At 44.6% G+C, this 71,612-nt stretch overlaps 2 protein-coding genes across 5 annotated transcripts in view; both read left to right on the top strand.

Moving 5' to 3' along the window:
• Window positions 1–7,365: 7,365 nt before the first annotated feature.
• Window positions 7,366–48,172, top strand: LOC124010592 (glycogen synthase kinase-3 beta-like). 4 transcript variants are annotated; one of them, XM_046323234.1, is made up of 11 exons: window positions 7,366–8,309; window positions 22,982–23,175; window positions 25,613–25,696; window positions 36,936–37,046; window positions 38,228–38,358; window positions 38,729–38,835; window positions 38,975–39,072; window positions 40,343–40,450; window positions 43,873–44,080; window positions 44,949–45,047; window positions 45,495–48,172. In XM_046323234.1, the coding sequence occupies exons 1-11, from the start codon at window positions 8,222–8,224 to the stop codon at window positions 45,548–45,550; spliced, it is 1,284 nt and encodes a 427-aa protein (XP_046179190.1). In that variant the 5' UTR covers window positions 7,366–8,221; the 3' UTR covers window positions 45,551–48,172. The 4 variants fall into 4 exon arrangements, with proteins under 4 accessions (XP_046179190.1, XP_046179193.1, XP_046179191.1 ...); XM_046323237.1 differs by having other exon boundaries at window positions 43,894–44,080; XM_046323235.1 differs by having other exon boundaries at window positions 40,343–40,438.
• A 9,958-nt stretch (window positions 48,173–58,130) lies between these two features.
• LOC124010893 (trafficking protein particle complex subunit 10-like) overlaps window positions 58,131–71,612 on the top strand; it is an 18,097-nt gene continuing 4,615 nt past the window's right edge. The window contains exons 1-16 of the mRNA XM_046323661.1: window positions 58,131–58,312; window positions 59,743–59,824; window positions 59,976–60,111; window positions 61,603–61,799; window positions 62,094–62,289; window positions 62,387–62,498; window positions 62,865–63,112; window positions 63,495–63,641; window positions 67,369–67,483; window positions 67,827–67,903; window positions 68,248–68,339; window positions 68,616–68,756; window positions 69,924–70,036; window positions 70,453–71,009; window positions 71,229–71,370; window positions 71,504–71,612. The exon at window positions 71,504–71,612 is cut by the window's right edge and continues 50 nt beyond it. Of these exons, the coding sequence (XP_046179617.1) occupies window positions 58,252–58,312; window positions 59,743–59,824; window positions 59,976–60,111; window positions 61,603–61,799; window positions 62,094–62,289; window positions 62,387–62,498; window positions 62,865–63,112; window positions 63,495–63,641; window positions 67,369–67,483; window positions 67,827–67,903; window positions 68,248–68,339; window positions 68,616–68,756; window positions 69,924–70,036; window positions 70,453–71,009; window positions 71,229–71,370; window positions 71,504–71,612 (2,525 nt within the window). The 5' untranslated portion in view covers window positions 58,131–58,251. The remainder of the gene's footprint in view (window positions 58,313–59,742; window positions 59,825–59,975; window positions 60,112–61,602; window positions 61,800–62,093; window positions 62,290–62,386; window positions 62,499–62,864; window positions 63,113–63,494; window positions 63,642–67,368; window positions 67,484–67,826; window positions 67,904–68,247; window positions 68,340–68,615; window positions 68,757–69,923; window positions 70,037–70,452; window positions 71,010–71,228; window positions 71,371–71,503) is intronic.

Here is a 71,612-nt window from a genome sequence, read left to right on the forward strand (position 1 = left end):
CCTACAGTTTATGATCGAGTCTCCAGTCTGTTCTCGTCATTACGAGTGGAATTGTTTTTTATACTTTATTTACCGCTCCGATTTGTCTAGGAGTATTGCATATTTCCTTTACTGGATTAAAGACTCTGTTTTCGCCAAGTCGCTTTTGGGTCCTCATTCACCTGCATAACAGAAGGATCCGACCAAAGAATGGACCCAGCGACTACAGACGCTCGTAACACTGCCGTCGAGATCCAAGGAGCCATGCTCGGCAGACACGAGCAGGAATTGTCTGCTGCTCGTCATGCCGTGGAGAACCTGGCCGCTCAGGTTTCCGACCTCTCTGGACAGTTCCAGAGTCTTCGTCTCGTGCCACCTGTTACTTCCTGGTCTGCCGAGCCTCCGGAACCTAGGGTTAATAACCCACCTTGTTACTCCGGGCAGCCCACGGAGTGCTGCTCCTTTCTCACCCAGTGTGATATTGTGTTCTCTCTCCAACCCAACACATACTCTAGAGAGAGAGCTCGGGTTGCTTACGTCATATCACTCCTTACTGGCCGGGCTCGAGAGTGGGGCACAGCTATCTGGGAGGCAAGGGCTGATTGTTCTAACAATTACCAGAACTTTAAAGAGGAGATGATTCGGGTTTTTGACCGTTCAGTTTTTGGTAGGGAGGCTTCTAGGGCCCTGGCTTCCCTATGCCAAGGTGATCGATCCATAACGGATTACTCTATAGAGTTTCGCACTCTTGCTGCCTCTAGTGACTGGAACGAGCCGGCGCTGCTCGCTCGTTTTCTGGAGGGACTCCACGCAGTGGTTAAAGATGAGATTCTCTCCCGGGAGGTTCCTTCCAGTGTGGACTCTTTGATTGCTCTCGCCATCCGCATAGAACGACGGGTAGATCTTCGTCACCAAGCTCGTGGAAGAGAGCTCGCGTTAACGGTGTTTCCCTGCTCCGCATCGCAACCATCTCCCTCCTCTGGCTCAGAGACTGAGCCCATGCAGCTGGGAGGTATTCGCATCTCGACTAAGGAGAGGGAACGGAGGATCACCAACCGCCTGTGCCTCTATTGCGGACTTGCTGGACATTTTGTCAATTCATGTCCAGTAAAGCCAGAGCTCATCAGTAAGCGGAGGGCTACTGGTGAGCGCTACTACTCAGGTCTCTCCATCTAGATCCTGTACTACTATGTCGGTCCATCTACGCTGGACCGGTTCGGGTGCTACATGCAGTGCCTTGATAGACTCTGGGGCTGAGGGTTGTTTCATGGACGAAGCATGGGCTCGGAAACATGACATTCCTTTCAGACAGTTAGACAAGCCTACGCCCATGTTCGCCTTAGATGGTAGTCATCTTCCCAGTATCAGATTTGAGACACTACCTTTAACCCTCACAGTATCTGGTAACCACAGTGAGACTATTTCTTTTTTGATTTTTCATTCACCTTTTACACCTGTTGTTTTGGGTCATCCCTGGCTAGTATGTCATAATCCTTCTATTAATTGGTCTAGTAATTCTATCCTATCCTGGAACGTTTCTTGTCATGTGAAGTGTTTAATGTCTGCCATCCCTCCCGTTTCTTCTGTCCCCACTTCTCAGGAGGAACCTGGCGATTTGACAGGAGTGCCGGAGGAATATCATGATCTGCGCACGGTCTTCAGTCGGTCCCGAGCCAACTCCCTTCCTCCTCACCGGTCGTATGATTGTAGTATTGATCTCCTTCCGGGGACCACTCCTCCTCGGGGTAGACTATACTCTCTGTCGGTTCCCGAACGTAAGGCTCTCGAGGATTATTTGTCTGTGTCTCTTGACGCCGGTACCATAGTGCCTTCTTCCTCTCCGGCCGGGGCGGGGTTTTTTTTTGTTAAGAAAAAGGACGGTACTCTGCGCCCCTGCGTGGATTATCGAGGGCTGAATGACATAACGGTTAAGAATCGTTATCCGCTTCCCCTTATGTCATCAGCCTTCGAGATTCTGCAGGGAGCCAGGTGCTTTACTAAGTTGGACCTTCGTAACGCTTACCATCTCGTGCGCATCAGAGAGGGGGACGAGTGGAAAACGGCGTTTAACACTCCGTTAGGGCATTTTGAGTACAGGGTTCTGCCGTTTGGTCTCGCCAATGCGCCAGCTGTTTTTCAGGCATTAGTTAATGATGTTCTGAGAGACATGCTGAACATCTTTGTTTTTGTCTACCTTGACGATATCCTGATTTTTTCACCGTCACTCGAGATTCATGTTCAGCACGTTCGACGTGTTCTCCAGCGCCTTTTAGAGAATTGTCTCTACGTGAAGGCTGAGAAGTGCTCTTTTCATGTCTCCTCCGTTACTTTTCTCGGTTCCGTTATTTCCGCTGAAGGCATTCAGATGGATTCCGCTAAGGTCCAAGCTGTCAGTGAGTGGCCCGTTCCAAGGTCACGTGTCGAGTTGCAGCGCTTTCTAGGTTTCGCTAATTTCTATCGGCGTTTCATTCGTAATTTCGGTCAAGTTGCTGCCCCTCTCACAGCTCTTACTTCTGTCAAGACGTGTTTTAAGTGGTCCGGTTCCGCCCAGGGAGATTTTGATCTTCTTAAAGAACGTTTTACGTCCGCTCCTATCCTCGTTACTCCTGACGTCACTAGACAATTCATTGTCGAGGTTGACGCTTCAGAGGTAGGCGTGGGAGCCATTCTATCCCAGCGCTTCCAGTCTGACGATAAGGTTCATCCTTGCGCTTATTTTTCTCATCGCCTGTCGCCATCTGAACGCAACTATGATGTGGGTAACCGCGAACTGCTCGCCATCCGCTTAGCCCTAGGCGAATGGCGACAGTGGTTGGAGGGGGCGACCGTTCCTTTTGTCGTTTGGACAGACCATAAGAACCTTGAGTACATCCGTTCTGCCAAACGACTTAATGCTCGTCAAGCTCGTTGGGCGTTGTTTTTCGCTCGTTTCGAGTTTGTGATTTCTTACCGTCCGGGTAGCAAGAACACCAAGCCTGATGCCTTATCCCGTCTTTTTAGTTCTTCTGTGGCTTCTACTGATCCCGAGGGGATTCTTCCTTATGGGCGTGTTGTCGGGTTGACAGTCTGGGGAATTGAAAGACAGGTTAAGCAAGCACTCACGCACACTGCGTCGCCGCGCGCTTGTCCTAGTAACCTTCTTTTCGTTCCTGTTTCTACTCGTCTGGCTGTTCTTCAGTGGGCTCACTCTGCCAAGTTAGCTGGTCATCCCGGCGTTCGAGGCACTCTTGCTTCTATTCGCCAGCGCTTTTGGTGGCCGACTCAGGAGCGTGACACGCGCCGTTTCGTGGCTGCTTGTTCGGACTGCGCGCAGACTAAGTCAGGTAACTCTCCTCCTGCCGGTCGTCTCAGACCGCTTCCCATTCCTTCTCGACCATGGTCTCACATCGCCCTAGACTTCATTACCGGTCTGCCTTTGTCTGCGGGGAAGACTGTGATTCTTACGGTTGTCGATAGGTTCTCTAAGGCGGCACATTTCATTCCCCTCGCTAAACTTCCTTCCGCTAAGGAGACGGCACAAATCATCATCGAGAATGTGTTCAGAATTCATGGCCTCCCGTTAGACGCCGTTTCAGACAGAGGCCCGCAATTCACGTCACAGTTTTGGAGGGAGTTCTGTCGTTTGATTGGTGCGTCCGTCAGTCTCTCTTCCGGGTTTCATCCCCAGTCTAACGGTCAAGCAGAGAGGGCCAATCAGACGATTGGTCGCATACTACGCAGCCTTTCTTTCAGAAACCCTGCGTCTTGGGCAGAACAGCTCCCCTGGGCAGAATACGCTCACAACTCGCTTCCTTCGTCTGCTACCGGGTTATCTCCGTTTCAGAGTAGTCTGGGTTACCAGCCTCCTCTGTTCTCATCCCAGCTTGCCGAGTCCAGCGTTCCCTCCGCTCAAGCGTTTGTCCAACGTTGTGAGCGCACCTGGAGGAGGGTGAGGTCTGCACTTTGCCGCTACAGGGCACAGACAGTGAGAGCCGCCAATAAACGTAGGATTAAGAGTCCAAGGTATTGTTGCGGCCAGAGAGTGTGGCTTTGCACTCGCAACCTTCCTCTTACGACAGCTTCTCGTAAGTTGACTCCGCGGTTCATTGGTCTGTTCCGTGTCTCCCAGGTCGTCAATCCTGTCGCTGTGCGACTGCTTCTTCCGCGACATCTTCGTCGCGTCCATCCTGTCTTCATGTCTCCTGTGTCAAGCCCTTTCTTCGCACTCCCGTTCGTCTTCCCTCCCCCCCTCCCGTCCTTGTCGAGAGCGCACCTATTTACAAGGTACGTAGGATCATGGACATGCGTTCTCGGGGACGGGGTCACCAATACTTAGTGGATTGGGAGGGTTACGGTCCTGAGGAGAGGAGTTGGGTTCCGTCTCGGGACGTGCTGGACCGTTCACTGATTGATGATTTCCTCCGTTGCCGCCAGGATTCCTCCTCGAGTGCGCCAGGAGGCGCTCGGTGAGTGGGGGGGTACTGTCATGTTTTGTCTTATATTGTCTTGTCATTTTGCTTTTCCTTCTGTTCGTTTTTTCCCCCTGCTGGTCTTTTTAGGTTCGTTCCCTTTTTTCTCTCTCCCTTCCTCTCTCTCTTCTCTCTATCGTTCCGTTCCTGCTCCCAGCTGTTCATATTCCCCTAATCAATCATTTAGTCTTTCCACTCCTGTTCCCTATCTTTTCCCCTGATTAGAGTCCCTATTTCTCCCCTTGTTTTCCGTTTCTGTCCTGTCGGATCCTTGTATATTGTTCACCGTGCTGTGTCTTTGTATCGCCCTGTCGTGTCGTGTTTCCCTCAGATGCTGCGTGGTGAGCAGGTGTCTGAGTCTGCTACGGTCAAGTGCCTTCCCGAGGCAACCTACAGTTTATGATCGAGTCTCCAGTCTGTTCTCGTCATTACGAGTGGAATTGTTTTTTATACTTTATTTACCGCTCCGATTTGTCTAGGAGTATTGCATATTTCCTTTACTGGATTAAAGACTCTGTTTTCGCCAAGTCGCTTTTGGGTCCTCATTCACCTGCATAACAGCTAGCCTAACTTTCACGCGTGGGCAACAATGAACCTGCTAAATTAGCTAACTAGGCTACATGTAGGCCACATATTGAACTCCAGTTGTCTCAGGCCAGTGGCAAAACATATTAATTCATGGTTAGATCAGAATCGCCATCACAATCATTGGCCTGTACAGAGAATTAAGTCCAACTCCCCATCTCCATCCATGGCTTAGGAAATGGCCGATTTATAGTTGTAAAGCCAAATCCAAACTGGCCTCCCTTGGGGGGCGTTTTGCTGCACACAGTTGAGCTCAGCTTAATGCTGATTGGCTAATTATTTTATTAAGGGAGGCCAAATGCTTGCTGGCATCAATCAGATGCTATGGCAGCAACATACTATTTTGGTTCAGACAGCATCAGATACAGTGCATTCAGAAAGTATTTCCACATTTTGTTACGTTACAGCCTTATTCTAAATTAGATTTTTTTTTAAACCTCAGCAATCAACACACAAATACCCCATAATGACAAAGCAAAAATAAGTTTTTAGAAATTTTCGCAAATGTATAAAATTAAACCCAGACATACCTTATTAAGTATTCAGGGCCTTTGCTTTGAGACTCGAAATTGAGCTCAGGAACATTCTGTAATCATTGATCATCCTTGAGATGTTTCTACAACTTGATTGGAGTCTACCTGTGGTAAATTCAATTGATTGGACATGATTTTGAAAGGCACACACCTGTCTATATAAGGTGCCACAGTTGACAGTGCATGTCAGAGCAAAAACCAAGCCATGATCGGGGGAAGGGTACCAAAAAAACTTCTACAGCATTGAAGGTCCCCAAGAACACAGTGGACTCCATCATTCTTAAATGGAAGAAGTTTGGAACCATGAAGACTATTTCTAGATCTGGCCACCCGGCCAAACTAAGCAAAAGGGAGAGAAGGGCCTTGGTCAGGGAGCCTTACCAAGAACCCGATGGTCACTCTGACAGAGCTCTAGAGTTCCTCTGTGGAGATGGGAGCACCAATCAGGCCTTTATGGTTGTGTGGCTAGATTGAAGCCACTCCTCAGTAAATGGCACGACAGCCCTCTTGGAGTTAGTCAAAAGGCCCCGAAAGACTCTCAGACCATGAGAAACAAGATTCTTTGGTCTGATGAAACCAAGTTTGAACTCTTTGGCTTGAATGCCAAGCGTCACGTCTGGAGGAAACCTGGCACCATCCCTACGGTGAAGCATGGTGGTGGCAGCATCATGGTGTGGGATGTTGTTCCGCGGCAGGGACTGGGAGACTAGTCAGGATCGAGTCAAAGATGAACAGAGCAAAGTACAGAGAGATCCTTGATTGAAAACCTTCTCCAGAGCGCCCAGGACCTCAAACTGGGGCAAAGGTTCACCTTCCAACAGGACAATGACCCTTAGCCCAAAGCCAAGACAACGCAGGAGTGGCTTCAGGACACGTCTCCGAATGTCCTTGAGTGGCCCAGCCAGAGCCCGGACTTGAACCAGATCGAACATCTCCCCATCCAACCTGACAGAGCTTGAGAGAATCTGCAGAGAAGCATGTAGCGTCATACCCAAGAAGACACTATGCTGTAATCGCTGCCAACGGAGCTTCAACAAAGTACTTTTTTATTTTCAATAAATTAGCAAACATTTCTAAAAAATGTTTTTGCTTTGCCTTTGTGGGGTATTGTGTAGATTGATGATGGAAAAATCGATTGAATCAATTGTAGAATAAGGATGTAATGTAACCAATTTTGGAAAAAGTCAAGGGGTCTGAATACTTTCCGAATGAACACATACTGAAACAGAAGGGAGCTGTTTCGCTCGCTTGGATGCTTTCTCTGGTGAGAATCAGTCACTTGCCAATTGATGGAAAATTATTAAAAGAAAGCAAGAGAGGAAAGGGAATGTTTTTTAACATTTGTTTTATTTGTCAAATATTTGGCTAAGCCTGGCTTTCCTTGGCACCCATGAATACACTCTACTACACCATTAGGTGGTATGTCGAACTACCTTTAAATACATTTTTTCTTGACAGTAGCGGCAGTAGACGCGCTCATCAACGCGCTCATTGGGCGTTCGTTCTCTACACAAATTTCGTATGGATTCGCTTTGGATTGGTCGACGTGACCTCCTCGCGTCTGATTGAGCGTGCACAATTCGATATTCCCGTAGTTTTAGATTTGCGTAGAAGGTCGACACTACTTACCACAGTCACAAAGTAATAAACCCCGCCCATTTCTAAAATATATTTTCTTAAAATGTTTTTTATCCTTACCGTATACCTAACCATGGCCTGAAATTAAGACCAAAAATTTACGTTTTCTTTTCATGAATCTTTACAATAGGGGCACATTGACTTTGTGGCTGTGCTATCTAGTGGACATCGTGAAAAGAGATTCACCCACTCAATTGTTTAAGTAATTTGCGTTGTTCTGCTCGTAGTCTGACAAAGAGAAGTAGCAGACAGAGAAAGAAGGAATCAAAAGAGAATTTCAGATTTAGTGGAGCTGTATCATAACTATTTTCAGCAACAAAAAATACATTTGCGATAGTCTTTCACGTCGTCGTCAGCCAGCAAGGACAATTGCTTCCGTGTTTATGGAGGCGAACTTGTCACTGAAACGTCCGTGCGTTTCTTTCGGCCTAAAATCGTGAATTTTGTTCATTTGTGTCCGATTTGAATGTTGGTCGGTCTGAGACTGGGAGCCGCCATGGCTGGTGCTGTCGGATCCTTTAGTCTCCATATAAGAATATGAAGATTTGCTATTGGACCTGATATTGTTTTCTTTGGGGAATCATTCAATGTAAGCAGACTTGACGTTCATGCCACTGTATGTAGCCTAATTCCTGTTTACGGTTGTGTTTAAAAAAATGTACTGGCAACTTTGAGAGGCCCAATTTATGAGACACCTATCTCAGGACGTTATTTCATAGAATGCCTTTGTAACGTTAGCCTAGGTAAGTGACAAGAACATACTAAATAAAAGGAATGACAGATTCTTGCTGAATGTGGCTGGACGACAGCTCGAGACCTGACACAGCTGACCGGTTCGAAATTAGTTTGCTAGCTAGCTAGCTAGCTGGCTGGCTAGTTCGTGCTAGAACGATATAAGAAGAAGCAGACCTCTATCGTGGAATTAGCTAATTATATTTTAAGTCAAAGACTAATAAGAACTGGAAAGTCAAAAGACTAATAGTACTGGGAATAGTACGATTCGACTGAAGACGAAGCGGGGATATCTTGGATTGGAATATGTCGGGTCGGCCCAGAACCACCTCCTTTGCGGAGAGCTGCAAGACAGTGCCGCAGCCCTCAGCATTTGGCAGTATGAAAGTCAGCAGTAAGTATGACCATCGAGTTAAACGCAAGTTTACGACAACAAAAAATCTGAAAGGTTCTCTGTGCTTTTTTTTGTCATAATACTCTGCGGCTGCTATTATGAGAGAGGGGTAAATTATTGATATATTGAAGTGGACTAGGCCTAGCCTAATTCACATTTAATATTGAAATGCCATATGGGTCCACACATTTTCAGACAGTAACGTTACTCTCCCATTCACTGTCCAAGTCATATGCTTAGTTAACCGTTGTCACCTAGACCCAACCAGTGCACTTAGAGCCACCGTCTGGTATTTTGCATGACGTTATTAGCATTATGTCTGGGATTATTGAGAAACGTCATCATACATTTTTTAAATGGATGGTAAGATACCATTGGAGCTTTCCAAATGATCACTGATCATATTATTAACGACCATAAAGTAGCCTAGACGCAAAAGTATGTTTGCTTGTAGTGCTCAATGTGTAAACTAGTCAAAATGCCTCTGGCAGGAGGAGTGATCACTGCATTTGAGCCTTACCTCTACTTTAGAGATTGACCCCTTGATTTTTGGGAGTATCGAAACAATGGATTGGTGAAAGAGCTGATAGGGCATGCCGAGGGGAACACTGTCATGTCCAATCCACTCATTCCCCACCATGGGTAGTGTTGATTGAGCTCTCTCGGGTATCGAGCAGGGTTAGGTCAGATGAAGCCCCGGGGCTGCAGAATTAATTCAGACCAGTAGACTTAGAGGTCTGTCCACTGGGCAGTATGTACTGCAGGTTGGTTTTGCTAGACTGTTGGGTCAGGTGTCACCCACCGTATCATTGGTCTTTGCCAAAGGGTTTGTGGAAGTGGGATAAAAACCTAAAACGCCACTTAACTTTTCTGTAGGATTCCATTGTAACTCCATTTCATTATACTCACATCTAATGCCAATATAAGATTGCTTGGTTCATCAAAATAATAAATGGCACATAGGAGCATCAGCCTTTCACCAAATTCATTGATCTTCATCTAAATTCTCCATACTGGATGCTTTTGCTGCATAGGTCTACTTCTAGTAAAGCTTCAACATCTGGTAAATGAGGCTAGTTCTGACTACTACTACTTTTGGAGCTTCACACACAGCCAGCCAGGTCACACAGCTCATCAGCACTTTGTTCAGCTCAATAATTGACAAGTTGCTCAGCGCATGGAGAGCTGCTGGCCCCTACTCTGCCGTGCAGCATCAGCAGACCACAGAAAATGGGGGCAGCACTGGGACTTTCTGATTGGTTCGCAGAATTGGGTGTCTGCCTGCGTCTCTGAAAGTATCCATGGTTGGTCATATGACTCCAGTCAGTCCTAACCTGCTAGTGCTTTTTAAAATGTCTGTCTACTGAAAAGCCTGGTCAACCCTTGGAGAGCAAATAACTGTCTCGTTTCAACACATCGACTTAATTACATTATAAATGGGCCAAAACCAAGTTCCCGTCTTTGGAAAGTCATCCTGTTTATGTGTGCACATAAGATGACAGTGGGCTATGCTCTTTTCTCTCACATAGACTTACAGGGCTTGACATTAACTTTTTAATCACTTGTCCTAGGACAGATCTTTTTTTACTTGTCTAAAATATCAAGTTAATTGTCCTCTTTACAAAATACAATACATGTTTTTTACCATAGAAAATCAAACAAAAATGTAGGCAACATGCTTTTAAATTTTTTAACGTTTATTATTATTATTATTTAGGCTTTTTTAAGGCTCTCCTAGAGGATGGTTGGCCCCCCCTTGGTAGCCTATAAAACATTGCAACATTACAATGACAACCAAGTGTTTTTATGAAATAATTCCCTCCAGGGCTCGAAATTAAGAGTGTCCCGCCATCCCTGGGACGATAAAAAAACATGCCTACAGTCCAAAACAGAGTCTGGGACAGTTATGGGACCGCTGCACATATATTTTTTATAAACAGCAATGAGGCTGATGCAGCAGGTCAGACCGTTTAGCTTAAAATGCTGATAAATAATTATTACTTCATATTATATGCTCAACAATACGCACATGGCTGTAGGCTATGCATGAATGTTCCAAAATGCAATACGGGGGAAAACACTGTGCGTGCGGTACGCTTTTGAGACAATCTGTTTAATGTGACGGAGATGAAAATACCCTTTAGAAATTAAGAAATAGGGGAGTTTTAAAGATGCGTCAACGAGCATGGGTTACTATTATGACTAGAATTATGCCTTTGACTGCTGGACAATAAAATAAAGTTGATTTTTGAAAACCAATGGAACATGAGAAATGCTGGTTTCAATAGCATATTAATCAAGCCTTTAGACATTAATGTTAATTATCCTTCATTATATTTGTCAAACATGACTGGCGTTTAACTTATATTTATGTTATTAAAAGCCTCATTAATGTTTGCCTACATTTTCTGCCGCCTTCCTCATATCAGCATCGTTTTGGACATTAGACTAGCCAATATGCATATCACCTACACTTTGAAATGTAGACATTTTGAATCTGAAAAATGTATTTGAATATTATTCGGATCGGAGTAATTGTTTGATATTGTGATTTATATATATTTTTTACTAAAATCTATATTTTTACTTGTCCCAGACAAGAGGACAAGCGTTAATGTCGAGCTAGGCCTTGGTGTTTGCTTGCTTGTTTGCTGAAGTACAAATTAAAGAACCTGGACAAAGATGTTGGGAAATAGCTCACCATAAGATTACCTTTTTAGCCCTCATTTGTATTCGGAGAAGGCTTTGCCCCCTAGTGGTGTATTACATAGTCTATTGTGTACTAGCCAGGAGGAAATGGAAATGGGGATCTGGAGAAGAAAGCATCAGATGTAATGTCCAGCTGGGGAGAGGAGGAGAAGGAGGATGTGAAGGCTGAGCATGTGAACATGAACGGATGACAGGGTGATATGCGGGTGGGTGAGGTGGCGGCATTGATCATAATTAGATATGTTCTCCAACGTTCAGTAGGCACCAAACAGTTGAAAACAGAGTAAACCCTAATCTTTGCAGCAGGTAGCCTAGCGGTAAAGAGCGTTGGGCCAGTGTCTGTAAAATCGCTGGTTTGGAATCCCAGAGCCGGCAAGGTGGAAATATCTGCTGCTCTGCTCTTGAGCAAGGCAGTTAACCCCCAACAACAACTGCTACCGGGCGCCGATGACGTGAACGTAGATTCATTTGGATTAAATGCGGAAGACACATTTCTGTTGAATGCATTCAGTTGTGCAGCGGACTAGGTATGCCCAATTAGAAATACAAATGTTCATTTGTTTGCTATGGTGAGTCCTACCGAACATTAAACATGGTAATGAAAGTCAGTTGACATGCCTTGGGCTGCGTTTACAAAGGCAGCACATTTCTGATGGTCAGCTTTGAAAAAGATCTAATGTGAAAAAACCTGATGTGATTGGTCAAAGGACTAATTTAGGGTTAAAAGTTTTTTTAATATGAATTGGACTGGTTGTGTAAACGCAGCCTTGGTGATGCAGTTAAAACAGCTGATAAAGAACCCTAATTGATTTGGGAGTCTACTGAAGGGAAAGTCTTCATCTAATTGGATCATATGAGAAGACCAAAGTCCACCACATTTTCAAAAATAGCCTTTTTATGGTTTGTTCAAGTCATCATATTATTTACGCCCATATGTTATCATCAAAAGCGCCTAATTTGTCTCATTCTTCCATGTGGCCTTGCGTTATGCTGTAACAGCATAACGCGATGTGAGATGCTCATAAAGAAGAGAGGTGCCGTTACGTAATTCCATTTCAGCTGCCCTTGATCCACTCTTAGTAACGCTTAGGGGAGAAAATTGGAGCCAGATATGAGACCTCAGCAGATCCTTCAAGACTTTCGCTAGATGCCTGGCTCGTTGAATTTCCCCCCGCACGACTCACTCCCCTCTGAATGAAAAATAGGATTACATTTGCTGTTTATTCTCAGCAGGCTTACTACGACCCGACTGTCACGAACATGCCAAGGGTCTTGTGACCAGTTCAGTGGGTTGTGCATCTCCTCTGGTGTCCTGTTTCCTTCCTGTTGCTGAGCTACTGCTGCTCTGGCGTCAGGGCTACTCCCCGTGGCCTTTGGGATTAACTCCGCTGGTAAAGAACCTCAAATAAATCAATGTCCTTATTGGCGGTTGTGTCACCGGCATACATATATTTGACCTGTGCGCATGATAGTCTTGACATCAGCTAATGTAGCCATAAGCAAAGTATAGTTTAATATGCACATTACACATCAAAGAAAAGGGTTTGGGATTTTGTTTTGGGGAGCAGTTACTGCGTTACATCCCCCAGGTGTTAAAGCCCTTGGTCTCAGTGTGTGGGTTATGTCTGTGTTTATTTTGCGGGATTGGCCTCACCTACAGGGCAGTATTTTGGGCTGAGTGTGTGTATGTAGCAACAGAGAAGCATCCTCCGCTTACAACACTATACTTAGTGGCACGGGTGCTCTTTCCCTCCCCGTTGTGCTAAACCGCACCTTATCAGAGGGAATCACGTGCTGACTCACTGTGGCAGAGGCACTATGGCAACCTACTAACCAAGCAGCGTTAGGATACGTCCTCACCTGGTTGTGGTTTGTGTTGGAGAAGGAATGCCAATGTGTTAAGACACATTCTCATTTTTAAAAAGCTGAAATTTATAGAAATGATGAATTTCTGTCAGTTGATAGCTTATGAGTATTGTCCATCAACATTCTGAATGATGGCAAGAAAAGGCTGGTTCCACCCATATCTCACAGCTAAACTGAAAAAAGTTTAGGGATTTGGATGATAATAGCAATACTTTCTTTAAAAAAAAGTAAAGGTGGCTCTGTATGAAAAAGGTTGTTCATAGCCTGTGTGTGTCAGAGAGATTTTGGGTGGGTGGGAAATGTGCCTGTGTTGTCACAGACTCTGCTCTGACTCATCACATAGCAAAGTGCTGAGCCGGTATCGGGCTCCTCGTCACTCTGCTCACTTTGTTCTCCGAGGAACAGCTTTTGATCCAAAGGCTTTAATCAAACATGCTGTAAGGCAATGTTGAATACTCACACACCCACGCCTACAGTAGTATCACTAACTTGTTTCAGTTCTCTTCATACACACACACCAGCTTTTGGCAGTATTGGGCTAAGACACAAAAACACAAGCTTTTCCTTTACAGGATTGCTCAAGCAAATCAAACCCTCATTGCATTCTTCCCCTCGCCATGTTGAAGTGAGACATTATTCCTAGTGGATAAGCTGTTGTGTGCGATGAGCTTCACTTTCTCCCCAGTGTACTGCCCTGCTACAGTGCGTGCAGAAGGTAGACCCTTGTAATATAACGGCTAACCATATAGTGCTCAGGCCCTGCAGGTCTGCGCTCCAATCGTAAACGCATTTGTCTGTGTGAACGCATCGGTCTCAGTCTGTCTGCTGAATGTGGCGGCTGGGAACGTGGCCCCAGATCTGAAGAACTGGTATTAGCAGCATCATGATGCAACTGCAAACCTAGAACAGCTTGTGGCTCGCTCGCTCGCTTAGTTACTCGCTCTGCATCCTGCCCCCTCTGAGGAGTTTCCAAAGCAGCTGGCCATGAACAAAAAAAGTATTTAGCTTTTAACCCCTGCCCTTATAATTTTTTAAAAATTAAATCTATACTGCAGTCAATGACAGTACGCTGTGTATGCAGGGTTGGGTAGGTTACTTTCTAAATGTAATCTGTTAGTTACTAGTTACATGTCCAGAATTGTAATCAGTAATGTTTTGGATTACCCAAACTCTGTAATCTGATCACTTTAGTTGCTTTTGGATTCCTTTCCATTAGGCATTAGAAGAAGACAAATTATCTATCAAATGTATTTGGCGTCATCATAGTGGTCTCTGACTTGGGCCTTGTTTCAACGCTGAATTTAATGTCATTGAGAAAACAAAGGTGCGATAATATATTTTTTCACAAACATACTTTCTGAATGTAATCCAAGAAGTAATCTAGTTTTTCAAGTGTCTGTAATCTGATTACAATATTTTAGCTGGTAACGAAGCTGGTTAGTTTTTTCATAGTCAGATTACATGTAATCATTTACTCCCCAACCCTGTATTTGTGTGAGGAGGACCGTTTTGATTGCGAAGCTTGTTTTCAAGAACTGAGTGACCAAATGGCAGCTGTGTCTCTGAAACCAGATCTCTATCATTTCCAACCTAAGAGCATCATGTGTTGTCTGTGTCCGCTTGTTTGCGTCGCCTGCAAGTCTGTGTGAATGGTTCTCAGCTTGCATCCCTCCCTGCGTACATTTGATAATGTGCATCTGGGTAGTGTATCGACTCTGTTGATAATGGTAGCCAGTGTGATGTTATGATGATAGTGTGAGTCAGTGTACAGAAGGAAATGAAAGGCTTTGATGTAGCTGTTGACGTGGGCCGAGCCTCTGGTCCCTGTGGGGAGGGGAAATGGCTCACCACCAGTCAGGCTTTGGAATGTGCGAGGAAAATGTAGGTATGTGCTCAGAACTCGGTACTACCGGGAACACATTACGTGAGTTCTGCAACCCAAGAGGTTTCGCATTACCTTTCCATTACACAACTCTGGAAAATGTCTAATTAAAAGTTGTAAGATGCCTGATGTGTAGCTCATAGCAGAATGTTGGGCATGCTATGGGAAGTGTATCAGTAACATAACATTTTCAAACATAATACTTTCGTAGTATTAACCCCAATGATGATTAATGGGGGATAACATTAATCTGAAGGTATCAACATAATATGGCAAAAAAATTCTGTGACACTGTCTGAGACAGTCCTGTAACTGTCTGACTGTCAGCCAGGCACGATCTCTGTCTGTTCAGCAAGAGGTCATTTTTGTCTCTGGACTTAAGACAGTCTAAACTAAACCTTTCCAATCTAAGCCTTAAGGGTGTCCCACAACAAGGGGTGTAAACCTGTTGACAGAGCAATAATATTAACCATTTGTTCAGAAATGGTTACAGAGCTCTATCTGGTCAATTGTTTCCATATTTTCTGTGGGGCTGACCCTCCATAACCCACATCCTAGCCCTGACTTAGGAAATGGGAAGCCGCCAGTGTTAGGGGCCAGTCAGTCCCTTATAGGAATGGAGGGAGGGTTGGGCTGTCAGTAGACCAGGGCTCTCCAACCCTGTTCTTGGAGTGCTACCATCCTGTAGGTTTTCGCTTCAACCCTAATCTAGTGCACCTGATTCTAATAATTAGCTGGTTGATTAACTGCATCAGGTTAGTTACAACCGGGGTTGGAGAGCAAACCTACAGGAAGGCAGCTCCCCAGGAACAGGGTTGGAGAGCTCTGCAGTAGACCATTGAACTAATTGTTCTGGTCATGTGATCAAATGTTATTAGTCACATGCGCCGAATACAAGTGTAGACTTGCCCTTAACCAACAGTGCAGTTCAAGAAGAAGAAAATATTTACCAAGTAGACTAAAATAAAAACTAATAATAAAAGTAACACAAGAATAACAATAACGAGGCTATATACAGGGGGCAATGGAACCGAGTCAGTGTGCAGGGGTACAGGCTAGTTGAGGTAGTCTGTACATGTAGGTGGGGGCGAAGTGACTATGCATAGGTAACAAACAAACACAGCGAGTGTACAAAAGGGATGTAAATTGTAAATTGTCCGGGGGCGATTTTATAAATTGTTCAGCAGTCTCATGGTATGGCTTGTGGGTAGAAGCTGTTGAGGAGCCTTTTGGTCCTAGACTTGGCTTGCCGTGCGGTAGCAGAGAAAAGTCTATAACTTGGGTGACTGGAGTCTCTGACAATTTTATGGGCTTTCCTCTGACACTGCCTATTATATAGGTCCTGGATTAGAGGTCAACCGATTAATCGGAATGGCCGATTTTAATTAGGGCCCATTTCAAGTTTTCATAACAATCGGAAATCTGTAATCGGAAATCTCATTGCACTCCACAAGGAGCCTGCCTGTTACGCGAATGCAGTAGAAGCCAAGGTAAGTTGCGAGCTAGCATTAAACTTATCTTATAAAAAACAATCAATCAATCATAATCACTAGTTATAACTACACATGGTTGATCTTACTAGTTTATCTAGCATGTCCTGCGTTGCATACAATTGATGCGTTGCGCATTCGCGAAAAAGGACTGTCGTTGCTCCGTGTACCTAACCATAAACATCAATACCTTTCTTAAAATCAATACAGAGAAGTATATATTTTTAAACCTGCATATTTAGCTAAAAGAAATCCAGGTTAGCAGGCAATATTAACCATGTGAAATTGTGTCACTTCTCTTGCGTTCATTGCATGCAGAGTCAGGGTATATGACACAGTTTGGGCCGCCTGGCTCATTGCGAACTAATTTGCCAGAATTTTACGTAATTATGACATAACATTGAAGGTTGTGCAATCTAACAGCAATATTTAGACTTAGGGATGCCATCGGTTAGATACAATACGGAACGGTTCCATATTTCACTGAAAGATAAAACGTTTTGTTTTCGAAATAATAGTTTCCGGATTCGACCATATTAATGCCCTAAGGCTCGTATTTCTGTGTGTTATGTTATAATTAAGTCTATTATTTGATAGAGCAGTCTGACTGAGTGGTAGTAGGCACCAGCAGGCTCGTAAGCCTTCATTCAAACAGCACTTTCGTGCATTTGCCAGCAGCTCTTCGCAATGCTTCAAGCATTGCGCTGTTTATGACTTCAAGCCTATCAACTCCCGAGATTAAGCTGGTGTAACCGATGTCAAATGGCTAGCTAGTTAGCGGGGTGCGCGCTAATAGTGTTTCAAAAGTCACTCGCTCTGAGACTTGGAGTAGTTGTTTCCCTTGTTCTGCAAGGGCGCGGCTTTTGTGGAGTGATGGGTAACGATGCTTCGAGGGTGGCTGTTGTCAATGTGTTCCTGGTTTGAGCCCAGGTAGGGGCGAGGAGAGGGACAGAAGCTATACTGTTACACTGGCAATACTAAAGTTCTTAAAAGAACATCTAATAGTCAAAGGTATATGAAATACAAATGGTATAGAGCGAAATAGTCCTATAATTACTATAATAACCTCAAGCTAAAACTTCTTACCTGGGAATATTGAAGACTCGTGTTAAAAGGAACCACCAACTGTCATATGTTCTGAGCAAGGAACTTAAACTTTTTTACATGGTACATATTGCACTTTTACTTTCTTATCCAACACTGTTTTTGCATTATTTAAACCAAATTGAACACGTTTCATTATTTATTTGAGGCTAAATTGATTGGATTAATTGTATTATATTAAGTTAAAAGTGTTCGTTCAGTATTGTTGTAATTGTCATTATGACAAATAAATACATTAAAAAAAAAGTAATAGGCCGATTAATCGGTATCTGCTTTTTTGGGGTCCTCCAATAATTGGTATCGGTGTTGAAAAATCATAATCGGTCGACCTCTAGTATACACACTATGTTTCTGTGCTTTTCGGGACCATAATGCAATTCTTCCATTTTAAGAATATACCTCAAATAATGAAGAGCGAAGTATAACAAATAATTGAAGTGTTGTTCAGGAGTCAGGGGCAGGTCCACAGAAATAGAATTACTCGAAGGGATAAAGACCCATCGGGCCAGTGCAATTTTACTCAATACTCATTGTAGAACAGGACTTAGGAATGTTAGGAATGTCTGTTCTAGTAATTGTATTTCTGTGGTAGACTGGCCAATTGGATTCCTATCAGACCCAATCTCTTCATGCAGTGCTAAACTGAGAGAGAGCAGCCAATGGATAGATGCTCCAGTGTGTGACGATAGGATTATTGCTCAGCTGCCCAAAGCGTGATGCAGTGGTCAGGGTAGGGATTTTCATTAAGGGCCTTTTGCTTTAATGTGCTTTGCTCTGTCTCTCCTTTCAGACCCAGAGATGAGTACGGGGGGTGTTGTTAGATGATTTACCACAGGAAGAGGTGTTGAGGCCTACACCCTGGCATCGGGTTTCTCTTTTGACATTTCGAGGATAAACAATAGTCACTGACTGTAGACACTGTCAAACACATTAGAATAATGAACAGTCTTGTCAAATCTGTAATCTCTGATTGTCATTAACTTCAGTGATCACCATTATAATCAACATTGTCCTCATTACAATTCCATCCCCTGCAGTAGTAACATGGTGTCAGGCTTCCGGTTGGGTGCTTGTTTTCTGTGCGTGTGTGTTCAGAGGAGGAGGAGATGCCTAATTTGGCAGTACTCTCTGCTCTGTCCCTCCCTTCCCCGTCAGGCTTTGGCAGCTCTGACATTTTGCTCCACTTTCCTGCTACTCAGCACAGAAAGGGAGGAAGTGCGTGACCTGGAGTGGTCTGACCCGTGAGACCAAATTCCCATCTATTCTACTGCATTACGAGCTCAGTGGCTTCCTACATAGAGATGCAGCGTGTTCAGACAGGATTGGCACATTGATAATGTGTATTTAACATTTTGTTAAAACACTAGTATTTCCTCTATCCCTTGACTTCTGACCCAGACGGTAGCAACGCTGTACAGAGTTCAGTGCTGGATCCCCCGATGTAGCTGTTGTGAAATTCTGCTGCTGCAATGTCTCTTCCCTCGTCAAGCCTGTGCCGTAGCCAAGGCAGTAATATCAGAGGTCAGTGTTAGAGGGGCATAAGGGCACTCTCTGTGTGTGTGCACACAGAGATATGTAAGTGCTGGTTGTAAAACAGATTGCAGGGTGCTAAGAGGTCAGTGCTACACCAACACTCCTACATGGTATAATCACTAATATATAGGCCTAGAGCTAAATCTTCAAAGTATGGAGTGGCCATTTTTAAAGCGTCTGGAAAAAAGAATCCCGCTGTATTTAACAAACCATCAAGCCCACTCTACGTTCATTGCAAGATCTGAGATGATAAATTATCTCTAGTAAATTGGTGAGAGTGTCTGCCAGGCCAAGGTCATGTTCATTAGGACTCTCAACTGGAATGCTTTAAAACATTTAGCCAAGGAAAGCAATTAGGCTTTTTTTTTCTTATTGAACATGTCCAGGTAGTCTCTCCTTGTTCCAGAGTGTTTTCTAATTATTCAGTTTTGGTGTCTAATGGATACCCAGGAATAATATTTTCCAAGCAAGTCATGGATTTTACTTCCCCGCATGTCTTCCTTGCAAACAGTGGTGTAGAAAGGCTCAATGGTTGTGCGAACGGCCTTGTACATCAAGCTTTCTTACATCAGGACCTCTATACCAGGCGGTGTCAGAGAAAGGCCCCAAAAACTGTCGGACTCCAGCCACCCTAGTCATAGACTGTTCTCTCTGCTACCGCACGGCAAGCGGTACCGGAGCGCCAAGTCTAGGTCCAAGAGGCTTCTAAACAGCTTCTATCCCCAAGCCATAAGACTCCTGAACATCTAATCAAATGGCTACCCAGACTATTTGCAGTGCCCCCCCCTCACCTCCTCTTGACAACAGAGAGTAGCAGTGGGGTAATCTATTCATAGTCACTTTAATAAATCTACCTACATGTACATACTACCACAAATAACCGGTGCCCCAGCACATTGACTCTGTATCTTTAACCCCCCCCCCCCCCGTATATAGTCTCGCTATAGTTATTTCACTGTTGCTCTTGAATTACTTGTTACTTTTATCTCTTATTCTTATCTGTATTTTTTAAACTGCATTGTTGGTTAGGGGCTCATAATTAAGCATTTCACTATAATACACCTGTTGTATTCGGTGCATGTAACTAATAAGATTTGCTTTGATGGGGCATGCTGGTGGAGTTTGCTAGCAGTTTTAGGCTGTATAATGTCATTTTGGCTTGTCAATTTCCAGAAACAGCATTGTGGTAGACTTCATCATGATGATGCACTTCTTGGAGCGTTCAACCACATTTTAGTTCGTAGAAGAGTAGTACTTTAGGGATTGACAGGTTCTGGCACTGCTATTTATAAAGCTTTGTCAATCAATCAATCAATCAATCAATCAATCAATCAATCAATCAATCAATCAATCAAATGTATTTATAAAGCCCTTTTTACATCAGACAATGTCACAAAGTGCTGTATAGAGACTCAGCCTAAAACCCCAAACGGCAAACAATGCAGATGTAGATGCACGGTGGCTAGGAAAAACTCCCGAGAAAGGCAGGAACCCAGAAAGAAACCTAGAGTGGAGCCATGCTCTGAGGGGTGGCCAGTTCTCTTCTGGCTGTGCTGGGTTGACATTATAACAGTACATGGCCAAGATGTTCAAATGTTCATAGATGACCAGCAGGCTCTAATAATAATAATTACCACAGTGGTTGTAGAGGGTACAACAGGTCAGCAGCTCAGGAGTAAATGTCTGTTGAATGTGAGCATTCAGAGTTGGAGACAGCAGGTACGGTTGCGAGAGGGAGAGTCGAAAACAGCAAGTCCGGGCCAGGACAAGGTAGCACGTCCAGTGAACAGTTCAGGATTCCATAGCCGCAGGCAGAACAGTTTAAACTGGAGCAGCAGCATGACCAGGTGGACTGCAGACAGCCAGGAGTCATCAGGCCAGGTAGTCCTGAGGCATTGTCCCAGGGCTCAGGTCCTCTGGTAGGGAGGAGGGAGAGAATTAGAGAGAGCATACTACAATTCACACTGGACAACGGATAAGAAAGGAGAAATACTCCAGACATAAGACTGACCAAAACTCCCGACACAAACTAATGCAGCATAAATACTGGAGGCTGAGACGAGGGGTCGGGGGACACTGTGGTCCTGTTCGACGATACCCCCGGACAGGGTCACCCAGGCAGGATATAACCACACCCACTTTGCCAAAGCACAGCCCCAACACCACTAGAGGGATATTTTCAAACCACCAACGTACTACACTGAGACAAGGCTGAGTATAGCCCACAAAGATCTCCCCCACATCATGAACCCGAGGGGGGCTCCAAACCCGGACAGGAAGATCGCGTCTGACTCAACCCACTCAAGTGACGCACCCTTCCTAGGGACAGGATGGAAGAGCACCAGTAAGCCAGTGACTCAGCCCCTATAATAGGGTTAGAGGCAGAGAATCACGGTGGAGAGAAGGGAACCGGGCAGGCAGAGACAGCAAGGGCGGTTCGTTGCTCCAGTGCCTTTCCGTTCCCCTTCATACTCCTGGGCCAGACTACACTCAATCATATGACCCACTAAAGAGATTAATCTTCAGTAAAGACTTAAAGGTTGAGACTGGGTCTGCATCTCTCACATGTATAGGCAGACCATTCCATAAAAATGGAGCTCTATAGGAGAAGGCCCTGCCTCCAGCTGTTTGCTTAGAAATTCTAGGGACAATGTGGCCTGCGTCTTGTGACCGTAGGGTATGTGTAGATATGTACGGCAGGACCAAATCGGAGAGATGGGTAGTAGGAAACCCATGTAATGCTTTGTAGGTTAGCAGTAAAACCTTGAAATCAGTCCTAGCCTTTACAGGAAGCCAGTGTAGAGAGGCCAGCACTGGAGTAATATGATAGAATTTGGGGGTTTTAGTCAAGATTCTACCAGCTGTGTTTAACACTAACTGAAGTTTATTTGGTGCTTTATCCGGGTAGCCAGAAGGTAGAGCATTGCAGTAGTCTAACCTAGAATTGACAAAAGCATGAATGAACTCTTCTGCATCATTTTTGGACAGAAAGTTTCAATTTTTTTTGCAATATTACGTAGATGGAAAAAAGCTGTCCTTGAAACAGTCTTGATATGTTCGTCAAAAGAGCGATCAGGGTCCAGAGTGACGCTGAGGTCCTTCAGTTTTTTTTGAGACGACTGTACAACCATCAAGATTAATTGTCAGATTCAACAGAAGATATCTATGTTTCTTGGGATCTGGAACTAGCATCTCTGTTTTGTCCGAGTTCACAAGTCAAAACATTTGCCGCCATCCACTTCCTAATTTCTGAAACACAGGCTTCCAGGGAGGGCAATTTTGGGGCTTCACCATGTTTCATCCAAATGTACAGCTGTGTATCGTCCGTATAGCAGTGAAAGTTAACATTATGTTTCCGAATGACATCACCAAGATGTAAAATATATTTGTGAAAACAATAGTGGTCTGAAAACAGTGCAATCTAGGATTGTTTGGTGCTCTTTGGGTTTGTGTTGAGGTCCACGGCCAGGTGCCAGCCATAACGGTAGGTTAGAAGAGCCCTTGCGATCTGCATACAATGAAGGCTTAGGGCCAAGCGGGGTGGGTAAAAGAGTGATTTGGAACCGGCTGTTAGTGTTCGTCTTGGTCTGTCAACTCACACCTCCATCAGACTTTCATGTTGTCAAAAGTTGCGATGTGCAGTTGTTGAATTGGAGCTGTTATGCGGGGAAACATTTGGTGCCTGCAGCGCTGTTTCAAACTAGGAACAGTACTAGGAAAGTGCTTAGCCGTTTGCAGTGCACCCCACCCACACATTATCTTAGACTAAAACTACATCCTCATTTTCACCACAACCTTTACGCCTATACCTTTTATCCTTCTACTGTACTTTCAGGCTGTCATTAGGGTGTCTGCCAGAGCCGGTTAACATGGGTAGCCCTGCTCCTAGGAAATTACTCATAGAAAAAAAGTGGGTTTGTACAGCTTCCAATTTCTGACTTACAGGCTTCAGTCTGAGAGAGAAGCAGTGATGAGAGAGGATGAGAAATGTTACAGGAGCTTCTTGGTGTAAAGACTGTGTGGCTGAATGAGTTGTCCTATACTGCATCTCTTGTGTGACATTGCTTTATTCTCTTTCTTTCTCTCAGGAGACAAAGATGGCAGTAAGGTGACCACAGTGGTAGCGACCCCAGGCCAGGGCCCCGACCGGCCGCAGGAGGTCAGCTATACAGACACTAAGGTCATCGGCAACGGCTCGTTCGGTGTGGTCTACCAGGCTAAACTGTGTGACTCCGGGGAGCTAATAGCCATCAAGAAGGTTCTGCAGGACAAGAGGTTCAAGGTGAGGACCATTTCACTGCAGAGGCGAATACATCGGAGAGTATTTGTTGCACCGTGTGTTGTTGCACCGTGTGTTTTTGAGTAACGACAGTTCTTTGTCTTGAGGCCATTGAGTCGCTGTCAGTATTACGTCACTGAAACTAGATCCCTAACTGGAGTCTCACATTAAATGGGCTCACATTTATACTGTCATTTGACTGAAAATACTAGGTTTGTCAGGTCACTTACCGCTGTGAGACTGCTCTCTCATGGTGATCGTAGCCTGCCGTACCACACTGATAGGCGTTTGGTTAATCATCCTGGCAGTCGGCCTGTGCATGATGCCCTAGTCCCCAGTGATGTCATGTTTCGTGAGAACACATCCCTTCCTGTTGGAGCTGAAACGGGGCGGAGTCTCGTCCCTCCCTAGTCCAGCTTCAGCTCAAGCATTGAGTTGATGATTAGTTAATCTCTTCTTGTCTCACCCGAAAGGAAACTCAACCCATGGATTTCCTCAGACTGACGTAACTGTGTTAATAAACAAGTGCTGCAATGTGCCAGTGTTTGAAATAGCTTATAATGTGTGTCTGTGGGTAATTTGCTCCCTGTTCAGATATCACTGACATGATTTGACCCCCATTCAATTATGGCTGTCACTGTTTTACAATGATCTATGATAGTTGTAGCTGGCCTAAATTATCCATGTGTGGGCTTCTAATTTAAGACCCTAACGGGGTGCCAAACTCAGACTAGATATTCTCAGTTTCTTATCTTGAGAACGTTTCACTAGCTCTGTGATGAACACACATGGTTGTGTTTTAGCTATTTCGCAAATCTCTCCTCGAGTACCCCTTGCCATTCCACTTGTTTGATCTATTCTAATACTAGCACACCTGATTTAACCAACAAGGTGTTGAACCAGGGCTCGCTCGCTTCCTCCTCCTCTCGCTCGCTTCCTCCTCCTCTCGCTCGTTTCCTCCTCCTCTCTCTCGCTTCCTCCTCCTCTCTCTCGCTTCCTCCTCCTCTCTCTCGCTTCCTCCTCCTCTCTCTCGCTTCCTCCTCCTCTCTCGCTTCCTCCTCCTCTCTCCTCTTCCTCCTCCTCCTCCTCCTCCTCCTCCTCCTCTCCTCCTCCTCCTCTCTCTCGCTTCCTCCTCCTCCTCTCTCTCGCTTCCTCCTCCTCCTCTCTCTCGCTTCCTCCTCCTCCTCTCTCTCGCTTCCTCCTCCTCCTCTCTCTCGCTTCCTCCTCCTCCTCTCTCTCGCTTCCTCCTCCTCCTCTCTCTCTCGCTTCCTCCTCCTCCTCTCTCTCGCTTCCTCCTCCTCCTCTCTCTCTCGCTTCCTCCTCCTCCTCTCTCTCTCGCTTCCTCCTCCTCCTCTCTCTCTCGCTTCCTCCTCCTCCTCTCTCTCTCGCTCCTCCTCCTCCTCCTCCTCTCTCTCGCTCTCCTCCTCCTCCTCCTCTCTCTCTCGCTTCCTCCTCCTCCTCTCTCTCTCGCTTCCCTCCTCCTCCTCTCTCTCTCGCTTCCTCCTCCTCCTCCTCTCTCGCTGCCTCCTCCTCCTCCCTCTCTCTCGCTCCTCCTCCTCCTCTCTCTCGCCTCCTCCTCCTCTCTCTCTCGCTCCTCCTCTCTCTCTCCCCATCTCGCTCGCTCCCTCGCTCGCTTCCTCCCCATTCGCTCGCTCGCTTCCCCATTCGCTCGCTCGCTTCCCCATTCGCTCGCTTCTTCCCGCATTCGCTCGCTCGCTTCCCCATTCGCTCGCTTCCCCATTCGCTCGCTTCCCCATTCGCGCTTCCCCATTCGCTTCCCCATTCGCATTCGCTCGCTTCCCCATTCGCCGCTTCCCCCATTCGCTCGCTCGCCGCTTCCCCATTCGCTCGCTCGCCGCTTCCCCTTTTCGCTCGCTCGCCTCCCCCGCCGCTTCCCCCTTTTCGCCGCTCGCTTCCCCCTTTTCGCTCGCTCGCTTCCCCCTTTTCGCCGCTCGCTTCCCCCTTTTCGCCGCTCGCTTCCCCCTTTTCGCTCGCTCGCTTCCCCTTTCGCTTTTCGCTCTTTTCGCTCGCTTCCCCCTTTTCGCTCGCTCGCTTCCCCCTTTCGCCGCTCGCTTCCCCTTTTCGCCGCTCGCTTCCCCCTTTTCGCCGCTCGCTTCCCCCTTTTCGCTCGCTCGCTTCCCCCTTTTCGCTCGCTCGCTTCCCCCTTTTCGCTCGCTCGCTTCCCCCTTTTCGCTCGCTCGCTTCCCCCTTTTCGCTCGCTCGCTTCCCCCTTTTCGCTCGCTCGCTTCCCCCTTCTCGTGCTCTTGCTCTCGCAACAGCCTTTTAAGACTCATTTAAGAGAGTGTCTGACTGGTCCAGAATCAGAGGAATGTTTCTTCTGGGAGAGTGCAACTAGCTCAGTGTGACAGCTTCTCTAGCCTGTTTGACTTGTCTAATGCTTACTGGTTGTCAGATTTTTATCAATGTCTCTCTGTCTCAGAACCGGGAGCTGCAGATCATGAGGAAACTGGACCACTGCAACATAGTGCGTTTGCGCTACTTCTTCTATTCCAGTGGAGACAAGGTGGGTGGTTGCTGCTCATACATCAGTCTGTCTCTGTGTGTTGTTGCAGGTGATGGAGACTCCCTATTCAACAAGTTTTTGATTGACACTGGCTAGGATAAATGTTGCCCCTGAACTTCTGTTTCTACCACTTACATTCTTAGGCTTTCCGTTGTGAATATTTTCATATTAAGTTAAGCTGTTTAGGTTTATACTCTTATATTGTTGGGATTAGGGCCGACCCCATTTTAATAAACTGGTCAATTATTTGTTCAATAAGCTGTTGGTCGACCAAGATTTCTTTAGTCAAGCAGTAGCAAAAATAAAGATAAATAATAGAGTATAAGGTTTTTCATTATTTTACTATTTTCAACATTGTGGAATAATAGTGAAGACATCAAAACTATGAAATAACACATATGGAATAATGTAGTAACCAAAAAAGTGTTAAACAAATCAAAATATATTTTAATTTCCTCAAAGTAGCCACCCTTTGCCTTGATGACAGCTTTACACACTCTTGGCATTCTCACAAACAGCTTCATGAGGTACTCGCCTGGAATGGCGCCGACAGAGATGGTCGCCCCGCTTCGAGTCCTTAGGAAACTATGCAGTATTTTTTTTTTTTTTTTTAATGTATTATTTCTTACATGTTATGTTAACATTTAAGATTTTCTGGGCTATTACATACAGCCGGGAACAACTATTGGATATAAGAGCGACGTCAACTTACCAACATTACGACCAGGAATACGACTTTCTCAAAGTGGATCCTTTGTTCGGACCATCACCCAGGACATTGAATCTAGTCCTATAGGCCGGCCCAAAACAATGTCTTCGTAGAAGAGGTAGACGAAGCAGCGTCCTGGTCAGACTTTGAAGGCATGAACACCACCCACCGCTTCTGAGTATATTACTCGGCAATAGTTGCAAAGGTTCGGACAATTTCCAGTAAATTTCCGTACATTTTTGGTTAAGACCGGGAATTTTGCTTAACTTCTTGACGCTACCCAACCCTGTAGCGGGATAATTTTCGTCAGCAACTGCTGAATAGCATAGCACAACAGTCAAATAATATTACTAACAAATATTCATATTCATGAAATCACAAGTGCAATATTACGAAACACAGCTTAGCCTTTTGTTATAATCACCCTGTCGTCTCAGATTTTGAAATTATGCTTTACATCGAAAGCAATCCAATCATTTGTAAGTTTATCGATAGCCTAGCATAGCATTATGTACACTTAGCATCAGGAAGCTTGGTCACAAAAATCAGAAAAGCAATCAAATGAACCTTTGATCTTCAGATGTTTTCTCTCACAAGACTCCCAGTTACACAGCAAATGTTCCTTTTGTTCCATAAAGATGATTTTTATACAGAAAATACTGACGTTTGTCGCGTTATGTTCAGAAATCCACAGGAAAGAGCGGTCATCGCTATATTCAAAATAATATCTATAATGTCCACAGAAACATGTCAAATGTTTATATAACCAATCTTCAGGTAGTTTTAAAAATATATATTCGATAATATTTCAACCGAGTGTGTAGCGTTTTCAATAACAGCGGGAGGAAATATGGCGGCTTTACTCAATTGCGCACAAACTCACTCTGAGAGCCCCCAGCTCTCCACTTACGCAATGTGATCCTTCACGCTCATTTTTCAAAATAAAAGCCTGAAACTATGTTTAAAGACTGACACCTTAGGGAGGCCACAGAAAAAGGAATCTGGTTAATATCCCTTTAAATGGAGGCTAGACATGTGTAGCGTCTGCTAAATGACTTAAATGTAAATGTAGGAACAGAAGGGTTTCAAAATAAGATGCACTTCATAATTGGATTTTCCTCAGGGTTTTGCCTGCAATATCAGTTCTGTTATACTCACAGACAATATTTTGACAGTTTTTGAAACTGAGTGTTTTCTATCCTAATCTGTCAATTATATGCATATTCTAGCATCTGGTCCTGAGAAATAGGCTGTTTACTTTGGGAACGTTATTTTTCCAAACAAAAATAGTGCCCCCTAGCTTCAAGAGGTCAAATTCATGAAAAAAGTTAGCCTATAACATTGAACCTTTTTTTGTGGGATACACATAAGGAAATTCTAGGTCTTCTAGGTCATATTTTGGTTAAACTGTCCCCAATTCAATGGAATTGCAACCCTCTCCATGCACAGTGCATTCTTCCATCACATGTGCAGCTGATTCTCAAGATCTTGCCGACTAATGAGATGCTATTGAGCCCCCATTACTACACTGTCTGAGCCAAGGACTGCTTTCTGGTAAGTTTTGATTACAATACTGGGTGGGTTGAATATATTTTATGACATTTATTTTTTTGTTAACTAGTAAATAGTAGCCTACAGCAAAGTGTTCAAATCATTTCTAACTTGTTAACAATTTTCTGGTAGTTAGGTTTTGCTGCCATGTGGGTTGAGCCTGCTAACTGAGGAGTGTTAATTCACCTGTTTCCATACATGTTTTATAAACTATCTTACAAAGGAGTTGTTTTAATCTAACTGCTTAATTATTTATCTGTACATGAAATAGTTTTTTTTTTATTACATTTTTTTCATTTGATTCTAATCTTTACAGGAAAATGCCACTGGCACACTATCTGATGTGTGGAGATGTTTCATTGCAGCTAATGTAGAAGGAAGAGCTGTGTACATTTGCAAATACTGTGCCACATCATATGTGAAGAATGCAACAAGATGCAGAATCATCTGGCAAAGTGCATGAAGTTCCCTCATCACCCCCAACAACCAACCTCTGACAAAAGTCCCTCTACTTCTGTTCGAGGTGAAAATGACAAAGCCGCCACCTTATCGATAGCAACAGCTCATTGTCCTCCTGGAATTAGACGTTTTTTTGACTCAACGGAGGAATGTAGTCAGAGGAATGTCTTGCTCGAGCTATGTATGCAACTATTTCACCTCTGATGCTCACAGGCATTGTGTGGAAGGGATTTCTGAATGTTCTTTGCCCAGCATACACCACTCCAGCCAGGCATGCTTTATCTACTCATTTGCTGAGTGCAGAGTTCAAGTGAAGGTCAAGCAAATCATAGAGAAAGCAGCCTGTATTGCAATCATCTCTGATGGGTGGTCGAATGTTCGTGGGCAATGAATAATGAACTACATCTCCACCGCTCAACCAGTATTCTACAAGAGCACAGACACAAGGGACAACAGACACACAGGTCTTTACATTGCAGATGAGCTGAAGGCAGTCATCAACGACGTTGGACCACAGAAGGTATTTGCACTGGTGACAGACAATGCTGCAAACATGAAGGCTGCTTGGTCTAAAGTGGAGGAGTCCTACCCTCACATCAAAACCATTGGCTGTGCTTCTCTTGCATTGAATCTGCTCCTCAAGGAGATCATGGCACTGAAAACAATGGATACACTCCACAAGAGAGCCAAGGAAATGGTTTATGAAGGGTCATCAAGTTAAAACAACAATCTACCTCACCAAGCAAAGTGAGAAGAATAAGAGCACCACATTGAAGCTGCCCAGCAACACCCGCTGGGGTGGTCTTGTCATGTTTCACAGTCTCCTGGAGGGGAAGGAGCCTCTCCAAGAAATGGCCATATTTCAGTCTGCCGATATGGACAGCCCCATCAAGAGGATCCTCCTGGATGATGTCATTTGGGAGAGAGTGGTAAAGCAGCCTAAAACTCCTGAAACCTATGGCAGTAGCCATGGCAGTAGCCATTGCTTGGATTGAGGGAGACGATGCCCTCCTGTCTGATGTTCAGACTCTGCTTGCAAATGTAAGAGAAGAAATCCGTACTGCCCTTCCCACTTCACTGTTGCTCCAAGCAGAGGAAAGCTGTAGTTCTGAAATACATCAAGAAGCGCGAAGACTTCTGCCTGAAGCCCATACACACCGCACCGTACATGTTGGACCCCAAGTATGCTGGCAAGAGCGTCCTGTCTGGTGCAGAGATCAACAAGGCATATGGGGTCATCACTACCATGTCTCACCACCTTGGCCTAGATGAGGACAAGGTTCTTGGCAGTCTGGAGAAGTACACTTCCAAGCAAGGGCTTTGGGATGGAGATGCAATATGGCAGTCATGCCAACATATCTCATCAGCCACCTGGTGGAAGGGACTTTGTGGATCTGAGGCTCTTTCCCCTGTCGACAAACTGAAATGGTCCACCCACACAGATAGTGTGGTGAAGAAGGCGCAACAGCGCCTCTTCATCCTCAGGAGGCTGAAGAAATTTGGCTTATCACCTAAAACCCTCAAACTTTTACAGATGCACAATTGAAAGCAACCTGTCGGGCTCTGTCACCGCCTGGTACAGAAACTTCACCGCCCTCAACCGTAAGGCTCTCCAGAGGGTGGTGCGGTCTGCACAACGCATCACCGGGGGCAAACTATAGCACCCGGTGTCACAGGAAGACCAACAATATCATCAAGGACAACAACCACCCGAGCCACTGTCTGTTCACCCCACTACCTGTTCACCCCGCTCCCATCCAGAATGCGAGGTCAGTACAGGGGCATCAAAGCTGGGACCGAGAGACTGGAAACAGCTTCTTATTTCAAGGCCATCAGACTGTTGAACAGCCATCACTAACACAGAGCGGTTGCTGCCTACATACAGACTCAAATCGTTAGCCACTTTAATAAATGGATCAATAGTCACTTTAAAAAATGTTTCCATATCTCACCTTTATTTTTTAAATTTTATACCATCTATTGCATCTTGCCAATGCCGCTCGGCCATCGCTCATCCGTATAATTCTATGTACATATTGTTATTCCATCCCTTTACATTTGTGTGTATTAGGTAGTTGTGAAATTGTTAGATTACTTGTTAGGGTGTTACTGTACTGTCGGAACTAGAAGCACAAGCATTTCGCTACGCTCACATTAACATCTGTTAACCATGTGTATGTGACCAATCCATTTTTATTTTTATGCTTTTTCAACTGTCTTGAAGGAGTTCTCACATGCTGAGCACTTGTTGGTTGCTTCACTCTGTGGTCCAACTCATCCCAAAGCATCTCAATTGGGTTGAGGTTGGGTGATTTGTAGAGGCCAGGTCATCTGATGCAGCACTCCATCACTCTCCTCCTTGGTCAAATAACCCTGACATAGCCTGGAGGTGTGTTTTAGGTCATTGTCCTCCTGAAAACAAATGATAGTCCCATAAAGAGCAAAGCAGATGGGATGGCGTATTGCTGCATAATGCTCTTGGAGCCATGCTGGTTAAGTGTGCTTTGAATTCTAAATAAATAAGACCGTGTCACCAGCAAAGCACCATCACACCACCACGTCCATGCTTCACGATGAGAATCACACATGCAGAGATCATCCATTCACCTACTCTGTGTCTCACAAAGACACGGCAGTCGAAATTCTCAAATTTTACTCATTAGACCAAAGGACAGATTTCCACTGGTCTTATGTCTATTGCTCATGTTTCTTGGCCCAAGCAAGTCTCTTCTTATTCACCATCCTTCAGTCGTGGTTTCTTTGCAGCAATTTGAACATGAAGGCCTGATTCACGTCTCCTCTGAACAGGTGATGTTGCGATGTCTGTTACTTGAACTCTGCAGCCCAAATAAATGCTTCAAACTGAGGTCCAGTTAATTGCTGATATTTGAGGCTGAACTTCTTCTGCAGAGGTAACTTTGTCTTCCTTTGCTGTGGCAGTTCTCATGAGAGCCAGTTTCATCATAGCACTCAATGGTTTTTGCAACTGTTCTTGAAGAAACTTTCAAAGTTTCTTCAAGTACAAAAAGAAATGATGCACTGTCATTTTATTTTTGCTTATTTGAGCTGTTCTTGCTATAATATGGACTTGGTCTTTTACCAAATAGGGCTATTTTCTGTATACAACCCCTACCTTGTCACAACACAACTGATTTGCTCAAATGCATTAAGACGGAAAGAAATTCCACAAAATAACTTAAGGCACAGCATTCCACGAGACTACCTCATGAAGCTGGTTGAGAGAATGGCAAGAGTATGTAAAGCTCTCATCAAGGCAAAGGGTGGCTACTTTGAAGAATCTCAAATATAAAATATATTTTGAGTTTAACACTTTTTTGTGGGATACTACATTATTCCATATGTTATTTCATAGTTTTGTTGTCTTCACTATATTCTACAATGTAGAAAAAAAAGCCCTTAAGTAGGTGTCCAAACTGTGCATAATAGCAAAGTTAACCAGCATAGTGGTGTTGAGAACAATGCGTTTGAGGCAGCAGCAGAATGAGATGTGAAAACAGCCCTTGTCTTATTGTCTAAGAAAGGTGAGGAGAGAGGAAATCCCAACTTAATTAGGTCTATAATCAATAGCTTAACTGTTAAATGTGCCTGGCTTTATAAATCATCAATATATCTGCAGAAATAAGACATGTTCTGCTTTTGTTACCTGTTTGAGTGTTTAATAGCCTACTTATTCCGTGCTCACGCAACATGTCAAGTAAACAATTTCACAAATTCGGCTGATTTTTAATCTTTGCTTTGCTATAATAAAGGCTTTACACTTTTCTTTTGTTAGAACATCCTCTCTGACATTATTTATCATTCATTTAGTGTTTACACTGTTCCAAATGGTCAACTATTTACAATGCTCCTTTTTCTTGATCTCCTTATTGTTGTTATTATTAAGATCATAAGTAATGTCATTATCATTGGAAGGCTTAGTATAGCAGCCTTGTATAACCTACTGAGCTGTAGGCCTGAAAGCGCCTCATGTTTAGTCTTAATACCGTAACTTAATTAGGCCTGTATTTAAATACTTTTATAGTCTACTGTATCTATCAATCAGTCATTCATTGTTCATGTCATCACACAGCATACGAGTCATTCATGATTTGAATTGTAGTCGAGCAGTTTAGTCAAATTTAAATCGAGCAAGCCTTGAATAATTAGCTTAAACAATAAATAAAACGTTCCATTTTGGAAATTGCATTCATGAATGAATGTGACTGTTTTTAGTCTTTGCTGTAATAAAGGCCTAACAAAAAAAACGCTACAAGAGACATTATTTACTGTTTACATTGTTCCAAACGGTCAGGAAAATTATATTGTATTCTACACAGCATCTGTTTGGCACACATAATATACATGCAGCGCTTGCTCCTTACCTTATTTTTCTTGATCTCCAGTGTTATCCACAACTAGTCACATTTATTCCACACATCTGAATTGCCCTTTACCTCCTCAGCAACCAGTAAACATTCCCCTGTTTCGAGTTTATTTGTCATGTAATTTACATTTGAGTAATTTAGCAGACACTCTTATCCAGAGCGACTTATAGTTAGTGCATTCATCTTAAGAAATCTAGGTGGGACAACCACATCACAGGAATAGAAAGTACATTTTCCCTCAACGTAGCTATCAGTAGAGTAAGAGCTGGAAGGGGGTTGGGGGGGGTCAAGTGCTGGTTAAGTGTATAATTTTTTTTTTTTTTGGGGGGGCGGGGGGGATTATTTAAGATACTGTTTGAAAAGTTAGGGTTTCGGATGTTTTTGGAAGATGGGCACGGACTCTGCTGTCCATGCTTCAGGGGGAAGCTGGTTCCACCGTTGGGGTGCCAGGACTGCGAAGAGCAGAGTGGGAGGGCCAAAAGAACCTGAGGTGGCAGAATGGAGTGCTTGGTTTGGGGTGTCCTCTGCATCCGTTTTGCTATTATGGTGTTCAGAGTTTATGACCAATGTATTGATGTGATTATGATATAAGTCAGGCCCCATTGTGCCCTATTCAGACGGGATTAGTTTTACTGGGGGAGGTCGGGTAATGTAATTATGTGCACGATCACACAACACCACATCTGTAATTTTAGTCCCATCCAAATCTGCCATGTTAGTCATTTTTACATGGCAGGAGAGTAACAATTCCATTTAGGCTGTACTGCAGATCGCTAAAATATCCTATTCAAAGTTTGGTATGGTTTAAAAACATGGGAACCAGTCTGTGTGGCCCTATCACCTGGACATATTGAAATATATCTTAATTCCTAGAATAAAAACCTCCAGTCATAACTTTCAATATATTTATAAAAAATAAAAATTACAGGGGGCAGTTTTGAAAAAATCGAATCCCGCCCAAAAAAGTCCTGTGGACATTCTGGAGTTATAACTAACGTTTTCTAGTAATACTAGTCCCATGCCAATAGATCTTTGTTCAAGTGCATGCAATACATACATGTGTCACGTAAAGAGAGCAAGGGTATAGGGAATGTTTTTCCTAAACAAATGAGAGATTTTGGTCAGAAATGGCTGTAATTATATTGCAGCTTCAACAACACGGACAGTACGATAAACACTTTGATATTCAGTGGTGGTCACTATAGCAGGGAGGAGAGAGACAGTTACTGCTGTTTTTTCCTTCTTTTTTTTTACAGAGCGCAGCAAGTCTGAGCCTGGCCTGGCCCGGCACAATCAAATCAATTGCTGGTCGGACTTCCTCTAGTCGTGTGTGTCGTAATTATTTAATCAAACAGTGTGCTTAAAGCATCAGACAAGCTCAGTGAATATTTGATTGGATTAAAATAGGATGTCAATATATGGAAAAATACACATTTTAAAATCTCGACCCATCAATTAGCTAGACAGACTGACATTGTGGCCTATGGTGCAGTGAAGGTCTATTTGCATAGATAAAGTGATACAGTCAGTCTGCCACTATGACCTGTAGTGTGTGTTTAATGTGATGTGATCCTGCAGCCTGGCACAGTGTGGTGGGCATGCTGACACTGGGTGTCTGGCCTCTGGATACGGGCCAGAGGGAAACGGAGCCTGCTATGTGACCAGACTAAAGGCTGCTGCTCTACCTTAAAAGAGCCGGCTCCTATTCTGCCCTGCCTTGCCCAGTGATGGTATTACGTCTCTCTGGCTGACCACGGGTGCTTCTCAAGGAGCTTAATCTCCTCGCCTCTTGTGATGGGAGAAAACATTTATACAGTTATTAGGGTATTATTTTGGATGGGGACTAGGAGAGGAAGCCACTTTAGCCCCAGCCAGACCGAACACCAGGACCTAGTGTCTGGAGGTCTGTACACTGATCTGCGTCCCTGCTTGCCCTTTCCCCTCCTCTGACTGAGACTTCATAGACACATGAGACTGTCTGCTGTGGAAGGGGAGTCACTGTCGTTCCATAGAGAGGGTGGTGCTCATTAGGGCATGCAACAGATTGGTATAATTCTTTTAACTGGGTGGTTGGCTGAAATCTGTGCTATTTCATGTCATTTTACTGCTCTAATTACATTGGTGACCAGTTCATAATAGCAAATAGGCACCTCAGTAGTTAGTGGTATATTGCCAATATACCATGCTAAGGGCTCCATGTTGCGTTGTGCCTAAGAACAACCCTTATACCACACCTCCTCGGGCGTTATTGCTTAACTGTACCGTTCCGGAAAATACACAAAATTACTACTTGTTTACTGTTTAATTCCCACCATCTTATGGTTAATCAGGGTCCTAAGTGGTCTGTTTCAAACAGATTTTCCTTTCCTCTTGATTGGTGAAGCACAGCTTTGTGTCATTTATAAGCATATACAAGGCTTGTAGTGAGACTCTGGAAAACAACATCTCATTTAGACACATGCAGCCATGGCACAAATTGGCACATAAACAACATACCCCATCTAAAAAAAAATCACAAATTGCCATGACATTTGTGCCATATTTTTCCAGTCCAACATCATAGCCTACCACATGATTTACAGATAATCTATGTTTTTCTCAGTTCATTTTGCGAATACTGGCAAATGCATAAAATAGACGGACACACACACACTGTTACTTGGGGCAGAGCACTAAGCAGTCACTACCTGTTGCTGTCAAACCAATCAGTTATTTACATGGTCAGGAGGGAACAAGGGAAGGATCCAATCATCTGCCTTTTGTGTGAGCCGATGAGCCAATCAGAGGTGTAATTTAAGGGCTGCTGTTGCCTAGTGAGAAAGGCAGGAGAGTGAGTCATCCTTTGTGTGGGGGCTTATTTTAGAGCATGGCTCTATCAGGAAGTGTGTGTGTGCGACTGTGACTGTGTGGGTCTTGAGAAGACTTAAGGCACAGGGATCAAACACATCTCAGCATGACTTGGCCTTTTACATTTCCTGTGTGGTAGGAACAGATGATATACAGTTAAAACATATACACAAAACATTTAGAACACCTGTTTTTTCCATGACAAAGACTGACCAGGTGAAAGCTATGGTCCCTTAATGATGTCACCTGTTAAATCCACGTCAATCAGTGTAGATGAAGGGGAGGAGACCGGTTAAATAAGGATTTTTAGTCCTTGAGACAATTGAGAAATGGACCATTCAGAGGGTGGATGGGAAAAACAAATGGGGGATTTGAACAGGGTATGGTAGTAGGTGCCAGGCGCACTGGTTTGTGTCAAGAACTGCAACACTGCTGGGTTTTTCATGCTCAACAGTTTCCTGTGTGTATAAAGAATGGTCCAACACTCAAAGGACATCCGGCCAACTTGCCACGACTGTGGGAAGCATTGGAGTCGACATGGGCCAGCATACCGGTCGAACGCTTTCGACACCTTGTAGAGTCCATGCCTCAACGAATTGAGGCTGTTCTGAGGGCAAACGGGAGGGCTGGGTGGAGGGCATGCAACTCAATATTAGGACGCTGTTCTTAATGTTTTGTACACTCAGTGTATATGTGATCATTCTTAATCTTTTAGTAATAATATAATAATAATAATAATAATAATAATAATATATGCCATTTAGCAGACGCTTTTATCCAAAGCGACTTACAGTCATGTGTGCATACATTCTACGTATGGGTGGTCCCATACGTAGAATGGTGGTTCATTGAAGACATCTGCGGGAACGGATTCGTAGAAAAAGTGTGATATCCCATTGCCCTAACTAGAACAGTCATCTGTTCCTCTGTTGCCCTGCCAAAAAAACAACCATCTGACTCCCTTGATGTTAAGTCTAGCTTACGTGTCTCTGCCAGATCATACAGTAACTGTTTTTCTTCATTTTTTTTCTCTCTCACTGTCTGTCTGGCCTGCTTAGTCATCCAGCGAGACCTGGGTTGTGTTCATTAGGCACACGAAATGACAAGTAGCCTTTCTTATTGGTAGCCCCTCAACATTTCAGTCCGTTTTCTTCCGTTTGGTGCCTAATGAGCAAGAACCATGTTACGTTGTGATCACTCCAAAGGAATTCATACATTCTTCTAACCTCCTCAGCCAACTGTCCCAAGTCTGACCCATACTCTAAATGTCTCTGCGCGTGTGTTACAGAAGGACGAGGTGTATCTCAACCTGGTTCTGGACTACGTTCCTGAGACTGTGTACAGAGTGGCTCGACACTACAGCCGAGCCAAGCAGACCCTCCCCATGGTCTATGTGAAGGTAAGACCCCCTCAAGTCTTATCGCGTCATCAAGATACTACTCTCTATGTTTCTTTTTAGATCAGTGTTTCTGAACTCTGGTTGCGCACCCAACAGCACACATGTTTGTTGTAGCCCCAGACAAAAACACCCGAATCAACTCATTGAGGGCTTGATGATTATTTGGCAAGTTGAATCCGATGATCTTGTTCAGGCCTTTTAATAAAAATGTGTACTGTTAGGGGACTGAGAAACACTGCTTTAGATGCAATATGTGGTAGACCTGGGTCAAATACAAATGTCAAATACTTGAGCTGTTTTTGATTTAGTTTGCTCGGTACAGGGCCTCCCGACTGGCGCAGCGGTTTAAGGCACTGCATCGCAGAGCTAGAGGCGTCACTACAGACCCGGGTTCGATCCAAGGCTATGACCCATGACGCAGCGCACAATTGGCCCAGTGTGTTGGCCAGCCGGGATGTCCTTGTCCCATCGCGCCGCTGTTCATTGTGGCGGACCGATTTCGTGCATGCTGACTACGGTCACCAGCTGTATGGTGTTTCCTCCGACACATTGGTGCGGCTGGCTTCCCGGGTTAAGCGAGCAGTGTGTCAAGAAGCAGTGCGGCTTGGCGGGGTCGTGTTTCGTAGGACGCATGGCTCTGGACCTTTGCAACTCCCGTACGGAGTCGGGAGAGGCAGCGATTGGACAAGACTGTAACTGCCAATTGGTTATCACGAAATTGGGTAGAAAAAGGGGTACAAATAGAAATGTTTGCCCGGTACTGTAGAGTCTTGCACAATGAATGGTGATTGGATGGTTGTGTGTCTGGGAAGGCAGACAGACTCCTTTGGGCATTTCCCTCCCGTCCTCCTCACCATGCTGTCCTGCGTCATTGTGTAGCGGCCAGTTGAGATGGCGTCAGCGGCCTTATTATAGCGCCCCCGCCATCTCTGCCTTTCTAACTTGCCACTTAAGGAAGTGGAAGTAGTGGCATAAACAAAGGGCTGGACTGGAGTCAGAGCCAGGGACTGTTGGCTGAGGCTTCTGGGGGATTTGGACACGGGCACGCTGTTATTTTTAGCCCATTGAATATGAGGGAGCAGGAATTGCCTCTACTCTATAGGCCTACCACTCATGTCATTATGTGTAGCTAGCTTAGAGCATGTACAAAGTTGTGTGTGTGTCCACATCTTTCTCTGCAGATGTACATGTACCAGCTTTTCCGGAGCTTGGCCTACATCCATTCCTTTGGGATCTGCCATCGGGACATCAAGCCCCAGAACCTGCTGTTGGACCCGGAGACAGCCGTGCTCAAGCTCTGTGACTTTGGCAGGTGGGCTGGAACATTGAAAGCCATATTGATGGAGGAACATAAACCCAACCTAGCCCAGCTCATAGAAATATAATTCCTAGAATGGACAAAGCCCCTCAGGCTTACACATCAGCAATTTGCTGTGGTCTGGGCCCGAGTTCTAGTAAGATTTTTTTTTTTTTTAATGAGGTTAGGGTCTGAAGATATGTCTGAGAATGTTACTAGCTTCGTTACCTTGCTTCCTCCATCCTTTTTTCCTTTGAGAGGAATTGAGCAAACTGCTAACTGGTATACATAAAAGAAAGAGCAGTTTCAAGTCTCAAATTCTCCTTTTGACCATCCTTAACCACCATCCTTCCTTCCTTCCTTCATCCTTGGTTATCTTTGGCAGTGCGAAGCAGCTGGTCCGTGGTGAGCCCAATGTGTCCTACATCTGCTCACGGTACTACAGAGCCCCCGAGCTCATCTTTGGGGCCACTGACTACACCTCCAGCATAGGTACGCTTCTACTACTAACACCTTGTGCTGACTACCTACACGTTACACCAACTATACATCCAGCATATGTACACTCCCACTACTAGTGGGTGTGCGAGTCTGTGTGTGAGTCCTCACAGTATTTCTCCATCCTCTGCAGATGTATGGTCCGCTGGCTGCGTTCTAGCAGAACTGTTGCTAGGGCAACCCATTTTTCCCGGCGACAGTGGGGTGGATCAGCTAGTGGAGATCATCAAGGTAAAAACAACTGCTTTCAAATGTCAACAGACGGACGGTAACCCGGACCGTCAACCAAAAGAATGCACAGAGATACCGTGATGAGATCCTGAGGCAATTGTCGTGCCATTCATCCGCCTCCATCACCTCATGTTTCAGCATAAAGCATGGCCCCGTGTCGCAGGGATCTGTACACAATTCCTGGATGCTGAAAATGTCCCAAGTCTTCCATGGTCTGCATACTCACCCCAGACATGTCACCTATTGAGCATGTTTGGGATGCTCTGGATCAACCTGTACGACAGCTCTTTCCAGTTCCCGCAAATATCCAGCAACTTTGCAGAGCCATTGTAGAAGAGTAGGACAACATTCCACAGGCCACAATCAACAGCCAACTATGCGAAGGAGATGTGTGCATGAGATGTGTGCATAAGTTAAATGGTGGTCACATCAGATACTAACTGGTTTTCTGATCCACGTCCCTACCTTTTCTTTTAAGGTATCTGTAACCAACAGATGCATATCTGTATTCCCAGTCATGTGACATTCATAGATTAGGACCTAATTTATTTATTTAAAATGACTTATTTCCTTATATGAACTGCTACTCACTAAAATCCTTTGACATTTTTGCATGTTACATTTTATATTTTTGTTCAGTGTACATAAAAATATATATATTTTATCTGACGCACATAATATATTGATGAGAATGTATTTTCAGGACACTCTTAAAATGAATGATCAAGTAAAACAAAACCTGTATGTGACGATTCTAAGTTATTGTCATTAATCACTTACATTTGTTAAGTACTACATTTCCCAGAATGCGTTAGTTTATCCCTCAAGTTGACCCTAGAGCCTTCAAAAAGAAGCCAAACAAATGAAATGGGTTGTGGAAATATAATTGGCTATTCTAAGCACTAAGGTTAAAAGAGTTAAAAGATTGTTTCCAGAGAACCAATGTATTCTTTGGTGTCTGTGTGACCTGTCAGATTCAATGAATCTCCCATGTTCTATGACTGAGTGGAATTTCTTTGAGTTAAATTATATTTCCTGCCACTCAAATTCTACATCCTGTGGGGTGTGGCCAGTCCAATTAGAATTTCAGCTGATGAGTTGAATGGGAGTCGATTCCCAAATTCTGAATTGAGAACAACCCTGGTGGTAATGTAACTAATGTAATGAGTGTTTAACTTCCGTTTTGACATACAAGTACTAAGTACACACCTGATACTTCAAATGCACATATCGATGGGAAAACAGTTCCTCTGTCTCCGTGTCTTCCCAGGTTCTCGGCACTCCCACTCGGGAGCAGATCAGAGAGATGAATCCCAACTACACTGAGTTTAAGTTCCCTCAGATCAAGGCACACCCATGGACTAAGGTGAGTCAACAGGTACAGGAACCGTTTTTTTACTATTTTAAAATCTGTCGCCTACATCTGAGTGTCTCTTTCTCTGTCGCTGAGTGAAAATATAACTTAAGAGAAGTTCGGATTCTCCCCCTGTCTTCAAATCTCACTCATGCATCAGTGAACTCCAGTGTTCTTGAGATAAGCATGTTAAACACTTACACACGGTCACCAGCCCCATGGGGCAAGCAGAGGAACAGCAGTGTACACACACTCACACAGAGCTCATTTTAGAATCTACAGGTTGAACAGCATGTGCTCAGTGGGTGCAGGACTCACTATGTACCTCACCACATTGGTGACAAAAGTGACAGCTGGTCCAAATTCGCTGACTATTCTCCCCGTAGGCTCTAACCCTTGAGTGTTTCCACATCTGAGGGGTTGGATAAGTGTTCCACCTTTACAAAACAGCACACATCGAAGGGTTACATGCTGATCACACCTCTCGCGTCGCAAAATAAATGTACACGTGCAGGTTATTCAATCATTGCACCCACACTGCTCGTTCCCGTCAGCGAGCGTCTTCATGGCTAGGCGCTAAAATAGAAATTGGTTCTATTTGTGAAGCTCAACTCTCTGCAAGTCCGACCTCGCTCATCTCCTCATTAGTTTTTAGGAGCATATACCCACGTGGGTGATTGAAAGATGAACTTAGGTCCACACTCCGGTCGGTTGTAGCAGTGCTGTGAAGTTGTTTGCCAACCATCATAGAAGCCTGAAGGAAGGAGGAGAGATGACGAAAGGTATTCGGTTTACCGTTTTATCTGTGGATTAACCTTTCTAGCGCAGGCATTCTGCTAGCAGTACCCCTCGACAACATTCCACTGAAAATTCTAAAATAGTTTTTAGAAATATGTAACTTTCACACATTAACCTCTCTGGGATATTTGGGACGCTATAGCATCCCAACTGGCCAAGAGCCAGGGAAAATGCAGAGCACCTATAAAAATCAAACTTTCATTAAATCACACATGCAAGATGGCAAATTAAAGCTACACTTGTGAATCCAGCCAACATGTCAGATTTCAAAAATGCTATTCGGCGAAAGCAAACAATGCTATTATCTGAGGTTAGCACCTCCGTAAACAAAGAGAGAAACCATATTTCAACCCTGCAGGCGTGACACAAAACGCAGAAATAAAAATATAATTCATGCCTTACCTTTGACGAGTTTCTTTTGTTGGCACGCCAATATGTTCCCATCAATATCACAAATGGTCTTTTTGTTCGATTAATTCCATCAATATACATCCAAAATGTCAATTTATTTGGCGTGTTTGATCCAGAAAAACACCGGTTCCAACTTGCTCAACGTGACTACAAAATATCTCAAGTTACCTGTAAACTTGGCAAAACATCTAACTACTTTTGTAATACAACTTTAGGTATTTTTTTAAAGTAAATAATCTATACAATTGAAGACCGGTTGATCTGTGTTCAATACAGGAAGAAATCAAACTGAAGCATGCTTTCTGGTCACGTGCCTCTATCTAACAGTACACTTCAAGTGACCCTCGTTTAAGATGGCCATACTTCTTCATTACACAAAGGAATAACCTCAGCCAATTTCTAAAGACTGTTGACATCCACTGGAAGCGATAGGAACTGCAAGAAGGTCCCTTAAAAATATGGATTCCCAATGAAAACGCATTGAAAAGAGTGACCTAAAAAAAAAAGATTCTGAATGGTTTATCCTCTGGGTTTTGCCTGCTAAATAAGTTATGTTATACTCACAGACATGATTCAAACCGTTTTAGAAACTTCAGAGTGTTTTCTATCCAATACTAATAATACTATGCATATATTAGCATCTGGGACAGAGTAGGAGGCAGTTCACTCTGGGCACGCTATTCATCCAAAAGTGAAAATGCTGCCCCCTATCCCAAAAAGGTTAATTGTCGGAGTAGAGGACCTTGTGCATTTCAGGTAAAATGACAACCCAATGTTTATATACCAGGACAAAATAGCTAGCAATAGCAAACTTGCTAGCTAAATTGCCATACATATTTAATGCTTTTTGACCTGTCCCCAAATTAATATTTTTTATTTTTACTTTATTTAACTAGGCAAGTCAGTTAAGAACAAATTCTTATTTTCAATGACTGCCTAGGAACAGTGGGTTAACTGCCTTGTTCGGGGGCAGAACAACAGATTTTTACTTTGTCAGCTCGGGGATTTGATCTTGCAACCATTCGGTTACTAGTCCAACGCTCTAACTACTAGGCAGCCTATCTTTAATTGGTTCAGAGTTTGGTTTGATATTTCAACCTGCGTGTCCTGATCACTTCTGGTGTGGGTGAACAAAATCAACTTCCGCGTGTGGTTTGGTCAGCATGTTGGGGCCAAGGGGAAGGGATACAGGTAGGGAGGTAATTGGGACTGCAATATTTGTCCCACGGTTTTACACTAGCTCTCTCGTCTCCAAGAGACAATTTATGCTTGATCTGAAAATGTGGTCGGAGGTGCCTTATGGGTGGTGTGGCCAAGTTGAGCTCCGTACCGCATCTCTTTGCGCCTCTCAAATTCTGTAACAATGCGGAGGGCTCCGTATGGCTCCGCATTGACATGATTGGTTGACGGTAGGTGAGGGCGGGAGGTCCTGTATAAACACAAACTCACTTCTTCCTTCAAAACAGCTTTGGGCTGCTCTGTGAAGCGCAATAAGTATGAATGCCCTGACTTCTGCAGCGGCCGTATCACTTTAAATGCTGCACAACCAATGCAGAGATCGGGATTGATGTAGCACCTTTAACATTTACATTTACATTTAAGTCATTTAGCAGACGCTCTTATCCAGAGCGACTTACAAGATATGTTTACACTCCCTCTGGTGGTGTAGTACTGCACTGTCCTCTGGCCTGTTGGTGTCTAAACAAAAGTGCATCTACAATACATTTTAGGTCCCACTTTAAACAGCCACTTCAAAGGTTTAATGAAGCCGTTATAAACCCTTTAAGTCTATAAATGCTTCAGAAAACATTCATAGGCAAAAAAACAACAGATGTAAGAACTATATATATATATATATGGTGTATATGTAAGGCTTTGTAAAGTGGAGCAAGATTTTAAAACCCTGTCATTCCACCTGTCGTGTGTGTGTGTATATACAGTGCCTAGTGAAAGTCTTCACACTTGCACAGTTTTCACATTTTGCAGCCTTAGATTAAAATAAAAAAATGAATTGGGATTTTGCACAGGCACTGTATAATATTTAGCTGTCATTGGTTTAGCAGGTGTAGGGTGAAGTTGTCTCTGGATGCTGATCTTTGGTCAGTCTTGCATATTCCCCACTAATGCTTAAGGTTAGGATTGGGGGAAGCTGATCCTAGATCTGTACCTAGGGTAATCTTCACCCAGGAGCTTTAGCTGACGTGTCACCTCTAACCTGTGTCATTGACCGGTTTCAGCCTTGTGTGATTGGCTCTCAGGTGTTCCGGCCGCGCACGCCCCCTGAGGCCATCGCTCTCTGCTCGCGGCTGCTGGAGTACACGCCCACAGCGCGCTTCACGCCCCTGGAGGCCTGTGCACACACCTTTTTCGACGAGCTCCGGGACCCCAACCTCAAGCTGCCCAACGGGCGCGAGAAGCCCCTGCTCTTCAACTTCTCCACACAGGGTATGGCGGGAGCAGCTCTGTATCTCCTACAGAATTACTAGAATGGACAAAGCCCTTCAGACGACTGCAAATTTGACTGGAACACTCATGGGACCACTAAATATGGATGCCAGTCTACTCATCACAGAACTTTGACTTGAATAGGAATGTCTGTTCTAGTAATTGTATTTCTATACATGCCAAATCTGACTACTGATTAGCGTGGTGGTTAATAATGGGGAATGTGACTATTACTCCATTAGATAATTGTGATTAAGATTGAAATTTGATCACAGCGAATTAATGCTGTGACTATGATTGATGTAATTGTGTCACTATTCCTTGCTGCTTTGTAATGCAGAGCTCCCTTATAAAAGAGAGCTTGGTCTCAATGGCCCTGCTAAAATAAAGGCTAAATATGCTATTAAGGTGAATGTGAAAGTTGGGCCTGTGGTTGTAGGCCAAATGGTAGAATGTGTGTCTATGGGTAACTATTTGGGTAGTTGGCTCTGTGGTTGTAACTGGTAGATGTGGTTGTATCCTGACTCTACACCCTTCTCACAAAGTGTGCACTTTCACACATCTTGTTGTGGATGTGACATTGTTGGAAATGCCCTCTAGTCACTATTTACACCAATCCAAATCTTTTAAATCCATGATGGGGAGTGGGCAAGTGTAAACTTTGGGGAGTATGCAAATTTTGTTCATAGACACAGAATGTGACTTACTGAATTTGAGGATGGTGATTGATTACAATGTGGTCATCAATGCATGCTGTGACTCCGGTAGGATGGTGGTGATAGTCGGGTCTGTAGTTGTATATCTAAGATGTGCTCTCTGTCTATAGGTGATTGTGTCTGACATGATGTTTCTTCCTCTCTGCTTCCAGAGTTGTCCAGTAACCCCTCCCTAGCCTCCATCCTCATCCCCGCCCACGCCCGGAATCAGCCCGGGGCCTTCACCCCTACCAACACCTCCGCACCCTCAGGTCAGCACACCCTCCACCTCCCTGTCTTTTGCTTTCTCACCCTGCCTCTCCCACTATTGCCATTCATAAATCAACCCCTAGACACGTTTGTATATCTGACAGGGAGGGATAGGTGTAAACTAGGGTTCTTGTGGCAGGGGTTAGGGGTCAGTGGAAGATTGGGAACCTCTCTCTCTCCCCCTCTGTCCTCACCCTCAGCTCTCAGTACTCCTGGCTAGTCTCTTCTCAGTACTAACCAGGGCCGTGTTCACAATGCGTCCCAGAGTATAGCGTCTAGAGTGCTGATTTTGGACCAGATTTCCCCTTTAGAAAATAATGAATAACATGATATGGAAAGGGTGGACCTGATCCCAGATCATCTCTGTTACTCTGAGACGCTTTGTGAATAGTGGCCCAGAGCTCTCCTCATTAAAGACGAGTAGTGTAACGTACTGCTTCCATTTCCAGATGCCAACAGCGGAGACCGTGGCCATACCACCAACGCTGCCGCCGCCTCCACCTGAGACCTCTTCCTGACCCGTCTGCCCGCTGCCCATGTCCCAGCTCCTGGACAACAACAGAGGCATGGCTGCACACCAACCAACTAATGAAGCAAAGCAAGAAAACTGACGCCCGATGAAGATGAACGCAATGAAAACCGAATCGGAACTTCGTTATTCCCCTACCACCTCCACCCTCTCCCATCGTTTTAATGTTTGATTATTTATTTGTACAAAAAGGACAACCGTGATATGTTCTCAGAGCTGCTCTTCATCTTTCTGTGCTTTGAAGAGGAGGGGACTGAGTGCGGGTGTGATTAGTGTAGAGCTAATGTATAGCTAAATAGGTATACAAAAGTACTTTGACGTGTTTGTTTCCATAGACAATCTTCCTTTTTTCTTACGCTTGGTATAGTCACCCACTCTCTCCGTGTAGGGGAGGCCTCTACATGCCTCCTGCAACAGCCTTATGTTCAGACTGTGGCCCCTTGGGGCCCCTGTCAACCCCATCCCACCCATTCATACATATACATTTGATGACATTGTGACTTTTATTGGTTGACCTCTATCTGTCTGTGTTTAATGTACACATACACAGTTGATATATTGTAGAATTGTGTCAGCTACTCTCTCTCTCCCGCTTCAGAAATCACAATTCTGCTACTGTATGCAGCATCATTTTGTGATTCTGCTCGTAAGGCAACAGTTGTCTCGCACCTCCGCATGTTTTTTGGGTTCGTCCCCGTTTTAGCTGCCAGAAACGGTGCAGAAATGAGTTTTCCCCCGTTTTCCCCCCCTAAAGATAATGCCGTACCGACAACTTTGCCAGAACAGACCTGAGAGCAAGAGATTCCGCTGGTCTTTCATGTGATTTCAATGAAGACCACAACCTCTGTTTTACTTTTCCTGCTGTTGTCAGATAGACATTATGACTAGTAAAGCCTGTTATTGTTCCGTTTCTTGTTGGGGTGGGTTTTGGGGACTGGCTATGAAGGATGCTTGGATGAGGGCATATGCTGTTGATTGTGATGAAATTCAGCACAATCTTTCTTTGTTACCATCTGTGTCCGAATGTTCCCTATAATTTAGTGCACTGCTTTTGACCACAGTTCACATAGCGCTGGGCAAAAGTAGTAGGGAATAGGGTGTCATTTCAGACGCAGCCCCATGTCATTTTAAACCACTGTTGGAAGTCCTTCCTCATTCTGACTTCACCCTTTCCTGCTCTTCTTTTACAACTGAAAGTCCTTCCATCCCATCCCTCAACACTTTGAAGACCTATACAAAAAGTACACACAAATGTGTATGTATTTATGTAAGTAGATGCTCCTCACCAAACTGGCTTACGTGTGCGTGTCTTCCTGTGGTATGTATGGTATGTAAATAGGCAGACCCAAGAACTGTTAACGAGCAAAAACAAAAATGAATGATATAAAGAAGAATACAAAAGAAAAAAACATTCAGGTTAAAAGTTATTGTATAGTCAAACTGTAGATCAGCTTTGTTTTTCTCCTCCAGCCATTTAGTTCAATCTCGACTGTACAGTAGGTACCAGCTTAATCATTGTAAGGATAACCAGTAATGTATAGTGTATCTATAGGTTGGAGTGCCTTTGCTTCCACTCGTTCGCTCCTCTCTTCCCCAGGTCTCCTCCCTCTATGGTCCTATCTGGAGGCTCTGTTGTAAAATTGCCCTTACGCACAGATCTAGGATCAGCTTGGCCTCCCGAAATCCTAACCATAGTGGGAAAACACAACTGACTCGAGACCACCATACAGGGCAGATTCACCCTATTCCTTCGTGGAGTGCTGTTGACTTCCCCTTTCCACCTCTCTGATCTTTCATGTTCCACAATTCACTGCAAAGCCAGGCGTCACACAGACCACACTCATCACATCACCTCGTCACTGTTTCTTTTTGTACGATTGGCTATGTGTCTTTGACTTTGGGATCCCCTTTGGTGGTGGTGGTGGGTTGGGGGAGTTGTAGCATTGATTTTCTCAGACACTTTAAAAATACATTCTCTTTCCAGGAAGGTTCGGGGTGGGTTTTAAAATGTGTTTTTATGGTTTTATGAGCGATGGACGTACAACCCCACATGGTTTTTGGGGGGGGGTCTTATCGTATTCAGTATTACTTTCTCAACTATGGCAATAAACAATTTGTCTGTAGGATTTGTGTCCACATTCTCAACAGCACTCTGGGAGAGATGTCATATAGCACCAATCCTTCATGTTTTTTATTCCATTTTTTAAAGCATATATTTGTATGCTTGCATCCGTAAATGTGTTGCTATCCAATCATTTGGCCTGTAAAACAAACAATGTGACCACTTCTTGTCTTTAAGGATAATATGTACAAAACACAATGTTTAAAAAAATATATATATATATAAAAGAGAATGAAGGACTGGGTTATATTCAGAAATTAAGACTTTACAGAAAAAAAACGAACATTACTTCTACTTGAATGCCTCTGTGACTGAAATTTTGATTTCATTTTGAATATAAACCTTTTGTTCTGTGAAGGTATGCTTAATGTCCCCTCTCCCTGTAAATATTTCTGTCTCTATGTGACTTGGTTCAGAGAAATAGTTACCTGGTACTGTAATTTGCATTAAATAAACCGTAGGTTAGCCTGGAAATGAACAAACTGTGTCATGTCTTTTGTTATGTTCTCATATCCTACCTGGGTTGTGTTTAGAACAGAGAAAACATTGAAACTGAGTTACTTGCGCTTGTATAAGAACACACGTATTTGTTATTCCGTTGCAAAACATTTGCTACAGTATGTTCCCTACTGAGCACAACCCTGTGTAACGGCGTTCGTCTGTTGAAGGGAGTCGGACCGAAATGCAGCGTGTTTGCATTCATCTTTAATGAATGAAAAGTGACGATACATGAAATAACTAAATACAAAAACAACAAACGGAACGAGAAACCTATTACAGCCTATCTGGTGAACACTACACAAAGACAGGAACAATCACCCACGAAATACAAAGCGAAACTATGGCTCCCTAAATACGGTTCCCAATCAGAGACAACGAGAATCACCTGACTGATTGAGAATCGCCTCAGGCAGCCAAGCCTATACAACACCCCTAATCAGCCACGATCCCAAACCCCATACGAAAACAACATATAAACCCATGTCACACCCTGGCCTACCCAAACATACAACAAAAACACAAAATCCAATGACCAAGGCGTGACACCCTGTTTGTTGTTAGCTCAAAGTTGGATGTGTTCCAGTAGAAAGTAGCCTATCCTGTGACGTACTTGTTTTGAGCCCAAAATTAAGAAAATCCGTGTGACGTACCTGTGTTGAACTGCGTTCCCTCATATTTAAACACTAGCGGCACGCCACTCTATGGGTGGTACATATTTGTGGCATCACAGTCACAAAACCCAGGCAAATAAACAAAAATACAAAACCGTGGAATCTAAAGTTGCCTACCCATCGACCTGAATGATGCACTTCTTTTAAAACCAAAATTGTAGGACGCAAATTTGCCATGCACCAGTTTATGGCTTATGGTATCATAGGTCTAAATTAGATGTTTGCACCTTCAATATATATCATCAGTAAATGTCTAATCATATAGATTAATCTCAACCTATACGTAAGTAACGGAGTTGAAAATGGCACCAGGGTATTGCTGCTATTCAAGTCGACTGTTGAGCCAAACGTAGGGTACTGCAAGCCGTCTTTCAATGCTAATTTGACTGTTATAATATCATATTGAGGAACATAATGTGAAGACATTTTCATTGTCCGAATGTGGCTTTAAGAGACTGCATATCAGAGATAGAGAGTTGATACACCTTTTGAAATAATGCTACAGGACATTCACAGGACAGTAAGTCAGACAAACCAGGATTCTGTTTTATGTGTTAGTTCGGTCTTCTCTGCTCTGCTACAACGAGGGATTCCATATTGAACTGAACCCAGATCCCCTCAAACCAATTAGGTCAGTTTCCTTTTATTCCCAAAACTAGGAACTCTGTGTAGAATAAGAGTGTAGATGTAAGATATTACCTGATACGTGTATTTTTTCAATCGATGTCTGAGCAAGTGAATCATTCATTGTTCCCGTTTCAATCAAACATTTGTAGACTACATTACAATTACTCACTAAGTCTGTGAAAAAAAACATTATAAAGAAATCGTGTCAAAAAGCTTTTGCTTCAAATGTTTTATTTATGTGTAATTGATTGACTTTAATTACTTACTTACCCTCTGGTGTTTTTATCCCTGTAGGATAAATACTTCCACAGCATTATGAGTAAATATAGAAAGTATAAAGATCTAGTGAGAGATAATTCTCTATTTCCGGGTCATGTGTTTTATTTATATTTATATTATATTCCTGTCTGTTTCTTAGTAATAACAGAATCATAATTGGAAAAACAATGAAAACGTTTTTCAAAATCCAAAACTGCAGCCCAGAAAATAGAATGGCCATAGGGTAGTTCATGCCCCCCAAAAAAGGCCTCTTGTTATGATTTTTTGTAAAAGAAAATCTAATTTGGCTAATGGGCAGCTGTCCCATTTAAAACACTAGCTACAAATAGTTTACTGGAATGGCCCATTTGACTCTGGTGGGCTGGTGTGTCAGATATGGCCAATTTATTGGTAGTATTCAGCCCCTGCTACATTTTTAACACAACATTTCAGTATAATTTATAACAGCCACTTCCAACTCATGTTCTATTTGATCAGCGTAGATGTTTGAATGTTTTGAAAATGGTTCAGCAGTTAGTGCCCGTTTATGTGAACATATCATGTGTGTTCTTCAACTGTCATTCATTTTGGCACTTGTTTCACCTTGTGTATCGGACATTTTCACTAATGGAATAACAAGCAATCTGGTGCACCCCAAGAAAATCTTGATGGGCTTCTACACTAAATTGGACATAGAGAAGTACAACAATGTGATGATCAAAAACGTTGTCAAACTGTGTCAGATCCAGGCCCATCTTGCTATCCTAGAGGTAACAGCTTATGTAAAACTCTTATACCTATTTCAGACAGAAGATGTGGTTCCCTGTAAAAAAATAAAAAAATACAAAGCAAAAATTACATGACCCCCTTTCAAACCCTTATGTCCCACTTTCTGCTCCAGGGCAGGGTGGAGTGTATTCCTCTCCCGGACCACTGCATTAGCGGGGTCTTCCACTCCAACTGCCACCTCTACTGGCCAGACATGGCCACCGCCGAACTGTTCCGTGTCATGAGGCCAGATTAGTGCACACACAAGCTGAAATTCCTGATTGCAAACAGTAGAGGGCAGTAGAGTAGCATACACAGAAGACAGTATTTCAGTGCACAGCACAGAACCTGTTAGTGTTGTATCTCTGTATGACGGTTAATATAACCATTGCAATGGAAGAATCATTCTAACTCTATGAATACAATCCCCTCCATTTCTTCCTCCCCGGTAGGAGGGAAGATGTTGGCCACGTGTGACCTGGGCTTCCTGCGTCATGGGGTGGAGCAGGGCTTCTTCAAGGGCAAGACAGTGGAGCCTGAGCACTACCTGCAGGCCCTGAGGGCTGTGGGCTTCCTGGGGGTCAGCATGAAGGACCTGACAGACCAGGGAAAGGGCTTCCAGGTCATCTACACCACTTCTCCACCTCCCTCCACCACTGAGACTCAGACCAGTTAGGGACACTTTGTGTGCACACTCCGGATGTTTGATGGACATAACAGCATGTGTGTCATAAAAACAAATTTTACATCCAAAGAGAGCACGTCTGTTCATACTCAAGGTTTTATATTGAGCACTTGTCTGTTACCGTGATGATTGGTTGTCAGAAATATAGTATTTACCCGCCATTCACTTTGCATGGGAGGGTTATACACAGTACGAGCCTGAACTAGTAAGGTTTTTTGGTGACCACAGAGCACATGGTCACCTAGTGTTAAATACGAGGTTTACATGTTGAGGGTTTTGTTTTTCCTTATTTGCATATGACAGATTTCTGTCAATAAAAAGTAATCAATCAATCATTAAAACAGGGTCTCACAGTCCCTTCTCCAAATAGACTACATTTGAAGGAAACAAAAACATCAAGACATTAGAATATGTGGGTGAGCTATCTGATCGGCAGTATCTGAAGACAAGACCTTGGTTGTACTGCTTTTTCCGACCTCCAGCAGAGCGTTTGGCACCACTCAGTGGGCTGTAGGGAACTTGGCGAGGGAGGTGGTGTTCAGGTATGTGGATCACGTGTCCGTCAGCCATGCTTGCTTTAATGCAGGTCGACTTGGGGTTCGATTCAGTCCATATCGCTGAAGTTCAGCACTATAGCGCGATTGAAATGTTAAGGTCATTTCCGATTGAGCCGACATATGTAGTGTTCACCGTGAATGCAGTCTCCGCTAACGTGAACACATTGCCTTTACATTTGTATTGTGCTGTAGCACAGCTCTTCAGCACTACAGATTTAATTGAGCACTTGGTGTCGGCGAGGATCTCATTATAGGGTGCTCAGTCTGTACTCCCAGGTTAACCTTAAGATGAGTTGGAGGCAACTGATGTGGCACGATTCCAGGATGATGTTGTGCTCCCTATACTGGGTCCAGGTCTCTGAGCCATAAAGCAGACTGGAGACACAAACAGCATTGCATACTACCACCTTGGTGTGGGTATTATCGATCTTCCAAGACCCTGGCCCGAGACATCCGAAAGAAGAGAAGTCTCTATTGACACGAGAATGAACTTCTGATATCAAATAGAGCAGGAATGTATCCTCTCTCTGGGGTCTAGATGTGGGGAAGGATGCCAATAGGGTTTCTTAGAGACTGAGAGATAAAAGTTCAAAAGGAAAGGAGGAAAGACTAAGAGTGGTCAAGTCTGGTCCTTGGTTGTTTACCAGAGTTTTTTTGTTCTGTATTCAGGGCACATATAGTCAGTGGCTGTGCCCTGATAGGCTCCCTGCTAAGTTAGCCACGGGCAGTGTCACCCCTGGGTGGTGTCAGTGTTGCTGGGGGTGCAGAGCAGGAGCTGCTGCTGATGCTACTGCTGCTGTAGCTGCTGCTGCAGCTGGGTTCAGTAGAGTGAACAGAGCTAGCATATCCAACACCGATGGAGCTGCTAGTCCATGATCAGGCACAGCTGGACAGAAGCCCGAGGGTTGAGTTGGGCTCTGGCAGGGGCATGTGAGAGATGCCTTCCAGGGGACTGTCCCCTGGGTGGTGACTGTCCCCAGTGGTGTTGGCCTCAGAGTCTGTGGGCACCAGGTGTGGTTTGGTCACCAGGTGATAGCATGACACCGGGTAGGACCATGGAGTGAATCCTTACCACCGCTACACCTTTCTACCAGCGGAGCCTTGTCTGACAGTGAAACAGTTCATTCAGCCTCATTTACTGCCTTTTTCAAAAACATAGCTGATTTGGCTGACTTGCTTAAACAAATGTAGTTTCTACTGACAGTTGAGATGTACAAACTATGGCATAAGGGGACGACAAGCGGATAAGAAGCAATCCGTAATTTGGATTAAGACATTAATGAGCGAGCTAGGATGGACGTAGTCAATATAACTTATTGTTCAGCACTTTTAAAATGTACAGCGACAGAATTCAAAATATGGGTCGCTTGTACAGTGTTCGCCTTGTACACCAAGTCAGAACCGTAGGATAAATAAAGGGGGCACATAAGCAGACAATGAAAGCTCTTCCAATATTCAATGATTTCATTTCTTTAAAAACAGGTTATAGGCTACATGTGCACCACAAAGTCAGAACAGTAAGGTGCAATTAAGAGGGGAAAATAGACCAAAATATTAGGGTGAGGCACATGGGCTACTAACAATTTACCACACAACATAGACTTAGTATTACTTTCTTAGCAGTATTTATATCTCCCTGGCATATTACATAATTTATGCAGCAGCATTCAATACAAATACATTTTTGGACTCACATTGTTGTGCTGTGCTCACTTGAACAGGAAGGTGGCGCCATTGTCCTTCTTGGGCAAATTTTGTCATTAACTTTGTCATCAAAGTCTGGCATTCTCTGGATTTATGGTGCATTCAAGACAACTGGGAACTCGGGGAAAAAAACTCTCGAATCACGATGAAGTAAGCGATCTTCAGGTTGTAGCTCTAGAAAGAGGCCCAAGTTCCCGACTTATAATTCCGAGTTGGATGACCTTTCAAAAGGTATTTTCCCAGTTGGAGCTAGTTTTCTCCTGAGTTCCCAGTTGTCTTGAACTCACTGAGGTCAGATTTCCAAGTTCTGAGTTGACAGTCATTTTGAGCATGGCAGAAATCATGCTGGATTGACAACATTGCCAATGTTGAATGTCTATCATTTTAAGCTTGGAAACAAGAACCTTAAACTGAGAATTGGGACCACACACCCACTCCACTGAATAGCAGGCTAGTGATTGCTTTGCAATGCTTGCAGTTAGCTACTGATTTCCTTCCAGACCACTCATTGTTGAATTTGCGATTTCCAAATTGTTGTGTAATGTTTATGTCTAATGGCCGATGAGCACCGATACGTTTTATCTATAATTTATCTTCATTATTTCTCTTCAAATGACAAGGATTAAAAAGGATTTGCCAGTAGATTGTCGACTTGATTCATGAGGACAGCTAGCTAAGATTTTGAAAGTATGACGTTGACATGATCAGTTCAATCAAAGCTACTGTAGATTTGACGTCATCTTATCTTCGGCCAATGACCTTGAGCCTTCTTGGATGGGCACCTCTAACTTGGCAGCACCGAAGGGGCATGCATTTTCAAGCTCTACCCATAGATTTGGCAGCGACGTAGTGTCCCCATGAGTAACAGAACACTGAGCCAATCACGGCGCAACTAGAGAACATTACCAACCCCTACGCTCCGTATTTTCTGCTGGCTGCCCCACCACCACAGAAAGCACTGAGCTATGCTGAAACACCTGCATTTTGGAGCTGCCTTAAGAAATCAAAAACAAGACCATGTTTGTATGGAAGCTTTAATAACTCAATGTTTAAATAAAAAAAAAACATTTTTACAAACTGATATGTGACACGTATTAATGTGAAAATATTATGCAAAAGAGGCAACCCCACCTTAAAAAAATATGAGAGCCCCACCTGCCCTAAATGACGGGTCGCCACTGATTGGCAGAGAGGTTTGGAACTCTATTGTCAAACAGCTCTTACACTAAACGGGCATTATCAGAATTGAATGTGTTTGAGGGAGACTGCCAGCCTTGCTTACATATTTTGTGTCCATTTCCTCCACCCTTCATTTCCAGACCTTGACCACATCTAGTTCTTTGGAGAAGTCGGCCTCATTCTCTCGCTGCTCTTGGCTGTGAGACAACTTGCACTTGATGTGCAAAAATTACGCATTTAAAAACCTTTGCACAAGCAGATATGCAACCGTAATTTAATGATATCACAGTAGTATTTTCAGTCAAGGAAACTTAGAAGTAAATCCTTTGCACCATCACACTTAAGCTCACAACTTCCAAGAATAACTTCTGAAAACTTCTTACTAAGAGTGGCAAATGTGCTCTGGAGAGCAGCTGGCAGACGGGATTGGGCCAGCCAGAGATGGCACCGGGAGGTAACCACCTGTGCCATGGCCAGTCTGTTGGTGCGGGCCACATCCCTCTGGAGCAGGGAAAGCTGGCGAGACACCTTCATCGGTTCCAGAAAGAGCTCCTCTGCGTCCTCCCGCAGCCGGGGCAACAGAGTCTGCAGGTAGGCCTGCAGCAGCATGTCCGCGTTGGTAAGGGACCCATGAGAGCAGAGGGACCCGTATGTGGCTTTCAAGTCCAGATCAAAGACTCTGGAGGGTCCCGGCTTCAGTCATGGGTTCCCCCCTATAATCTCCCGGCCCCGGGAGTTCCAGGGCAGCTATCACGGTGTCCATGGTCGGGTACTCCCAGAGGCCGAGTGACTCTGCCCCCGCAATATAACTCCATGGTCCAGTCTCTGCTGTGAGTCGGAAGCGCCCCCTGACAGAGGCCCAGCTCTCCTGTAAGGCCTCACGGAACTCAGAGATGGGGGACAGATGGAGTCATCACTGTCCACCAGTTTGATGTCCAGTGCAGTGGCTACCTGAGTGAGTAGGCTCCTCATAGCCTCTCGAGCCGTTGGGGACAGATGGAGAGTCATCTCTGTCCACCAGTAGAGTTGGGGACAGATGGAGAGTCATCACTGTCCACCAGTTTGATGTCCAGTGCAGTGGCTACCTGAGTGAGTAGGCTCCTCATAGCCTCTCGAGCCATTGGGGTAAGATGGAGAGTCATCACTATCCACCAGTTGATGTCCAGTGCAGTGGCTACCTGAGTGAGTAGGCTCCTCATAGCCTCTCGAGCCGCTGGGGGAGATGAAGCCACGCTGCCGGCTTCGGATAGCCTGTCAGCCTGGTAGCCCAGCTCACGGTCGTGAACAGTGTCAGCATCGTCCCGCAGGAACAGCTGATCACTGGCCAACAGGGAACAGCTGTCGTTGTCATTGAAGCTATCAACCTCCTGACGCAGGGCATGCGCCCTCCACTCAAGGTGGTCCAAGCGGTCCGACTCCTGTCCTAGCCTCGTTATTGTAACTTCATTTTTTACTATTTATTTTTATTTTTTACTTTAGTTTAGTTAGTAAATCTTTTCTTAACTCTATTTCTTGAACTGCATTGTTGGTTAAGGGCTTGTAAGTAAAGTGACAAATAACATTTGATTTGATTTTGATTTGAAAAAGCTCTGGGCTCTTCTGAAGGCCAGACTCCTGAACTCTGAGAGAAAAGCCACAGAGCAGGGTGTGAGCAGGTTATACAATGTGTTAAGTGTTTTGCTAGCTATGAAGTAGAGCTTAAACGTGTAGACATCGTTGAGGTTACTCAGACCTGTAATGCTCCAAAGTTGTCATGCTGTCATAATCAGCCTGGTATGATCACCCAAGAGATGACTGACCAAATAAAGAACTTGGCTGGGGTGTTTTTTCAAACAAAACTACTCTACATTTTATCTCTAGAATCCTCAGGATAACATATTAGAGCAAGATTACTGAATGTAAGTACATTATTTACCTTCAGAGGTGAATGTATCAAACCAGTTGCCGTGATAAGTGTTTTGTTGTTGTGCACAATCCCCAACAATAGTGTGGTATTTTTTGTTGTAATAGTTACTGTAAATTGGACACTGCAGTTTTATTAACACATTCTTTGTTCGCTTCAAGGCAAACAATACCGAGCCAATCAGAAGACTCTCGTTGCTCCGGATGACCAGGCCCTTTCACACTCTGAGGCTGACGTGAGGAAAAACTCTCAAAAGAGCGAATACTCACAAAGCTGTCAAGCCCAAACCCAGATGGCATCCCTGGCTGCATCCTCAGAATGTGTGCTGTTCAGCTGGCTGGTGTCTTCTCTGACATCTTCAAACTGTCCCTGTCCCAAGCCGTAATCCCCATCTTCTTCAAGGAGACCACAATCACCCCAGTGCCCAACAAAAACAAGGTGACATGCCCAAATGACTATCACCCCGTCACACTCATCTTGGTCATCATGAAGTGCTTCGAGATATTGATCATGGCTCACATCAAGGCTAGCATACCAGGCACACTGGACCAACTCCAATTTGACTGTTCATTGATTAAAGTTCAGAATTGAACACTATTGTTCCCTCCAAACTGGACACCAAACTCAGACAACGTGGGTCTGGACACCACCCTCTGCAACTGGATCCTGGAATTCCTGACGAGCAAACCACAGCCTGTGAGGATTGGCAACAACACCTCTTCCACACTGACTCTTAACACAGGTGCCCCCCCAGGGGTGTGTCCTCCGTCCTCTGCTGTACTCCCTGTTCACCCACGACTACATGGCTTTGCACGACACCAACTCCATCATCAAGTTTTCTGACCACACAACGGTTATAGCCCTGATAACCAACAATGATGAATCAGACTATAGGGATGAGATAAGTGAACTGGCATTGTGGTGTCGGGACAACAACCTCTCCCTCAACATCAGCAAAATAAAGGAGTTGATTTTTGACTTCAGGAAGCAGAGGGAACATGCCCTGATCCACATCAATGGGACTGCAGTAGAAAGATGCAGTTTTAAGTTCCTCGGCATCCACATCACAGAGGACATGACATGGACCATCAACATTACCACTCTTGTCAAGAGGGCGCAACAGTCTACTTCCTATGTTTGCTGAAGAATTTCAGCATGCCACCCAAGGTCCACTCCAAATACTATCGCTGCACCATCGAGAATGTCCGACCACGACTGCAAGGCCCTTCAGCGGGTGGTCAAGGTGGCCCAGTACATCACTGAGGCTGTGCTGCCAGTCATCCAGGATATACTGAATATGCTGTATATTGAGGAAGTCCAGCAGTATCATCAAGGATTTTTGTTCAGTGTAGTAAGCCAAATAACTACTCAGAATATCTGCATTGACCCGCTTTTGCACAAATTCGTTCTGACTATGCACACATACTTATATTGACACTCCAACACACACACACATAATAATTATGGTGCTTTTAAGACAACTGGGAACTCGGGAAGAAAAACGATGTCATTTCATGAAGTCATGAACACGGCATTATTCTCGTTGACTTTGTGCCGGATGTCGTCATGTTGTCAGGGACATACAGGAAATGAAAAGGAAAAAGGCCCAAATTCGATACAAACAGAAATGTACAGCTCTGATAACAACGCTAGTGATATTGTTCACTTTCAAATGGAGGACTAATGTTGACTCTCGGAATCCATGGAGACCCATGAAGAAACGCCAATAATCTACACAATGGAAAACAAGCCGATTGTGACATGTTAGTTAACATTTGAGTTGTCTCGTTAACGTTAGCTAGCTAGCAATGTTAGCCCACAGTATACCTCAGTGGTTGCTGTGCCGTGTGAATCTGAGTGACACCTCAACCAATGCAGTGGCCGCTGCAGATAACCTATGTTGTCCAACCGGCATGCTAGCCAGCTACCGTATACAGTTTTTAAAGATTGTTTCAGAAGTCCTATATTGACAATTTTGAAAAGGGCATAGCTTGCTAGCTTGGCTACAGTTAGTAGTTAACTAGCCAATAAAATAGCCTATTCCTTATGCAGCATTTCGGCATCCCCTCACTTTCTTATTTTACAAAGTCGGCTCGTGATTTTTTTAGCTAGCTAGTTAACAAGCTACTAATCAAACGAGGCCTGTATAAGAAGAGCTTACAAGTAGTACACTGCGCTGGCTGTTCAAGTTTGAGCAGAGGACTGTCAATGTATCAATGACAAGTTCAAATCAAATTTTATTGGTCACATACACATGGCTAGCAGATGTTAATGCGAGTGCTTCTAGTCCCGACCATGCAGTAATATCTAACAAGTAATCTAACAATTTCACAACAACTACCTTTTCAACACAAGTGTAAAGGAATTAATAAGAATATGTACATATAAATATATGGATGAGTGATGGCCGAACGGCATAGACAAGATGGTGTAAAGTACAGTATATACATATGAGATGAGTAATGTAGGGGATGTAAAAATTATATAAAGTGACATCCAATTTTTAATTATTAAAGTGGCTAGAGATTTGAGTCAGTATGTTGGCAGCAGCCACTCAATGTTAGTGGTGGCTGTTTAACAATCTGATGGCCTTGAGATAGAAGCTGTTTTTCAGTCTCTCGGTCCCAGCTTTGATGCACCTGTACTGACCACGCCTTCTGGATGATAGCGTGGTGAACAGGCAGTGGCTCGGGTGGTTGTTGTCCTTGATGATCTTTTTTGACCTTCTTGTGACATCGGGTGGTGTAGGTGTCCTGGAGGGCAGGTAGTTTGCCCCCGGATGATGTGTTGTGCAGACCTCACTACCCTCTGGAGAGCCTTACTGTTGTGGGCGGTGATGCAGCCCGACAGGATGCTCTTGATTGTGCATCTGTAAAATTTTGTGAGTGTTTTCGGTGACAAGCCACATTTATTCAGCCTCCTGAGGTTGAAGAGGCAACCTAGACAATACCCTGACAGGACGTACTTTCGAGAACATATTTTCTAGCTAGCTGGTGTAGTTCGCTATGATGTAGCCTAAGGTGTGCAGTGAGACTAGCTAGATGGCTAGCTAATAAAATGTAACGAAACAAAAGAGTCACAGACCTTGTTGATCCCTGAAAATGGAATAAGATGCTGGTTGGAAGCAGAGTACCTGTCTGCTTTCCTTTTCTCTCTCTCTTCACTACTCTTGTCTCTCAACCCCGACACACAGGTGCTGGCGACCAGAGCCTGTTCACTGCCCTCTACACCTCTCTGGCACAGCAGTTACCAAAGGAGCCCATGGAGTGGAGGAGGTGAGCTATTGGGATGTTTGCACTTCGCTATCAGATGTGTGTGTGCAGGCATGCGCAACTGTGTGATTACCGCAAAGTTGTACGTGTTTGAGTGTGTGGCTGACTGTTTTAAGTTCCTTTGTTTTCAATGCCAATGTCTCCTCATCTGAAGGTCCTACGGACGCGCACCAAAGATGATTCACCTCGAGGCCAACTTTGTTCAGTTCAAAGAGGAGCTGCTTCCTAAGGACGGAAATAGAGCCTTGCTCACCTTCCCCTTCCTGCACATATACTGGACAGACTGTTGCGTGAGTAGTCAGCTAGTCACTATTTGATTTAGTAAGAACATATTGGACAGACCGGCATTGTTGGTATCATAACATTCAACACCTTATTATGATTCACAAGAGCTCCAATAGCGGTTTGTGTGTTCGTCTTATACGGGTGTATTAGCGCTGTTTTTATTTCTAAATCTCAACATGTAAAGCACGCCTCCCATTCGCCATTCAGATGCATAGGCTGTAGCCTGTCTACCATTGACCATCAGCCCGTCACCCACCACTTTGCAATGTGAGCTTGAGGCAGTATAATTGTTTGAAACCTGTCCGTTTTTACTTTACTTCAAATAATGAGGCGTGTCTTACCTTGCTTCAAAGTAGCCTTGTGAAAATCCATCCATAGAAACGTGGAGGCAATTATTTAATATGGACTTTGTCATGCCGTTAACCAACATTTCTCTCCTGTTCTAATGGTTTTCGTATAAACTTTCTGTCATTGTCCATAAGCCAATGGCACAATCCTAGTCATGTAGCAAGCCATCAATAGTAGTTGCTATTAGATTCCCCCTCTTTCTAAATTTTCATCTATGTTACGTATGGAACATTAGGTGCGCTGTTTTGAACAGTGTTTTCCACTAATTGCATTTTGGCAAATGTTTGAAAATGATGTTTTATTGGCTCCTCCATTACAGGAGTTGCATGTTCAATAATAGGCTATAGCCTTTTGACTGTAAGATGATAGGCTTGCTATTGTTGCATGTTTCCGTTAAGCTCTTAATGAAAAATGGCCGGTCCTTATATGCATACATCGTATCAGAGAGGAAGAGGCAAAGCGAGAGGTTTCACTCTAGCCAAAATCTGTCCAAAATAAGTCCAATTCGTTTCTATGAGCTTATTTTGGGCCTAAGCTTGTCGCCTGCCTTTCCGCCTTGGGATGACTCACATTGTTAGGGCGGGAACATAAGCATCTCGTCATTATATACAGATCTAATAGCATTTTTTGGGGGCACGTCATTTTACTGTTTGGAAAATGTTTTACTGTTTGTTGACCGCTTAATGAGGGTCAGTTTTCATCCCTAGCATGGAATCTACAAGGAGTCGAAAGCGTTCCACATGCTGGCCCATGTTGACTCGAATGCTTCCCACAGTTGTGTCAAGTTGGCTGGATATCCTTTGGGTGGTGGACCATCAAGAATGGATACACAGGATATTGTTGAGCCAGCAGTGTTGCTGTTCTTGACACAAACCGGTGCGCCTGGCACCTACTACCATACCCTGTTCAAAGGCACTTAAATTTATTGTCTTGCCCTAGCATCCTCTGAATGGCACACAATCCATGTCTCAATTGTCTCAAGGCTTAAAAATCCTGCTTTAACCTCTCTCCTCCCCTTCATCTGCACTGATTGAAGTGGATTTAAGTAGTGACATCAATAGGCTTTCACCTGGTCAGTCTGTCATGGAAGGAGCAGGTGTTTTTAATGTTTTGTACACTCTGTGTGTGTGCGTGTGTGTGTGTCTCAGGACACAGAGATGTACAAGGCGTCGGTGAAGGATGACATGCTGCGGTGGCAGAGCACCCTGCGGCTGCACGGCTCGGTGGACTGGCTCATCGTGGTGGTGGAGAGCGAAGCCAAGAAGAAGAACAAGACCAACATCCTGCCGCGCACCTCCATCGTAGACAAGATCCGCAACGACTTCTGCAACAAGCAGAGCGACAGGTCGGCAACATCACCGCTCTTATGTCTTGTTAGAACAGAATCCGAGCTATTTTGTCTACCAAGGGACCCTCCTCCTGGAGATCTACTGGGCGGGCATGCTGTCTTCTGATCCATTTCTGTTGTGTAACACACCAGATTCGTCTTATCAAGGACCTGAGCAACTCATTTAGTAGAATCAGATGTGTTTAGATGAGGGATGGCGCAAAAGCCTGCAGGAGTGTGGCTCTCCAGGAGGACTTTTCTCTCTAACACCACCTCCCCCCACTCTCTCTCTCTCCCCTCAACATGGTTCAGGTGTGTGGTTCTGTCTGACCCTCTGAAGGAGTCGTCTCGGTCCCAGGATTCGTGGAGCTCCTTCCTGACCAAGCTGCGCACCTTGCTGCTCATGTCCTTCACCAAGAACCTGGGCCGCTTCGAGGATGACATGCGCACGCTCCGCGAGAAACGCACCGAGCCCGGCTGGAGCTTCTGCGACTACTTCATGGTGCAGGTGGGTCCCTCCCACTGCCTGTCAATCATCCATGCTCTACTGCAGGGGAAGCAGTTGTAACCTATTTAACCAATGGGGGTGTGTGTGTGTTGTGCAGGAGGAGTTGGCCTTTGTGTTTGAGATGCTGCAGCAGTTTGAGGATGCTCTGGTCCAGTATGACGAGCTGGATGCTCTCTTCACTCAGTATGTCCTCAATTTTGGGGCTGGAGGTAGAGTGGCATTGTTTACTACCCTTACCATGGCTCTACAGTGCGACCATTTTTACATGCATATCTGCCTAAATATTTAGCTGTGTGATCTGGAATTTTTATTTGGCAGCACCAGTGTGCTAAGAAAAATGAAGTATTCCAGCTTTATTACCCCCCAAAATATTTAATTGTGCTTCAAAATGTATTAATGTACGCCTACATTTTTCAACTTAGGTGCGCACGTGCTCCTTGTAAAACGGTCAGCGTAGAGCCCTGCCTACCTTTTACTATAGGCCTATGTGTGTGTATGTTTACTGTACTACTCAGGGCAAAATCTTATTATTGTGTCCATGTCTGTTGTGTCTCTTTCTATGTTGTGTCTTTCAGACGGGGCCAACTGGCTGGGCTCGTTCTGTGCCCCGGTGAAGCGCTGGAGCGGCCTGCTCCTGCGGCGGCCCATCGACATGGAGAAGCGCGAGCTGATCCAGCGCGGCGAGGCCAGCCTGCTGGACCTGCGCAGTTACCTCTTCTCCCGCCAGTGCACCCTGCTCATCTTCCTCCAGAGGCCCTGGGAGGTCACCCAACGAGCCCTGGAGCTGCTGCACAATTGTGTCCAGGAGCTGCGCCTGCTCGAGGTATAGTGCGTTTTTGAGTACTGTATTGCAGTCCGACTGGGCCAAACTGCTGACATATGAATCACCTTCGGTCCCAAATTACTACTCATTATGTGATGAAGATGAATTATTCTGCAGTGCACCTCATCTTGCTCAAACTGATCCCCTCGAATACTCTGATTCTGGCCATGCACATTCCAGTGTTTCCCCTACCATTGTGTAACTCTGTTGCCTCTTGCCAAAAAGAGTTTGGTTGGAAACATTCATTTTGGTGTCATACATTGGCTTTGGGTTGTGTATGAGCGGTGTGTTTGTGTGTGTGTGGGGTGCAGATGGAGAAGGTTTGTGGATTCAAAAAAGTCTATAAAATGTAAATCTAGAGATCCTCATCCTGTGTGTGTAGGTGTCTGTGGTCCAGGGGGCGTTAGACTGCTGGGTGTTCCTCAGCTGTCTGGAAGTGCTGCACAGGATCGAGGGCTGCTGCGACCGCGCCCAGCTAGAGGCCAACTGTTCCCACACTGTCGGCCTGTGGACCTACGCCACAGAGAAGGTACCCTACCTACCTACATATACAGTGCATTCAGGAAAGTATTCAGACCCCTTGACTTTTTCCACATTTTGTTATGGCACAGCCTTATTTTAAAATTGATTACATTTATTAAATAAAATGTTTTCATCAATCTACATAATGACAAAGCAAAAACAGGTTTTTAGACATTTTCACACTAGCCTGTGTAAGGGCTATTTGACCGTGAGTGAAGGAAAAGCAGCCAACAAGTGCTCAGCATATGTCAAAACTCCTTCAAGACTGTTGAAAAGCATTCCAGTTGAAGCTGGTTGAGAGAATGCCAAGTGTGTGCAAAGCTGTTTTGAGGTCTTGACTATAATTTTACAATGTAGAAAATAGTAAAAATAAAGAAAAACCCTTGAATGTCCAAACTTTTGACTGGTATTGTAAGTATTCAGATCCTTTACTCAGTACTTTGTTGAACACCTTTGGCAGTGATTACAGCATAGTCCTCTTGGGTATGACGCAATAAGATTGGCACACCTGTATTTGGGAAGTTTCTCACGTTCTTCTCTGCAGATCCTCTCAAGGTCTGTCAGTTTGGAGGGGAGCGTCGCTGCACAGCTATTTTCAGGTCTTTCCGGAGATGTTCGATCGGGTTTAAGTCCGGGCTCTGGCTGGGCCACTCCCGGACATTCAGAGACTTGTCCCGAAGCCACTCATGCGTTGTCCTGTTGGAAGGTGAACCTTCACCCTTGTCTGAGCGCTCTGGAGCAGGTTTTCATCGAGGATCTCTCTGTTCTTTGCTCCGTTCATCTTTCTCTCTATCCTGACTAGTCTCCCAGTCCCTACTGCTGAAAAACATCCCCACAGAATGTTGCTGCCACCACCATGCTTTACCGTAGGAATGATGCCAGGTTTCCTCCAGACGTGACCCTTGGCATTCAGGCCGAATAGTTCAATCTTGTTTTCATCAGACCAGAGAATCTGTTTTCTTATTGTCTTGAGAGTCTTTAAGTGCCTTTATTCAAACTCCAAGTGGGCTGTCATGTGCCTTTTACTGAGGAGTTGCTTCTGTCTGACCATTCTACCAGAAAGACCTGATTGGTGGAGTCCGGCAGAGAAGGTTGTCCTTCTGGAAGATTCCATCTCCACAGAAGAACTTCTCAGTTTGGCTGGGCGACCAGCTCTATGAAAAGTCTTGGTGGTTCCAAACTTATTCCATTTAAGAATGATGGAGGCCACAGTGTGCTTTTTTTGGTACCCTTCCCCAGATCTATGCCTTGACACAATCCTGTCTCGGAGCTCTACTGACAATTCCTTCGATCTCTTTGCTCTGACATGCACTGTCAGCTGTGGGACCTTATATAGATAGGTGTGTGCCTTTCCAAATTATGTCCAATTAATTTAATTTACCACAGATGGACTCCAATCAAGTTGTAGAAACATCTCCTAGGATGATCAATGGAAACAGGATGCACTTGGGCTCCCGAGTGGCACAGCGGTCTAAGGCACTGCATCTCAGTGCTAGAGGCGTCACTATATACCCTGGTTCGATTCTGGGCTGTATCACAACCGGCCGTGATTGGGAGACCCATAGGGCGGTACACAATTGGCCCAGCGTCGTTAGGGTTTGGCCCGGGCTAAGCCGTCATTGTAAATAAGAATTTGTTGTTAGCTGACTTGCCTAGTTAAATAAAAATAAACGTATTTAGAGTCTAACAGCAAAGGGTCTGAATACATACAGTTGAAGTCGGAAGTTTACATACACTTAGGGTGTCTGGTTAACAAACTATGGTTTTGTCAAGTCGGTTAGGACATCTACTTTGTGCATGACACAAGTAATTTTTCCAACAATTGTTTACAGACAGATTATTTCACTCACAATTCCAGTGGGTCAGAAGTTTACATTCACTAAGTTGACTATGCCTTTAAACAGCTTGGAAAATTCCATAAAATGATGTCATGGCTTTAGAAGCTTCTGAGAGGCTAATTGACATAATTTGAGTCAATTGGAGGTCTACCTGTGGATGTATTTCAAGGCCTACATTCAAACTCAGTGCCCCTCTGCTTGACATCATGGGAAAATCAAAAGAAATCAGCCAAGACCTCAGAAAACAAATTGTAGACCTCCACAAGTCTGGTTCATCCTTGGGAGCAATTTCCAAATGGCTGAAGGTACCACGTTCATTTGTAAAAACAATAGTACGCAACTATAAACACCATGGGACCACGCAGCCATCGTACTGCTCAGGAAGGAAACGGGTTCTGTCTCCTAGAGATGAACATACTTTGGTGTGAAAAGTGCAAATCAATCCCAGAACAACAGCAAAGGACCTTGTGAAGATACTGCAGGAAACGGGTACAAAAGTATCTAATATCCACAGTAAAACAAGTCCTATATTGACATAACCTGAAAGGCCGCTCAGCAAGGAAGAAGCCACTGCTCCAAAACAACCATAAAAAAGCCAGACTACGGTTTGCAACTGCACATGGGGACAGAGATCGTACTTTTTGGAGAAATGTCCTCTGGTCTGATGAGGGTGGATGGGGGCTTGCAAGCCGAAGAACACCATCCCAACCGTGAAGCACGGGGGTGGCAGCATCATATTGTGAGGATGCTTTGCTGCAGGAGGGACTGGTGTACTTCACAAAATAGATGGCATCATGAGGTAGGAAAATGATGTGGATATATTGAAGCAACATCTCAAGACATCAGTCAGGAAGTTAAAACTTGGTCGCAAATGGGTGTTCCAAATGGACAATGACCCCAAGCATACTTCCAAAGTTGTGGCAAAATGGCTTAAGGACAACAAAGTCAAGGTATTGGAGTGGCGATCACAAAGCCCTGACCTCAATCCTATAGAGAATTTGTGGGCAGAACTGAAAAAGTGGGTGCAAGAAAGGGGGCCTACAAACCTGACTCAGTTACACCAGCTCTGTCAGGAGGAATGGGCTAAAATTTACCCAACTTATTGTGAGAAGCTTGTGGAAGGCTAGCCAAAACATTTGACCCAAGTTAAACAATTTAAAGGCAATTCTACCAAATACTAATTGAGTATGTAAACTTCTGACCCATGTGATGAAAGAAATAAAAGCTGAAATAAATGATTCTCTCTACTATTATTCTGACATTTCATATTCTTAAAATAAAGTGGTGATCCTAACTGACCTATGACAGGGAATTTTTACTAGGATTAAATGTCAGGAATTGTGAAAAACTGAGTTTAAATGTATTTGGCTGAGGTGTATGTAAAGTTCCGACATCAACTGTATCTAAATGAGATATTTCTGGTTTTTGGTTTTAATGAATTTGCAATCATTTCTAAAAGCTGTTTTCGCTTTGTCATTATGGGGTATTATGTGTAGGTTTATTGGGGGGAAATAATTGAATCAATTTTAGAATAAGGCTAGCACATAACAAAATGTGGAACAAGTCAAGGGGTTTGAATACTTTCCGAATGCACTGTACCGACTGCACCTCTGATTTAACGCACACCACTGCAGGTACACTGTGTTATGTTAGCCCCTACCCTGCGGACCTACACCATTCTAAAGTCACACGGGGCTTGTTTTCTGCTCAATGGAGGATCATCATTAAAGTGCTTCTTAGTCCAAGACTAGGCTTAATCTGTGTCTGCGAAACTGGCCCGAGGGGTTTTACGTGGTCAAGAAACTCTGATAACACACTTTCTGGTGATGGTCGTAAGATTCCATTTCCAGCTTGTCATTGTGGTATGTTGTGACGCGTGTGTTGTTGTGTTCCCAGCTAAAGTCTCTGGGCTACCTGTGTGGCCTGGTGGCCGAGAAGGGCCCCACCTCCGAGGACCTAAACCGCACTGTGGACCTTCTGGCTGGCCTGGGGGAAGAGAGACCAGAGACGGGTATTACACACACACACACACACTAATGCCCTAGGCTTTAGCTCAGCAGGCTAACACAGGTGTGCTGGAGACTCAGTTGGTTCACAATAGGTCCTTAGTTATAAAGTAGTATTACCTGAGCATTGCATTAGAATGCCTAATGTTGGATGGTGTCATTTGATAATGGTTGAGCTGTGTTGTATGCCATGTCAAAACTGCTTTGCCCTCTGTTGTGCAGATGACTCTGTTTGAGGTTGAAGTGGGTTTCTTTTACTGTCAACGCATCATTGTGAGGACTTGGAATTTCTTTGCGAAATGGTCTTTAGAGATACTCTAAGTGTCTCTCCTGCGTTCTCTCTTACAGTCAACAGCCTGCAGAGCCCTTACAAAAAACTCAATGAGGCCTTATCGTCTGTGGAGGCATTTGAAAAACACTATCTGGTAAGTGCCATGTTGATTAGGTGGATAATGGTGTAGCCAGTTACAGTAGTCCTTGTTTAGAGCCTTGATTATGCTTCATAATGTTATGTGTGTGTGTGGGACACTTCCTAGACAGAGTGCCTCTGTTTTATAGTTTTGGTATCTAGTTCATTGGGCCCCATTGCCCTCCGGGCCTGCTCTCTTTAGGCACTGGGGCAGAAAGCCATCACAGAGCTAAACATTCTTATTTAGTGAATGTCATCTTTGTCCTCTGATGATCCTTCTCCCCCTCCCTATCTCTCTCTCTCTCTCCCCCTCTATTCCACTCTCTTACCCTTTCTCCCTCCCTCCCTCTCTCTCTTCAGGAGCTGTCTCATGCTGCAATGGAGATGTACAGAGCCATAGGCAGGAAGCGCTCATCCCGGCTCATTGGAAAGAGTCTAGCTGAGTTTTACATGTACGCCTTTCTCTCTATCTTTCTTTGTGTTCTCTCTGCCCTCTGCCTCCCACTCTCCATCTCTGAATGGTGTTTCCAGTGAGGGAATCATTAAGATTAAATGTAGTATACCTGTTGTAAGTTTTCAAACGATGAAGGTTGCTTGAAAAATGATTAGCCCCAGTCAGCTAAATGTGCTAATGACTAATGAATGAAAGATTTATAGGGTTGCTCTAATTGATTGATGCTAAATTGAATAAAAACTGTGCTAACTGTGTGTGTGGTTTGTGTGCGTAGGAAGAAAGGTGACCCGGAGAGAGCAGAGGGCTTCCTTGATGACTCTCTGAGGTCCTACATGGCAGAGGGGTGGAGCTTGCAGGTGACTCATACCAGGAAGCAGATGGCCGAGTGTCAGAAGCTTTTGCAGCAGACTGAAGAGTATCTTTCAAAAATGCTGCATTCAAAACAACTGGGAACTCTGGGGGGGGGGGGGACAAGCTCCGACTGGGGGAAAATAGTTTTGAATGGTCATCCAACTCAGACCTCCAACTCGGAAACTCGAGCCTCTTTCAGGCCTCTTTCTAGAGCTCTGACTTGAAGATCACTGACCTCATGATTTGACAAAGAGTTTACACCTCACTCCAGGGGCGTATTCATTATAGCACACTGTTGCAAAACAAAACAAGTGTTTGCCATTGGATAAGTTCAGGTAGTCCCTGTCTGTTTCCTTCTGTTTTTTTTCTGTTCTGTGCCTTGTGTATATGACCCAATGTCAATCAGTCTCAGTGGACGTGTTCGACATCGCGACCAATTTTAAAGGCTAATCGAGACTGACTACGAATCACCTTGCATCATAAATAACTGCTCAATGTTATTTTGTAGGTCAGTCAGCCACAATTTACCCTTAATACATCACGGTTTAGATGCTCTCAACACGGACAATGTCTTCATTGGTGTACATTCTATATGACCCAGGGTCATGTTCAATAGGGCCAACCGTAGCTACGTTTTTTCAATGGAAAACAATAACGTGGGACTCCTATTGGAAAGATGGTACCTCCCTGGTTCATACCTTCTCGGAGCATTATTTCTTTCCCCCATTTTGTGTCTACTGAACACAACCCACCCAGCCTTCTGTGCTGTCACTTGTTTGAGAGGTCATCTGTTAAATGAGTGGGTGGACTAAAGATTTCCATCATGGGTAGCTAGATGAATAATGACCACAAAGGAAGGTTGGCTACTATTTTACTCCTATCCAATCCGCATGCTCGGTAGGGAATCCTTTCTGAAGGCTTTCTCTCTCCTTTCACTCTCCCATTGCATTGAAATGGGGCGGCAGGGTAGCCTAGTGGTTAGAGCGGTGGACTTGTAACCGGAAGGTTGCAAGTTCAAACCCCTGAGCTGAAAAAGGTACTAATCTGTCGTTCTGCCCCTGAACAGGCAGTTAACCCACTGTTCCTAGGCCGTCATTGAAAATAAGAATTTGTTCTTAATTGACTTGCCTGGTTAAATAAAGGTTTAAAAAAAATATAAAAAAATAATAATAGTCCAGATACAGACACCTGGCTATCTTCTAGTTCAGGTTTCCTTGACTCACTGTGCCAGCTACCTGCAGACCAGTGCCTTGCTGGCGGGCGATGCCAACCTGACAGAGGAGGAGAGGAAGCACTTCTACCAGGTGATCCTTACCTTCGCCAGCCAGCCCCCGGCACCCTCAGGTGAACACACACACACACACACACACACACACCACGTACACTCGAGACATGGCAGGAACGGTCAGTTGTTTGTTCTCATTGATGCAGGAAGAAAGTTGAAAGTTGCACAATGAAAAATTCAAGGATCCTTGTCTGGTTGTCTCAACTTCTGAGAGACTTTCCAACTAAACTGGTCAAACATAAACAGTGGCTAGCTTTTCGCCCAAGACTGATCAACATTAGCCTGGTCCCCAGATCTGTTTGTGCATTTTGCCTGCTCCATTGTCATTGTCAAGCCTGACAATTCTATAAGAGAACAGAAAGACTGGCACCCAGGCTAGACCAACATAACTCTGACTTCACAATGTTGCCATGTAATGCCATGCCCTCTGTCACTTCCCTCTCTCATCCCCCTCTTCCTCCTCTCATCTCTCCAGACCAGACTGTGGCTCTGAGCATGGCGGCATTCGCCCAGCTGCGCCAGATGCAGTTCAGCCCGCCTGGCGCCGTGGTGCACGTGGGTGCCGCCCTGCAGCTTGAGCTGCGCGTACGCTGCCTGATGCCTGTGGCCGTGCAGGTGGAGCAGCTGGCTGCCACTCTCCACTTCAGCCTGGAGCAGGGCGGGGCGAGGGGCCGGGCGGGCGGCACCCAGAGGAGGACAGGCCAGGGACCACAAGGCCAGGGGGACGGGGTGGTCCTGTTCCCCCAGGGAAGCCCCCTAGCAGGGGCCGGGATGGGCGCTTCGCTACCCCCCGCACTGGAGCTTTATGAAATGCAGGACCGCAGCCCGTCGGACAGCTCGCTCAACTCCACGGGGGTGGTGTGTAAGAACATGCACCTGCTGCTGCGGCGCCACGACAGCTCAGCCTCCCTAGACACGCCCACCGCCGGGGCCCTCCCGGCAGCGGTTGCCGTGGACGACGGGGCCCAGATGCTGAGGGCACGCGACATAACGCTACAGCCTGGCGACAACAGCATCTTGTTCACGGCCCCTGTACGTTTTTTTTATTTTTATATCAACAGTCATGTCTCGAGTCCATGTCCACCCCATGGATCATTTTCAATTTGTCTAAAGAAATCTGTAATCTCCTTGCGTCCTCTCCATTAAAGCAGAATGGGGAACGCTGTTAGAGGTCAAGTGTCACTTTATCACTCCTTGTCGGTCTCTTTTTCTCTTCCCCCTATCTCCACTCTCTCGCCCTTTTCTCTCTAGACTGGAGAGCCGGGCTCGTACACGTTACGTCAGCTGTGCGGGAGTGTGGGGAGAGTCCAGTTTGTCCAGTCTCACATCTACCCTGTGGTGCAGTACGAGGTCTACTCCCAGGAGCCTCAGCTCACCATCGAGCCCCTCTCGGGTCCGTCTGTCTGGCCCTCTGTCCCCCTCTTTTGCCATAAACAATGGATGCTAATCGCTGCCTGTTGGACTGGGTCATCCTTGTATTTTTACATTTGTGACTGTGTAACTGTGTATCTGTGTTTGTCCTCCAGACAACCTGCTGGCAGGCATTCCCCAGAAGGTGAAGTTCACCATAGCAACAGGCCACTACAGTGTGAAGAAGGGTGACGCGCTGCAGCTTAGCAATACAGACTCCATGCC

The sequence above is a fragment of the Oncorhynchus gorbuscha genome, linkage group LG23, assembly GCF_021184085.1.
Source record: "Oncorhynchus gorbuscha isolate QuinsamMale2020 ecotype Even-year linkage group LG23, OgorEven_v1.0, whole genome shotgun sequence".
Lineage (NCBI taxonomy): Eukaryota > Metazoa > Chordata > Actinopteri > Salmoniformes > Salmonidae > Oncorhynchus > Oncorhynchus gorbuscha.

Coding starts and splice junctions, on each gene's coding strand:
- LOC124010592 (XM_046323234.1), top strand. CDS start 8,222: ATGTCGGGTCGGCCCAGAACCACCTCCTTTGCGGAGAGCTGCAAGACA. Junction 37,047..38,227: donor TCCCCATGGTCTATGTGAAG/GTAAGACCCCCT, acceptor CTTTCTCTGCAG/ATGTACATGTACCAGCTTTT. Junction 38,359..38,728: donor AAGCTCTGTGACTTTGGCAG/GTGGGCTGGAAC, acceptor TATCTTTGGCAG/TGCGAAGCAGCTGGTCCGTG.